At 54.3% G+C, this 70,655-nt stretch overlaps 1 protein-coding gene across 1 annotated transcript; it reads left to right on the plus strand.

The window, feature by feature from the left end:
* Window positions 1-9,065: 9,065 nt before the first annotated feature.
* Window positions 9,066-30,875, plus strand: CPZ (carboxypeptidase Z). The gene is made up of 11 exons (XM_045997949.1): window positions 9,066-9,168; window positions 13,812-13,844; window positions 15,258-15,632; window positions 17,755-17,967; window positions 20,720-20,916; window positions 21,492-21,653; window positions 22,082-22,240; window positions 25,107-25,242; window positions 27,141-27,280; window positions 30,114-30,213; window positions 30,508-30,875. The coding sequence occupies exons 1-11, from the start codon at window positions 9,066-9,068 to the stop codon at window positions 30,873-30,875; spliced, it is 1,986 nt and encodes a 661-aa protein (XP_045853905.1).
* Window positions 30,876-70,655: the final 39,780 nt, after the last annotated feature.

Genomic DNA, 70,655 nt, shown 5'->3' on the forward strand with positions numbered 1-70,655 from the left:
CTTCCCCTTGTTCCGTGACTGCTGGATCACTCCAGTTTGGTGCCAGCGCAGGAGAGGGGGAGGTGCGCTGAAAAAAGGCAACACAACCGGGGAGAAGCAGACAGCTTTTTAGCATCCCAGCTGGGCCAGGAGGCTCTGGATTAGGAGGAGGGGTGACCCTTGTAAGGACTGTCCTGGTCTGGGACAGAAGGGCGTGGAGCTCCCTCCAGCCGCTGCATGTGGTGACTGCAGAGACCTCTGTGACCCCAGGACCCCTCCCATTCCCCCTTAGATTCGCTGCGGGATGGTGCTGGGGGAAGCTTGGCGCCAGGCAGGGGGGGGGGGACGGCGAGCGCGTTCAGCACCCTGGACAGCGCCGCAGGAGGTGACGGGGGCGCTCCGCCCGCCGGCCGGGACCCTCCCAGCTCCGCGGCGCAGCACGCTTAGCTGCGTGCTTGCCACCGCTTTTCGCGCAGCGCTCCGAACCGTGATCGTGGGCTGTGGATCTCCGGGACTCCAAGAGCGCGCCAGTCCGCCGCCCCACTTTCCGCTTCTGCGCCGGGAGCGGAACCATGAGCGCGGGCACCTGCCCCCGCTGTTCCCCGGGAGCCTGGCCAGTCGCTAGCGCCAGGGGCCGGGGAAAGGCGCCACTGACTGTGTCCCTGGGGCTGCTCCTCGGCACTTAGAGAGAGGGCTGCACGTGGGCCCATTTGTCTTGGGCACTTTCCTGGTGAACCTGTCCCTGGGCCACCAGCTGCTGGTGGCGTCTGACAGGCCCTTCATGCTGCTGAGCACTCTGAGCTGGGGGCTGTCTTCCGGGCCCAGCGGAACCAGGCTGTGGGCTTCCTGGACACCTTCCTGGAGTCCAGCTCCGTACCAAGCACAGAGGTGCTGAGTGCAGAACAGTGGCTGGCGGTGACCTAGGTGTGGGGACAGTCATTGGCCTTCCTGTTTGCAGTGCTCTCCTGCTCATGGCTCCTCTACAGGGGAGCCTTCGTGTCCTGCTTGCTTCTCCCACCAGTGGCCTGCCAGCTCCACACTACCGGCTTTGCGCTGCTGCTCCCGGTACTTGGCCTCCCCAGGCTCAGGATGCTGCCGGTGGCACAGGGCCGCTGCTGGCGCCTTGACATCGTCCCCATGCAGGTGCTTGTCCTGCTCCTGCACCTGCATCCCACCCAACCCAGAGGGCTGCACCCGGCTCCTGTGCTCCCCACTGGTGGCCAGCTCCCAGAAGCCTGCAGGCAAGGCACCTGCCCCAGGGCTTCCATCACTGTGTGGCTTCCCCTGCACGCTGCTACCAGGTTTCTACACCTGCTTCTTAGGACTTTCAGTGAGTCCACACGCTGGAAGGACCAGGCGCTTCTTAGTGTCTGTGTTTGTCTGTGGAGTCTGTGTCCACAGTGAGCTTCTGTACCAGCTGTGAGGTCTGAGCTACCGGAGAAACAAGTGTTGTTCCCCTACCATGGGAGGAGTCAGTCACTCCTCTTCTGGGGCAGGTGGGTGTGGATCTGAACACTCCTTCCAGTTTCTGCCCTGTTTACCCACTGCCCTTCCCTGCTGTGGGGTCTAGGTCTTGGGGAGGGTCTGCCGGGTTCTGTCTTCTCACGGCTTGTCATGCATTTGCCCATGGACTCTCCAGCTGGATTTACTGCTAGTGGTTGCCCTGTCTCCCACCTTCCCTCCCCCGACTTGCCCCCTCCCCCAGCTCCCCACCAGTCTACTGCCTTAGGACGCAGGTCCTCTCTCTCTGCGAGGATCCAGCTGTGCTCCTCCCTCTGCAGGACTGACTTAAACCCTCTGTCCCAGGGAGAGAGAGAGCTAGTGGGGAGGGAAGGCAGCAGCTTATGGGGGAGGAGGACATCGTCCCCTCCTTCCAGGTCTCCAGCCCTCCATTATGTCACCTTTACAAACAAAACAGCTCTTTCCATTATCTTTCCTCTCTCTTGTCCCTGGGCTCTCTGGCCTGGATGTCCCCCTGGAAGCTGCCCACACTGGCTCTCGGATCTGTGCTAGCTCTAACTCCCACACTCGGATGCCGTAACTTCTGTTCTCTGTTCCATGTCCCCAGCGCTGCCTCAGTGAGCACAAGCACCCCCGCCCAAGGCTGCCAGGCAGATTGGCTTCTTCAGTGGATCTCTCGTCATCAGCTTTGCCTCATGAGTTGTGACCCAGTGGGTCTGGGCCCTCAGGCTCCTGTCCTGGGAGCTGCTGGGAAGTGGGCTCAACCTCAGGTAGGCAGGCAGGCAGGCCTCTGAGGTCTCCCCCCTGGGTACCTGGAGGGAAGCTGCCCTTCCTCTGCACCTGAGGCAGCCAGGGCCTCAATGAGAAAGCTGCCCCTCTCCGGGAGGCTGAGGCTGGGCCAGGCAAGTGTGGGGTCTCTGAGCTAGGGCCTGACTCTTTCCAGTTGTAGGAAGCTTTTAGAGCCAGTTAGGGGGTCTGAGGTCAACCCAGGCCTCAGACTCAGCGTCCCCTGGGCCTGGATTCTGGGATGCTGGGGGAAGGGCCAGGCCAAGGCCACTCCCATCCATTTCCCTGGAGATCCTGACCTGGAGCTGGTAGGAGACTGGGGGAGACCACATGTAAGGGACCCAGTGTGATGAGGGCAGCAGTGTGATAGGTCTGTGTTCCTGCCTCTGGGGTTCGTGGCACTCTCTTTCCGTGGCCAGGCCCCTGCTGCAGTCAACCTCCCTGGGTGGTCCCCACACCCCATTTTGGGCTGAAGCAGAAAGTGAGAAGTGGCTCCTGGGAGGAGCTAAAGGTCCTCAGTCTCTGGCTCAGGCTGCCCACCCAAGGAGCAGGGGGGCACTGGGCATGGTGCCAGGCTCCTGGGTTTGTTCCAGCAAGCATCCGCTGGCAGCTCTAGGATGCCCTGGGCAGTCGACTTGACTGTTCAGTCTGTCTGCCCCCCCGGGTCATTTGGGTTGTTAGGCATGACTGGGAGGGCACCCAGGCTTCCCACGGGTGGGGGAGGCTTCCAGATTGTCCGTGCCAAGTGAGGCGGGCTCCGTCTTCCTGGTCAAGCCCCCGCTGAGAGCTCCTTGGAATCAGTGCTCAGAGTGTGGAGTCACGTGGCTCCTGGTGCCCCACCCCCACCCATCTGGCCCTGGCACAGCGTGGATCTCTCACAGACCATAGACGTCATCATGCTTCATCCCATGAAGCCTGGCAGTAGTCTCATGTTCTTAAGTTGTCTCATGTGTGCCGTTGTGGACAGAGCCAATCGTGCTGTGCTCCTGGGAGCCGGCAAAGTGATCCGGTACAGTGTCTGTGTGCACACATGCGTATACATGCACGTGCGCGCGCGCGCGCGCGTGTGTGTGTGTGTGTGTGTGTGCACGTGCAGGGGCGGGTGCTGGAGTTTTAAGAGCTCCTTCCCATGACCTGGCTTCAGTGTTTGCTTTGAGATTGTGAATGAGTAACAAGGGAGCCCGGATTTCTCAGCCACTCTATGTCAATGGCTAGCTTTCACTTTTATGTCATATCGCTGTGCGAGGACCCTCGTGTGTATATGGGAGCGTGCATGTGCATGGGCACACACATGTGCAGCAAGAAGAGCTGCAGAGGCAGAGCCTCAGTGCACACACTGGAAGGCCAGTTTCCGCTGTGTGCACTTGGGGGACGTGGGCAGCTCACACCTTCTTGTCTGTGATGCACGTCCCCAAGCCCTTTGTGGGAACCGTGCATAAGATAAGAGAACCTCTTCGGATTGCCAGGAGTGCTCACGAAGGGGTGCCTCTCTTTCACTCACTCACTGTTTGCTGAGCACCTCCTGTGGGCTGGCTTTGGGCCAGGTTCAGTCCCACCTCACTGGGCTCTTTGTTCTGATGGCAGGAGCCGCAGGTCAACAGGGACAGGTGGGTGTCTCCAGGGAGGGAGGGGTAGGGAGGGACTGAGTTTGGGGGAGCAGCACCCTGGGTCCGTGTCCATCTACATCCCCATCCCCATCCCCGACTGCGGACTTCTGGAGGTGAGTATGCTGAACACCTGGGACCTTAATCCACTCCAGCGTTTGACTCAATACAGCCCAAGGGCGATGACCAAGAACCAGAAGAGGAAAGTCCCCAAGTCCCCAGCTCCTTTACCCTCCACACCACCACGGCGGGTCTCAGGGGGACTCTGTGTTATTTCTAACCGGGTTAAATCCACCTTCAAGGTGTCCACGGAAGAATCCAAGAATGGGTCACTGTTCTGAAAACAACTCCCGAGAGAAGATTTCGAAAACAGTTGCAGCAATTATAAAAAGACCAGAACAAAAGCACCGCCTTGCAGGGGGAGAGAGACTCTTTCGGGTGCAACAGCACAGCCCTCGTGTAGGAACGCTCATGGGTTAAATAGCCAGCCTGGCGCGGCGCCCTGAGGCTGTGATTTGGTTCCTGCGTCTGACGTGGCAGGTGCCCGCCAGGTCAAGACTTTCCGCACACTGACCTGGCTGTACTGTCCCCAAGCTCTGCCCCTGACGCCCATCACTGGAGACACGTGCCTAAGGCTCAGAGAGCATGCTCAGAGCCACTTAGCTGGTAACGTCAGGGTTGTCATCTGTACTCTCTGTGGTTCTAGAACCTTCCAAACCTCTAGAGCCCAGGTATGTATGTGGGCGTGGTCACTGCAGCTAAAATATCTGCTCATCTGCTGGACAGGCTAGTAGAGCGCATGCCCTTTGTCACTGTTAGCCCTCCGTGGGGGGTCCTGAGTGAGTACCCGAGCTCCAGCAGGGCCACGGCCAACCCCTGCATGGACCTCCAACTCCGCCAGCGGTTCCCGTGGGTCCTGGCCAGCATCCCATCTGGCTGCTGAGAGTGGGGCTTTCTTCCCACGGCAACCACTCCGCTCCACACCGGGGGGAGCCGAGAGAGGCTGGGGTTTCGCTCAGGCTGGCGGGGGGGGGGATCCCAGTCCTTGTCACTAGATGGGCCCACAGGACAGTGTCCGGGACCTGCGTGTGCATCTGTTACAGTTCATGGCTCAAAACTAGAATGGCGCACAGCGTGCTATAGGTCCTCTGTCGGGGCGTGTTGTATGAGGGGTGAATAGGCACCGTTCCCTCTCCATGGCTGTTTGTTCTCCTCATCAGGTCCTGGCTGTCCCCAGCAGAGCTGAGGCTGGGCTGCAGGATGGGGCCCAGCACATGGTAGGATGGACGCTTGGGAGGCCCCCACCCATGGGTTGCCGCAGAGCCCACAGCACTGCCCCCCCAGCCCAGGTCCTGAGCCCCTTCCTTGCAGACACACACACAGACTCCTTGGGGCCCACCGGGGCAGCAGGGACAGTCTACAGCCTGCTGGACCCAGCTTGGAAAGTTCTTCCCACCCCCCGGACGGGTCCTTTGGCTGCTTTGGGCCGATTCTCCAATGCCTCCCTGCCAGTAGGATACATTTAAGTCCTTAAGAATTATAAAGTGCAATTCAAAGGAAACAAATTATTTTTAGGGATAATAGTAACTAAGTATGTGGTCAAGAAGCAGTTAAAAAAAAAACCCACCCAGGCAGTTCGAGGAAAGCTACGTTCCAGCCTTGGGCTGGCCATTGCAGGTGTGGGGGGCCGGGGGGTGGCTGAGCTTCACTGTCCTGGTTCACAGGAGGCATGTGGGAGTCCCCCGGGCACCCCCAAGTGCTTGCTAAGAAGAAATTCGTCTCTGTTGCCTTGTATGTAACTCAGAGCCAAGCTGTGAACCTGCAGGTTGAACCCTCTCTCCTTCCCGGGAACCTCTCTTGGGGGGAGAAGCACGCCAGCTAGCTGGGCTGGAGCCCACCATCACAGACTTGCCAGGAAGCCCTAAATCCATGTGGAGGACTATATGTACCCTGTCCTCTAGAAAATGCCACGGCTGGGACAAGACAACACTCTTTGAAGGGGATGAAGACTTCTCTCCGGTTCTGCCTTCCCTGAAGCCACCAGGGAATTTTCCAGAGGACCACTCAGGCACAGGTGCCTCCTGGGCAAGGGCAACTAGTTGTGTTCAAGCCGGGCATTCTAGAACATTCTCTCACTCTCCGTGTTATCTTTCACTTTGAGCGTGTGGGTTTTTTTTTTTTTTTTTTTTTTTTTTAGTATTTGAAAGATCCTTTCCATGTGCGCGTAAATGTATTGCAAAATGGTGTCATGTCCCAAGTGCCGTGTGAATCAATAAACATTTTATTCAAAGGTCTCTCGTTTCTCTGCAAAGGGAAAAGTGCTGCCTTTGCAGCAGCCTGAAGCCAGCTGTCAACCTACCAGGAAAGTGGGTCCCTGCTGGGTTTCCGAGAAGAGTGGGGGTTCACTCTCCTACTATGGGGATTCAGTCCCCATATGGGGGTTCAGTCCTCCTACAAACTGCTTTCCCAGGGCACGAGCCAGCGGCTAACAGCACAGCACACGCTCTTCTGTGGGATGGGGGGGGAGGGGTCCCTAGCTCCCATCTGATTCCCAGAGGGCCTGAGACCCCACAGGGCACCCTGTGAGTTGCACCCTGCAGAGTTGCAACTCCAGGTCCCCCTGGGGCTGCGTGATGAGAATGTCTGCCCAGCACCCAGCAGGTTCTGGAGAGCTCTCTGGAGGAGTTAAGTCCCCTAAGTTCAGGAAGATGAGTGCTGTCCCAGAAGAAGCTTGGGGAGGGGTAGGGTCTGGGTGCTGTGCCCATGGGCCTGGACCCTTCGGCTGGGCACCAAAGGAGGGGTGCCAAGGGAATCATCTCCCGGCTGCAGAGGGATTCCCCCCGTCATGAACCCCGATATGGGCAACAGCATCTTCTCCGTGGAGGTCTCCAGGCTCACGGGCTCAGGGTTGAGCCACGTGGGGCTCATGCGGGATGTGACCTATGCAGGATGTCAGAGTCCATGTTCTCTCCATAACACCCCGAGGCTTCTCCCCCAGCGACTTGTGCTGCAAGCTGACCCTGTGCTTTCCGCCACCCGCCCGAGCATCTGAGCTCTTGCAGGCTCAGGCTGTGTCTGCACCTGCTGGTTCTCCTGGGTCCAGCCATGTGCTGCCCCGCCCCTCTTGGCCAACTGTCCCAGGGACAGCGGGGCAGGGCAGGGATTGGGGGTTGGGGAGGACTTGCACAGCCCTTGGCCCTGGGAAAGGGTTAACCTGCCTGGGATTTTTTCTGCCAGACCACTTGGTGGCGGGCATGACCTCATCTTCCTTGGGACAAGAGGACTTGGGTGAGAGACAGTTCCTGCCAACTTAACTGGGGAGGAGAGAGGAAGGTCCCAGAGGGGATTACTGAATTCTACCCACTGGGTCCTTAAAAATAACAATAGCTAACATGACCCTTTCTCTTTCCCAAATCTCAGAAACCACTGGTTTGAAACAGTATCATTATTTTATATACCACTCAGACAGAAAAACAAACCCACATCGAGGGCTGTAATAGGAGATGCCCACACAAATCTGGCCACAAATGGGCTGAAAGCGCAACATCCGTGAGAACCTGACCTGCTCGCGGGAGGGGACAGCAAGGAGACTTACATGCCTCCCACTGGCATGTGGGGAGGAGGGCAAAAACCTCCCTGAGAATGGGCACCCACCAGCTGGCACTCAGGAAGGGTGGAGTCTGAATTCGCCCTCCCAGCTTGGAGCGGAGACCCCAGACGGGAAAGTCAAAGGAATGTGCCTGGGCTGCAGCAAGCCCAGAGACTTCTGGAAGGACCAGTTGCGGTCTGGGTGGACAGAGGGCGGCAAGAGACATCAGATGCCGAAAAGGGCACCTCGAGTCAATAAGTGGGAGTGAGCTGCTCGTTCTTGGGACCACGGATGGATTGAAGCCCTTGTCCAAAGTTTACCCCATAATAGGCAGCGTCAAGTCCCGAACTCCAGGTTAAGGGGCTTGTCCAAAGTCTTGGGGCTGAGTAGTATCTGGCTACAGGATCAGGCCACCCTGCTACCCAGGACAGTTGGTAAAGGAGTCCCATAAATGCACATGGATGCTAACGATTGTCTGGGCCGATGGCCTAGCAGGGGAGGGACAGGCCCAGGGAACCCTGCTGGGATGTGGACCCAGGTGTCTAGTGGGCAGTTTTCCCAGGGCCCAGGGTACGAGCACACCAGAGGCTGGACTGCAGCTGTGCGCTGTGACAAGTGGCTGGCAGGCAGATGTGTGCACATCTGGACGGCAGAGTCAGCACCTGCTGAGTTCCACGGACCGGGTGATTCAAAGGCATTGGCTGAATCCCAAAGCAGTCCTGGTCCCGGGAAGACAGAGAGGCTCTGGGCAGACAGACAGTGAGCTGCGGGCTCTGGGGCCATTCTACTGGGCTTCCCTCCTCCCAGGCCCCTCAATTTCCTGCGAGGATGGCTGTAGACGATGCGGGCATGGGCTGGGGATTGCGGGAAGGAGTCCTCCCATACACCCAGGCTGTGGAGTCACGCAGGCAGGGCTGTCTGCACTGGACCATCTCAGTGCCCACAATTGCCTTTGCCCCTCATCTAGAAGGGAGGGGGGTCACCCCTATGAGACTTTATGCCGCACCTGGGTTGGTCTGTTGCCCCCTCTGATGAGTCAAATGAGGTCGGCCACATTTCATCGAGGACCCTGGGCCAGGCTCCCTGCCCCAGGCTCTGCTGGAGTGACCAGGAAGGGCTTTCTCCCCAGGGCACAGAGACCCCCCTGGGAAAAGAGGAGCTGCCCAAGGACATCCAGAAGCTGCCTGCCCTTCTTGTCCCTAATCATCCCCCACAGGCTCTTCTGGAACCCCCAGGGCCTGGCTCTGTGGGTGGGGGGTCTAGTCATGCCTCCCTCCACTCATGGGACAGAGGAGTGACTTGGCCCGGTGCACAGCCAGCTTCGTCAGCACCGGGCCCCCAGACCCACCCTGTCTGGAAAGAGGGTTTTCTCGGCAGGATCCGCAGGGGTCTTGGAGGTCAGCTGTCCCAGGGCCTCAGGTGGGCCAAGGGAGACCGAGCCCCTCGGGGGCGCCGGCCTTGGGGGCGGGCCCTGGGCCGGAAGCGGGCTGCTCTGCTTGCTCCCTCCCGCCGGCATCCCTAGGCGCAGAGTGTGGGCCGCGCTGTAACCCGACTCCGCTTGCGCTCCTGGGGGGCGGGAGCCCAGCGGCCTTCGCCCCGCGGCCCGAGTGCCACATCACTGCGCTGCTGCACGCCCGCCGCCCACCATGCCGCCCCCGCCGCCGCCGCTGCTACTGCTGCTGCTGCTCCTCGCCGCGCTCGCCGCCGCCGCCACCCGGCCCGGGTGCCCGCTCGTCCGGGGGACCGCCGGTAACTTTCCCACCCTGCGCCAGGAACTTTGTCCTGCGGCCAGCGACCCCTGGCCTGAACACATCCCGCGCACGCCCATGACCTTGGACCTCCTGGTGGGCTGGGAAGGGGCATCAGGCTCTCAGGGTACAGGGAGGCTGGAACCCAGGGCAGAGTGCAGCAGGCAGCTGGGATGGCAGAGAGGCTCAGTGCCCTGTCCTCAGTGCCCGAGGGGAGTCCTCCTCGGGACAGGACACAGCGGGTGGGGTGTCCTGCCGTGGGGTCCGAGGGAGCAGGTGCCAGCACTTTGCAGGGGACAGGCTATCCAAGGTCCCTGTTCCTCCCAGGAATGGGGCAGGCTATGGGCGGCAGCAAACTCTTAACCCCTCCCTGCCACCTTGGGCCAATGATGTGGACAACACTATCTCTGGAAATGGGCTTGGGGGGCCTGGGAAGGGGCTCAGTCCTCTGGGAGGGGGCGTGGTCTTCGGGGAGGGAGTGGGTGTGTCTGGAGGGCTCTGGGAAAGGGCTAGTGGGTGTGCTTGTCTGTGTGATCTCACCTGAGTGTGTGGGGTGGAGGCAGGGGACCTGGAGTCCTGGGCTCTGGCCCCTCCTGGAGTGGACTTCAGTTTTCCCACGTGTTCAGAGTTGTCGGTGCATCTAGTCCCCTGTGCTCAGGGTCCTTATCAGCAGCAGACATCTCTGTCCCCGGAGGTGGGGGTCCCTTTGGGCACAGGGGTCTGGGCATCTCTCAAAGGCCAGGGTTTGGGGATACCAGAGAACATGGTGGCACAGCCAAGTGCATGTGCCAGGAGAAAACGCCCCTCTCAAATGCACTGATGCCAGTCTGCTTTTTCTTCCCTCGCCGTCTGGGTTTTCACCGCCACCCCCTCCAGCCCTTGCCCTCACCCCTTGCCTCCTCCCTATTGCTGCAGAAATGCCCAGGCAGAGTGTGTGCGTGTGCGTGTGTGCGTGTTCATGTGTGCGTGTGCATACGTGTGTGCCCATGTGTGCACGGGTGTACCGGCAGGATGTGGACTGAACTCTCACTGGGTCATGGACGGACCTTCCCCTGCAGGAAATGTGTAGAATCAGGCTTTTCAGGGACCATGGTCCCCTCCTCCAGGAAATCCCTCCAACCTGTCGTTTTCTGAGGGGGAAAGGCAGCCCTCTCCCCTGGAGGCTGCCACAGACCACTCCTTCCTCACCTTGAGGCAAGGGCTGGGGGAGCTCAGGCTGAGGCCCTGAGGTGGCATTGGGGACTGTTTCCAGGAGAAATCCTTGCTCCAGTCCAGTCTTCCCTCCAGACAGAGGACCACGTGCGGTCCACAGAAGCCAAATGGCTTTTCCTGACAGCAGGCTGGTGCGGGCAGGGACTGGCAGTTGGTGTCCAGGCTGCTCTGTCTGAGACCTCTGTCCCTGTCCCTTTTGTACCTGTCCTAGAGCCTCAGGGCAAGCCTGGACCCTCCCCTCCACCCTCATCCCTTGCCTGATTTGAGGCCTCCATCTCGAGCCTATGGGCCAAGGCAAGGTTCATGCTCCAAGGGCCCAGGCGGGTCTGGGTTCAAATCCTGGGATCTCTTCTCTGCTATGTAGCCTTGCACAGATGGGCCGCCCTCTCTGGCCTCATTCAGGTTTCTCATCTGTTAGAAGATATGTTGGTCCCCTTGGCCCCCTTCAGCCCTAATCTGGGCTGAAGAGGGAGGGCTGGAGGGAGACTGCCAGCCCAGGTCAGCTGGGCCCCTCGTTGAAGACATGCTGACACCTTGTGGTCACCTGGTGGAATGGGCATGTACCGGCTATCAAGGAGCCCCAGCCTTTGGATCGGGGCCTCTAAACCCAAGGATGCCAGCCCCGTGGTACTTTTACATTTTCCAGCAGTCACACTGGAAGGGACTCACTGGAGAGGGAATGAAGCACAGGGGAAATTCACCTGAATAACCAGTTTTACATAAGCCGGTCTCTTGTTTCGGTGCCCACTCACCCGGGGGCCATATAAAAACTATGACTGAGGTATTTTACGTTCTTTTTTTAGTACTAAGTCTGATGTTTGGTGAGGACATCATCCATCCAGCAGGTGTCGGCAGGGACTGGCCGCCGGGAGTGCTCATTGGGGCCCGCAGCTCCCTGTGGCCATAGCAGCAATGCCCCCCTCATCCTCACCCCAGCCCTGGGCTCCCCAAAGGCGCAGGCTCTGGTGCTGGTTTCTTGTCAGGGTGGAATTGTGTCCCTCTACCACGAGATGATGGAGTCCCCATACCTGTGGCTGTGACTTTGCTGGGAAGTGGGGCTTTGCAGGTAAAGTAGGAGCACAAGGATGTCAGCACCAGCTCAGAGTGGGCCTTAAATCCCATGACAGCTGTCCTTAGGAGAGGAACAGATTGGGACACAGACCCACCAGGAAGGACACGTGATGATGGGTGTGCAGCCACAAGCCCAGTGTTGTCGGGGTCCCAAAGGCTGGGAGAGGCAGGGAGGACCCTCCTTCAGATCCTCTGGAAGGGCCCAGCCTGCCAGCCCCTGATTTTAGGTTGCTGGCCTCCAGTGGTATGGGACGGTCACTGTCTATCTACCAGCTTGGGGGCTCTGTTACACTCCGGGCACACGGATGCAGGCATGGGCAGAGGAGCTGGAGGTCCCCAGCCCAGCCGTCTGTCTGGGAGGTTTAGGGCTCTAGAGCGGACCCTCTGAGTCACAACATCTTCTCTGGAGTTGAGCAGCCAGCTTCGGACACAGAAACCTATGCACAGGACCCTGCATGGATGTGATGTTTGACCCATTGTCCTGTCATTAACTCAGTGCCTTTAGCTGCAGAGACAAGCATGCTGTTCCAAGCAGGGTCCTGGGTTGATTTCCTGGGATTCCCTCCTTCCCCTCAAGTATTGGTTCAGCCTGACACCCTTCTCATGCTGCAGAGGATGGTGGGCGTGGGTCAGTGAGCACATTAGACCATAGAGACTTCGGAGTGTCGGGTGGCGTGCCCAGAACGCCCTCCCCTGCACGCTTAGGGGAGCAGGTGGCTTTTGCTGCTCCAGGTCCCTTGAGCTCGCCCTCTGCTGCTGGGCTCAGCCCAACGCATGTCACCAGGGGTCCAAGGTGGGCATGGGTGGGCACACAACAGCCCTCTGTTGGCATTAGAGTCTGCAAAACTTAGGAAAATAATTCAGGAAAATTATTTTAGGATAATTACCCTCTTGCCTATTGCTTTTAGCCACATAGGACAGCCTGGAACCCTTGGCTTGTGGTCTCAGGGGTGTTAGAAAACCATTAACAGTAACGGAGCTGTGCTGGGCACTTACCGTGAGTCGTCCAGTAGGACCTTCATGTTATTCCCATGTGCACAGAGTAAACATGCAACGTTGAAACAGAGGCCCTCGCCGTGTTGTTCAGACGGGGAGGCAGAGCGGGTCCCCAGGCAGCAGGCCGGTCCCGCCGAGCCTGGGCACCCAGCCAAGCGATTGCCTAGATCTCTCTCAATTGCCAGTTTGGAGAGTGGAATCCAGGCGGCGAAGGGGTGCCTTGTCCCCATCCCAGGAGGACGCTGGGAGCCGGTCTGCTGCAGGATCAGGGGCTGTGGTTGCCTCATCTGTGGAGGGCACACTGTGTGCAGAGGGTCCTGCAGGGGGGAAGCTACCTGGCCGGGCCCACAGGACCTGAGCCCACCCTCCAGCTGCTTCCACTCTGGGGCTCGCGCTTGTCCTCTCAGGAAAGTTCTCGCAGCATCCAGATTTCATGGCGCGTCACCAGACAGGGCTCCCACCCTTCCCAGGCTCACGGATCAGGGCTGGGTTTTTGTGTGAGGGGACAGGATTAGAACACAGTCTTTTCCCTCTGTTTCAGCCTTCTTCTGGGCTCCCCTCTGCACCCCCTACTCCCTGTTTCCCTTCTCCTTCTGCCATTCAGCCTGCCCTGTCCTCCCCGGACTCCTGCCCGGCCGAGTCCCTCTCATGCTGCTTTCCACCCGTCCTGATCTGCTCCCCACTCTAGGAGCTCCGAGAGCCCTCCAGACATTCTAAGAGGGCACTCGGCAGGTGGCGCTGAGTCAGCCTGGTGTTACTGGCCTTCCCATCGTTCTCACTGTTGGGCCCACCTGCGTGGGCCTCAAGGCTGGCTGTGGGAGCCCATGGTTGTAAGGAGCACTGTCCGTGCTGGTCCTCCTCTCCCCAGTTCAGGAGACCATGGAACACAACTCTTGCAGAGTGTTCTGGAAGGGGGCGGGGAGCTGGTGTCCATCGGCTCTTGGGGGGTTTTGAATAACATGGGGTCAGAGTTACTCGTGGGGGTAGAGCCAGGTGTGGTACAGGCTCCAGGAAAGGCTGTTTAAATATTCGGGAATTTTGCCAGAACTAGTTGTTCAACTGCCAGAAGCTTGGAAGGGCCCCCACGGGGGTGTTTACACCACGGCGATTGACAAACACAGCCGGGGGGAGGTGCCACCCACACCGCACTCTGGGTGTCTTTCCCTAGGCAAGTCACTGCACCTCCCAGGAGCCAGGCTCCCCACCTGCAGAGCAGGGAGCAGGGCTCTATCAAACCCGGAGGGTTGGGGGTACAGCCCTGCGAGGCAGGGCTGGTGGGGGGCCTGCCCAGAGTAGTGTGCATTCTCGGGACGACGGGATGACCGGGGTCCATGCCCCTAACCGCACTGTCCTTTCTCTTCCCAGGTGACTGTCACGGGCCATGGGCTGCAGACAGTGGTACGATGCACGGACTTCTCTCTTGTTTGCTTTGGCAGACCCTCCACGCTGTTGAGCCCTTTAGAGACCCGAACCCCCAGGTCCCAGGGGGCTGATTAGTAACAAGGCCCGGTACTCAAATCCAAACCCCTTCTTAATCAGCTGGGAGGGAGACAAAAGAGGAGGGACCCTCTCTCTCTGCAGCCTGGGCTTCCCACCCTGGCTCTGCCCTCAGCTTCCCAGAAATGCTCCTTCCAAGCTTCCCTGCTCCCCTCACCCAATGGCTGGTTGGGGCAAGATGTGGCCGTAGGTTCATGGCATGTCCGCTCTTTTTCCTGGGAGCTCCCTGGGTCTTGGGTCTGTGCGGGCCCCTGCCAGGCAAGCCCCTTTCCCTCTCTGGCCCCTGGCCCTCTGCTCTGTAACAGGAGGAAGGGAAAGCTGACCTCAGGGGCGTGGGCTTGAAGATCAGGTGGGCTCTGACAGCTCTGATGAGCTCAGAAGCAGATGCATCTCCTCAAGACCCCTCCTGCCAGATTTGGGCATCGGGTGGGTTCTAAGTGGAGGGACCAGACTTCTTTGAAAGGCAGGGAATATTCTCTCAATGCAAAAGTCAACGACACATACAAAATGTCCCGAGCAGAGAAATCACCCCATCCCTTTAAACTTTGAGAAGTGGCAACATCTTGTCATGTGTGCCGTGAGCTGCCACGTGTGGGAGGTGCCCCCGAGGGCACGGGAAGGGGCAGCGCGGGGATGACTGTGCCCTCAGCTCCGTGCTAGGCAGGCCAGTGGGGCCGGCAAGCGCCCTTGGCCACACGGGGTTGGAGAGAGAGGAGTTACAATCACAGCTGAAAATGCCCGGGGACAGTGAAGTCCCCATATGCCAGACACCCACCTGTGAGATGCAGAGCTGGATCAGGCCAGGCTGAGCCATGGGCATCCTGTGAACCAGCCCTGTTCTCAACACCCTGAACCCAGATAACCACTCCGCGATCCGCCACTTTGTGGCTGTCTAAGCAGTCCAAGCCGGCTGCACCTTTGGGGATTGGTTTACCTCAGGACTATAAGTTTAGGAGGGTCTGCACCTGTTTCTGCCCAACCGAGAGTCTGCTGGCTTCTTCCACGTCCCTAATGCGGCGACAGCGAGGCTGGCTTTCTTGTACCCATCTTGCAGCTGTGGCCGCTGAGACCTAGAGCAGCCGGCCCCGGCTTACCCGCCAGGCAGCAGCAGAGCCTGCTTCATCTCGGGAGCCTTGTTGGGTCCCCCCGCGGGCTGTGGCTTCCTCCCCAGGAGCCCTGGGGTGGCCCCATCCCTGTGGGCTCTAGCCCCATGGGACTCTGCTGGGGCAGGGCGGGCCCTCGATGCCCGTGCCTGACGGATGCCCATGTGGGTCCCGGAGGCAGGGAGTGACACGATGACCCCGCTGCCCCCAGCCACGTGCGTGGACATGCCGCTCAGGACCTGCAGCGACGTGGCCTACAACCAGACGGCCTTCCCCACGCTGCTGGAGCACCGGTCCCGGGAGGCGGTGGAGGCCAGCTCCGAGTACATCCTGCTGAGCGTCCTGCACCACCTCCTAGAGGGCCAGTGCAACCCGGACCTGCGGCTGCTGGGCTGTGCCGTGCTGGCCCCCCGCTGCGAGGGTGGCCGGGTGCGCAGGCCCTGCCGGCACGTGTGTGAGGGGTTGCGGGAAGCCTGCCAGCCCGCCTTCGACGCCATCGACATGGCCTGGCCCTACTTCCTGGACTGTGGCCGCTACTTTGCAAGTGTGGAGGAGGGCTGCTATGATCCCCTGGAGAAGCTGCGAGGTACGTGGGCCCCTGAGGTCTGGGGGGAGGGTGCTTCCCCCAGGAGGCCTGCCAGGATTGCCTGCGGCCGGCCAGAGAAGTGGCACAGAAGGTACTGGCAGGGAGCTGGCCTCCCCAGAGTGGGCTCAAGGAAGCTGTGGGAGAGGCCCTGAGAGCCGGGCTTGGGTGTCTCGGGAAGGAGAATGGGCAGCCCTGGGCAGTGGTGAGCCACTCATCTCAGCAGTCATGCAAGGACGTTCTGGGGGGCAGGGCATCCCAGGACAGTTGGGAAGGACAGGTGTCCTGAGCGCCAGCCCTCCGGGGACACAGCACATTCCCGAGCCTGGCTTGGAGAACTTTGCATGGCCATGGAAATACTCTCTCCTGAGCCATCCCAGCCAGCAGCCACCGGTCACTCGTAGCTTCTGGTTGCTTGGCACAGGTCCCGGACTGCCCAGGATCTCACTTTTGGTTTTATTTGACTTGAAAGAATGGAAGCTGGAGTGGAAGGGGTCAGGCGTGGCTGGTGTGGGCTGCCCCGGACAGGGCAGGACTTCATGGTCCCCGGCGTGGCCCGCCCTCACATCACCATGCTCATGGTCGGGGGTGCCACCCCCGAATGTGGGTTCTTACCCCAACTTCACAGAGGACAAAGTGGAGGCCCTGGGAATGCACATGGCAGCAGGGCATCAGCGTCCACCTGGTGGAGTCAGACTGCTCGTAGGTCTGTGCATTCATTGAGTGCCTGCTGTGTGCATAGCTTCATGCTGGGTGCTAGGATGCTGCCGACGATGGCAGGGGAGGACGAGGATGTACCTCTGGGACCCATCCGCGCTGGCCCCCGGTTCACTGGCTGTGTGGTGGGCCCAAGGGTGACCCTGGAGCGGGCTCTGGGCAGAGGAACTCCGCCGCCCACAGGCGTGTGTGCAAGTGCGGGGTGGAGGGCCCATGGGCCGTGCTCTGCTGGTGGCTGATAGGAACTGTGTGCATGCGCAGAGGCTGAGACTTGGCTGTGGTTGCACTGGGAGAGGGCAGGGGTGCAGAGGAAGGGAACCAGACGTCCCCAAGGGGCCGAGCCTGACTGCCCTGGGAAAGCCCATGGAGGTGGCCCGAGAGAGATTATTTTGGGCAATTCTGCCACCAAATTGCTGGTTCTGTCTGCTTTCTTCCTCCCTCGAAACCCTTTTGAGCAGAAAGAAAACCACAGGGCTAGTGAGAGGCTTGGGGAAAAGGATTAACCCTTAACCAGCCTGCAGGAGCCGCATCTTCAGTCCAAAGACTGGGAGAGGGGCGGGTGCTTGGGCCTTAGTCAGAGGGATGGGGCCAGGCTGGGAAGACCAGGGCTCCTCCGAAGGAGACCTTTTAGAGTACAGGGTAAAGCTTCCCTCCCTCCTCTCCCCTCCCCTCCCTTTCCCTCCTCTCCCTTCTTCTTTCCTACCTCCCACTCCCTCCCCTCCCTCCTGCTCCCCCCCCTTCCACTCTCCCTTCCCTCCCTTGCCCTGCCTCTCCCTCCACTCTCCCTGCCTCCCTCCCCTCCCCACCCTGCTCTGCACCGGCACCCTCACTGCTGGGTTAGTAATCAGTGATGAACCTTGCTGTCATCATGGTCATGGTTGGTGGACTCTAGGGAGTCCTTCTGAGCCGAGGGTGCTGGACTGACAAGGCACTGAGGCTGCCTCCACCAGGAAGCAGCGTAGACAGAGCCGACTAGGAACCTCCTCCGGCACCAGGTTTAGAGCTAGGTGTCTGTGGAAAACAAAGCCTCCGGAGTCATGGGGCCGCCCGCCAGACCGTGGTCTCCCGGGGGTCGTGGTTTCTGTGGCTGTGTCTTCGCCTTTTTCGTCTCCTGACTCGTATTTCATATGCTTTCCACAGCCACTGTTTGTACTCCTCACCATGGCAGCTTCAGGTGTCCTTACAGCTGTAGATAGTAGGCAGCATAAAGGGGATTTTAATGGAAGACAGAAACAGGTTGACCCCCAAGCTTCCAAGTGTGGCAGGGGTGGGGATGTGAGGGTGTGGGGGGTGGCCAGGGTCCCAGGGGTTATGGGGGAGCCAGGTGGGGGAGGGACAGCCACACTGGGTGGTGAGGGAAACCAAGGACAGCTGGCGGCTCCCCGCCAACAACCCCATTCTTCTCCAGAAGGCCTGGACGCGGAGGAGGCACTGCCCTCAGGCATCCCACCGACCTTCATCCAATTCACACACCACTCCTACGCACAGATGGTGCGCGTGCTTCGGCGGACGGCGGCCCGCTGCGCCCACATTGCCAAGACCTACAGCATTGGCCGGAGCTTCAACGGCAAGGAGCTGCTGGTCATCGAGTTCTCGGCCCGGCCCGGCCAGCATGAGCTGAGTAAGCCGCTGCCACTGTCGGAGGCCCAGGGGAGATGTCTGCTTGTGGGCCAGCTCCCAAGAAAGGGCTCTGGGGCATGCAAGCCCAGGTCCAGCACATGGCAGGGGTGGGGGACAGGGAGCAGACAGGGTCTGTGCTCTGCTTGCTGCCCTGGGGTGCATGGCCACATCCCACAATGGGGAGATGGGAGCTGGGGGCTCCATCCAGGGGAGCATCACCCCCACAAGTCGGGGGGGAGAGAAGCGAGGGGATTCCTGGTGGCCGTGGGCATATGGACCCTTGTCTGTCTCTGGGGAAATGTAACTGTGCTCTGTGCATTCTGTCCTTTTTGCAACCTCTCCCTGGCACGTTCGGACCCAGGCAAGTATGTGCACGCTTGGTCCGGGCCACTCCACGTTGGCTCCTTGGAGCGGTTTGGTGAACATAATCTCCCAGAATGATCTGAAGGAAGCACGTCATCCTTTTCAAAAACCAAGTCCATTTCAACTCATCAGGCTCAGTGGTCTTGTTTTGAGATGGGGCAGAGCAACGTGGAAAATGCTAGATTTTATCAGCTTGGTGCCAACAAAGCAGGAGGTCAGACCCCACTGCAGCCCCCCGTTCACTGCCCTCCATTGTGGGGGTGCTGAACAGAGCTCACCAGGAAGCTGGATCTCAGAGCACGGGCTGGGGCTCAGGGGGCTGGCTCGAGAATCCAAGTGATTCTAGCAAAGTCTCAGCCCCTGGCTGGGAGGCCTGTGTCCCAGGTAGTGAGCTGAAGACCACTGTGAACCTCTCCATGGCACTGAGGGTCTTGGGGCACAGGGGCCCAGTTCTGGCCTCTGCCAGGAGCCCTTCCTTGGCCCTGTCCTCAGCTGGTCTATCCCCATGACCGCAGGAGGCACAGGGGTCAATCCGGAAGTAGTTCCATTTGGACCGTTGGTTTTTTAATTGGAAAAAATAGGCCATCCGAGGTTAAGTGGCTCTGGCGTCTTTGCTGGGTTCGCTACACTCAGCCTGATTTTCATCCTCGTAGTCTGGGCAGCATGGATGCCATGAGCCCAGAGCTCATGACAGAGGTCACCTGGCCCCACCCCAGCCTCCTTGTCCCACCCTGCCTCCTGCCCCTCCAGCTCGCGGGACGCTTTGGGATGAAGATAGGATTCCTCCCATCTCAGACTGGTGTGCAGCTTTGGACTGTGGTGAGGGATGTCCCCTGTGAGAAGGTCAAAGGAAATGATCATTGTGGGAAGCCTCAGGGTCATTTGTACCCTCAAAGGCAGTAGGGACACGAGTGTTTGCTCCCATGGCTACAGGTCCTTGGGCTGCGCACAGCCAGGGACAGAGATGCCATTTTCCAGATGAGTCTTGTGAGACTCAGAGAAGAGAGTTGACTTGCCTGAGGTCACACAGTAGTAAGGCTGCCAGACCCCTGGTCTACTCTTATTTTCTGTTCACATTCCACTCACCCATCCATCCATTGAGCTATCCTTCCACCTAGATAACCAAACATCCATTTACCTATCCATACATCACACATCCATCTTTCTATCTGTCCTTCCATCCATCCATCCTTCTATCCCTCCATTCGTCCTTCTGACTTTTCACCCATCCATCCTTCTATCCAGATATGCAAACATCTATCCATCCATCCATCCATCCATCCATCCATCCATCCATCCATCTTTCTATTCCTCCATTCATCCTTCTATCCAAATATCTAAATATCGATCCATCCAATCATCCTTCCATCTTTCTGTCCATCCTTCTATCCAAATATCCAAACATCCATCTATGTATCCATCTATCTGTCCTTCTATCCATCCTTCCATCCTTTCATTTTTCTATCCACCTTTTCATTCATCCTTCTATCCTTCCGTCCATCTTTCCATTTTTTCACCCATCCATCCTTCTATCAAAATACCCAAATATCCATCTAGCCATCCATCCATCCTTCCATCTTTCTACCCATCCTGCCACCCATCTTTCTATCCCACTATCCATCCTTCCATCTCTCACCCATCCATCCTTCTGTTCAAATAGCCAAACATCCATCCATCCATCATCCATCCATCCTCCCATTCTGCTATTGAAATATGTAACCACTCATCTACATATCCACCTATCCAACCCTCTATCCATCCTTCCATCCTTTCATTTTTCTATCCATCTTTTCATTCATCCTTCTATCCTTCCATCCATCTTTCCATTTTTTCACCCATCTATCCTTCTATCCGAATACCCAAATATCCATCTATCCTTCCATCTTTCACCCATCCATCCCTCTGTTCAAATATCTAAACATCCATCCATCTATCCATCCTTCCACTCTTCTATTGAAATATGTAACCACTCATCTACCTACCCACCTATCCAACCCTCTATCCATCTTTCCATCCTTTCACCTATTAATCCATCCTTCCATCTATCCTTCCTTCCATTTGAGGCCTGTCTTCCCATCTAAGCACCATTGTACACCTTAATTTACTACACAAATATAGAAAGTGGCCATGAATAAAATTCACACCGAGCAATGATAACCTATATTGTTATTAATACCCTTGATGTGTTTTGCTAATAATTGTGGCTAAACTTAAGGAATGAGCTTAGTAAGTCATGACTTTGATGAGACCTCATGAGTCACCGAAATGCTGGGGTCAAAACAAGAATGACCAGGTCCCAAATCATCCAGCCAGCCTTCCATGTGGGCCCTCAAGTCTCCGGGGACCCTAGGGTTTGAGACGACCGCTCAGGTCCCCGTATCTCCCCCAAGTGGAGCCCGAGGTGAAGCTCATCGGCAACATCCATGGAAATGAGGTGGCGGGGCGGGAGATGCTCATCTACCTGGCCCAGTACCTGTGCACCGAGTACCTGTTGGGCAGTGCCCGCATCCAGCGCCTGCTCAACACCACGCGCATTCACCTGCTGCCCTCCATGAACCCTGATGGGTACGAGGTGGCGGCTGCCGAGGTGAGTGCCCTCTATGCCAGATCCCATGGGCTACTGCCTTAGACACCCTCCCATCTGCTCCTTCACTAGCAGTGATCAGAGGTCTGTGTGCACCCGCTGTTCTGGGCGACAGGCATTCAGCAGGCATCAGCATCAGAATGGTCCTACTCGGGATCGGGGGCAGACACCCATAACTCTGAGGTGTGGGAATGAGAGGATGTGCTCTAGAGAGAGATCTGATGGAAAGATGGGGCAGGGGAGATCTCACAGTAGCTGGAGGCCCGGAAGCTCGCCCATGTGACTTGGAGCAGAGCCCCAGCAGGGGTGGGGAACTAGCAGTGTATGTAACTACTGGGGGGATTCAGGCCTGGAACGGCCAGGGCAAGGCCTTGAGGCTGAAGGCTCAGCCAGGAGGCTGGATTGGAGGAGCCGGATGGATGGCAGAGGAGGTCAAGGACAGCTTGTCTGGACGTGCTCCCAAGATCATGACACAAGGCAGCCCTGGCCTCCGACCCAGCCCGGCCCCGTGGCCTCCCTACAGAAACTGTTGGGGTGGGGTGTGCTGACCCCCAGGTGGGGGTGGCCTGTGCTTCCAGGGAGCTGGCTACAATGGGTGGACAAGCGGGAGGCAGAACGCGCAGAACTTGGATCTGAACCGCAACTTCCCTGACCTGACGTCCGAGTACTACCGCCTGGCCGAGTCCCGCAGCGTGCGTGGTGACCACATCCCCATCCCGCAGCACTACTGGTGGGGTAAGGTAGGAGCCGTCCCCGAGCCCGCCCCCTGCGCACCGTCCTGTGTTCGAGGGGTCTCTGGTTATTCCAGGACTGCAGGCCTGGTCTCCCCAGGTCAGGGGAGTCTGAGCCTGCGAGTCTCTGCTTCCTGCTTGGGACATGGGGGTTTTGGGGTTCAGAGAAGACGTATGGAAAACACCCTGGGCCTGGCGGGTACTCAGAGACAGCTCCCTGGGCCGACTGCCTGGAGGAAGCCCGCGGTGGTGGGGAAGTGAGTCTCAGGCAGGGGTGTGGGCCAGTGGGAGAGGCTGGTGGCATCTGAAGGGATTCTTGAGGGCCGGGTGGGGGCCGAGCCAGGGGCTTGTGGCAGGGAGGGTGGGCCCAGAGATGGCTGGAAGCAACCAGCAGGGGTGTGTCTGGTCCTGACCATGGCCTTACCTGTGCTGGGCAGGTGGCGCCTGAGACCAAGGCAATAATGAAGTGGATGCGGACCACCCCGTTTGTGCTCTCAGCCAGCCTCCACGGGGGCGACCTGGTGGTGTCCTACCCCTTCGACTTCTCCAAGCACCCCCAGGAAGAAAAGATGTTTTCTCCCACGCCTGATGAGAAGGTGAGAGGGGGCGGGCCTGCTGTGTGAGCAGGGGAGGCTACAGGGGGAGTGGCGCCCAGGCAGCCTAGGCACTGGCCTGGCCTTGGCCCTTTTCTGAGCTCAGTGAGACCCACGAAGTGACAGGAGCAGTAGGAGCCTTCAAGTCCCAGCTCTAAAGGTTCTTCCTCCAGGAAGCCTTCCAGGCATCTGGGAGCAGCTTGTCCTTCCTTGGGCCACAGCCAACCTTCCATCTGTGTCCCCAGCTGGGAGCCCCTAGGGTATTAGCCCAGTGCCCTCCCTGCCGGCGCAGGGAGAGGGTGGGGTTCCAGGCGAGGCCGGCAGAGGGCAGTGCTGCAACATGCATGGTACCCACCTGACCTTGGCCGCCTCTGGGCTTCTCCAGGGCCTTGCAGGTTTGCTGAGGGTCCCCAGGGCCAGGCGGGCTCCATGGGAACCCAGCTGCCACAGGATCGGAGAAGAAATTCTGACCCTGGAGTTCCCTTGGGTCTGAAGAGGCCTTTCCCCTGTTCAGGCCTCAGTTTCCCTCACTGGTCAGACCAGCAGGGCAGGGGACGTGATCATGGCCAGATCCTTCTCCACCCCATTTTTCTCTTAGGGACCCACTGCCTGCGGTCCCCCCCACACCCTGCCCTGACTAGGCTCCTCCCCAGGCCTGACCCTGGAGCTCATGCAGGCTGGTCTTCTAGGAGGTAGGAGTTGATCACTTTCCATCTTGGCTTGGAAAGGTAATCGCTCTCTGCTCAGTCACCCAGCAGGCCTCCCTGTGTCCCAGGGCTGATGGAGCCAGGCCTGCCCTCTGCTTCAGGGCAGGGCGGGGAGCGGGGGGCTGTGGGGACAAGTGCCCATTCCCCTCCCTCAGTCACGCAGGTCAGCTCAGCCTCCCCCTGCTCCCCGCATCCCGTGCTGCTGGTCTGCGTCAAGCAGGACCAGCCCTCACACAGAGGGTCCTCGTCCAGGTCGGGAGGCAGAGCGAGAAGCGGGCTGGACCAGGATGGAGGGTTGCCAGCAGGCCAGGGACGGGAGGGGGTGTGTGTCTGTGTGCACACGCAGGTGTGCAGGGTGAAGCCCCAGCCCGGCCCTGGCCTTCAGGAGGGCTGTCCTGGAGGAGAAGGTGATTTCCCACAGGCACCCAGCAGTAACCAGGAGGCGGAACAGGGACAGCAGGCAAGGGCCCTGCCTCTGGGACAGCGGGGAAGGCAACTCCTGGGTCCCCCAGGCTGCTTGCTCCTGTGCCCCTTCCTCTTTGCACTGCTTCATCCCTTCCCTCCCTGCCCACCACACGCCCCTGCAGCTAGCACGGTCCATGCTCAGAGCCCAGCACGTGCCCCAGGCTGGGTGGTGTCCCCTGTGGCCTGCCCCTGACCCTTATGCTGTCAGAGGGCAGGGCCAACAGTGGGACAAGGCCCGTGTCCCCTCAGCAGCAGGAGCCCTCGGTGCCAGGCCCAGTGTCTGAATCCAGAGGCAGATGCGTGAAGATGTCCCGGGGACGGGGGGTGTGTGTGGGAAGTTTGCCTCAACGAGTCCCACCAGAGTCAGAAAATCCAGAGTCCTCCCCACCAGCCATCAATCACGGATCGATCACACTCAGGCTCACAGCCAGCAGTGGTCTCTGTGGAAACCAGGGTCCCAGGAGGGGGCCTGTGGGGCAGGGGCATGGGAGGAGGGGCTGGCCAGGGTGACCCACTTCTCCTCCCCCAAACTCTCGTGGTGCCCTGTGGATGAGAGCCAGCACCTCTTGGAGGTATTCGGGCCATCTGTTCCCCTATACCTGTCCCTTGTGCCCAAATCTTTCTCCCAAGCTCGGTTCAAGCTCTGTCCTCCCCCTTAAACCCTCCCCAGCCCAGCTCACTGCCAGCTAGAGGGAGTGAGAGCGTCTGCTGGGTCCCAGGCAGCAGAGCTGGGCAGACCAGTCCTCCCCGTGGCCTCTGGCCTGAGCTCCTGCAGTGGAAGCCTCCCTACCCCCATGCCCCCTTGCTCATTTACAGCCAGCTGTCCTCCTGGCATCCTTATCCTGCATCTGCCCCCTGGGTCGGGCCTGTTCCCAGTGGGGCCCCTGGGACTCCACCAGAGAGACCTTTGCTCTGGCCTGACCCCACCTGCCCAGGCTTCCCCTTTTTACAGAGGGGTCCCCGACCAGGACAGACTTCTCCCAGGGCCGCGGGGCTCTAGCAGGCATAGTCTGCTAGACCCCGTTATCCAAATGACCCCAGCTTGGGAGCTGCCACCCTGAGCAGACCTCGTGTCCTGCCCTGGGACACAGGCATGGGGGGACCTGTGCCCCTGCCTGGTGTGGGGGCGGCATGGGGGGGAGGGTTGCGCTGGGTGCAGGGGCTGTGGATGCACTCAGATGCATCCCTCCACTCACCACAGTGGACGTTGCACATGTGTGGTAACGGGAGGGGGGCTCCCACAGGCACAGGTTGTGCCCCAGGGAACATGGAGTGATGGTTATCATAGAGGAATCAGTGGTGACATCAGTGAAAATGAGGCCTGCCCCAGTCTCCTGCCTATCCCAAGGCCTGCCCTCTATAGGAAGGACCTGGGAAGTTGCAAAGCTGACCTCGGGGAGCACTGCCTGCATTCCTTCAGTGCACCCCCTTCCTGGGAGAAAGCCTACCCTCCCCAGCCAGGTGGGCAGGGGCTCCACAATGTGCCAGGTTCCCACCACAGGTGCCCTGAGCTCTGGCTCTTGTGCCTCCGGGCCTTTGCACATGCTGTGCCATCTTTGAGGACACTACTCCCCCTTCCTATCTGTGCTGCAGACCCCTCCTCAGCCCATTGGCCCCAGCGCTGAGGGTGTCTTGCAGGGCGCCCCACCTTCTGGCCTTGGCCTCGTGAAAAACCTGTCCCTTGGTCTCCCTTCCAGATGTTCAAGTTGCTGGCCAGGGCCTATGCCGATGTGCACCCCATGATGATGGACAGGTCGGAGAACAGGTGTGGTGGCAACTTCCTGAAGAGGGGCAGCATCATCAATGGGGCGGACTGGTACAGCTTCACTGGAGGTGCGGGCAGAGTGGGGGTTGGGCTGGGATGGGGCTGGGGAGGGACTGGGCAGGATGAGGGAGGAGAGAGTGGAGGGAGGGAGGTGGTGAGGAGGGAGGGGGAGGTTGGGAGAGGCTGAGGTTGGATGGGGTTTGGGTTTGGGAGGTTTGGGAGGGTGGCGGGGAGATAGGGGTTGGGGAGGGGCTCGAAGTGGGGAGGCCTGCATCTCCTCTCCACAGCTCTTTCTGGGAGCTGGATTCTGGGAGTTCTGGAAGGTGGGGGAGGGGCATAGGTGCATCACAGCCCCATGAAGGCGTGGTCTGTCTTCAGTTCTCCTGCTGTCATGAGGGTCTAGGTAACAGGTGTGGCAGAGCTCTATGCCAGCCCCCATGCCCGTTCTGCCAGGGACTTCGTGACCTCTGACCTTGCGTGGCCCCACATGTGACCAGTTTTTCCTGCCCCTTGGTGGTATAGGAGGGGTACCGGAGGGAATTTCAAAAAAATCATGAAGCATTTTTGGTACTGTATAAGTATGTCCCAAATACTGCATGGGATATACTTACACTAAGACTCTATTCACTGTTTTTCTGAAGTTGCACGTTAACCGGGTGTCTGTGGACATCACACAGAGCAAAGCGGAGTACGTGGGACCCTGTGTGCCCTGAGAGCACCTGCTGGGCCAGGCCCACGTGCTCCTGTGCTCTGTCCCCTCCCCCCCATCCTGGCGTGACACTCAGTATTAAGGACATTAGGCAGATGAGGAAACTGGGCTTGGGCAAGACAAGGGCCTGTCGGTGTCCGTGCCACAGGTGGCGGGGCTGTGGGCAGAGAGGACAGCCCCTTCGGCTCCTGCACTGAAGCCAGCTCACACCCCTGCTTGGCCACCTTGCCCCTGCCACCCTGGGATGGCCCGGGGCGTGCCTTTCCCAGGAGCACAGGGCACCTTCTCTCCGTCCTAGAGCCCAGGTGCTTGGGTCCCTGACTCTGAGTCTTGAGCATGACCCCACATTCAGGGTCTGCAAGGGACCCACGGTGTGGGTCTGAGCCTAGGAGAGGCAGCCAGGCTCGTGGACACAGACCCAGGGAAAAAAGGGGGGCCAGCGGCCAAAGACAGGGGGCAGCATGGATTGGAGCCTGGATGAAGGTCAAGTTGGTCGCAGCTGTTGCAGACTTCTGAAGGGCAGGGGCGCCCTCTGCTCCCAACACGGGGCTGCACCCTCCATGCAGGGGGCCTGCCCTGGAGATCGGGTATAGTGTCTACTGGACAAGAAACTCTGAAAGCAGATGGACAGAGGAGGCAGGAGTTGGTGGGTGGTGGAGAGCTTCTCTGTGCCACTGGATTGGCTGGTTGTCCAGCCTTGCGAAGCCTGTGCTCTCCTCAGAAGTGGGGGCTAGGGGACCTTCCTCCCCGGGCTGTTCTTGGGCCCGGCTAGGCACATGGACACTGTCGTCTCGTCACTGGGATCCAGGCCAGGAGCGGGCCAGAGGCTTGGCGTGACGGACACATGTGTCTCTACCGGAAATTGGCTCATTCCTTACCCACCGAGGGGCACACAGGATGGAGCATAAGTCTGAGCACTTGGGTGCCAGACCGCACTTTGGGTTCAAAGTGCAACTCCAACCCTGCCCCCTTCCCCCGTGGGATCTGGGCCAGAGCTGCCAGCACCCTGTGCCTCAGTCTGTTCATCCGTAAAGTGGGGATAAGGGCAGCAGCCTCCCATGCACCCGGCCAGAGGTGGGGAGTGGCGAGCGTGAGCACGTGGATGTCGAAAGCGTGGGCGTGTGGGCGTCGAGAGCGCGGGCGCATGGGTGTCCAGCGCAGGCACGTGGGTGTCGGGGGCGGATGCGTGGGTGTCGAGCGTGGGCGCCAGTGTGTCGAGAGCATGGGCCCACTCTCAGGCTGCCCCCTGTGCTGCAGGCATGTCCGACTTCAACTACCTGCACAGCAACTGCTTCGAGATCACGGTGGAGCTGGGCTGCGCCAAGTTCCCCCCGGAGGAGGCCCTCTACACACTCTGGCAGCACAACAAGGAGCCGCTCCTGAACTTCATGGAGATGGTGAGCCAATTCCCCGCCACCCCCCTCCGGCTTTGCTCCGCCAGCCAGCGCGGCCTGACCTGGGGCGAGACTGTGGGCACAGCTGCCCTTCACTTGTTTATCCGCTAGCCCTCCGGCTGTCTGCTGGCCGCCTCCTGTTGGCCAGCCCTGGGGGTGCTTGGGACCTCCGGGGCCATGCATTGGGGCCCCAGGATAGTGAAGCTTTCACAGACTAAAGGGGTAGCACCAGACTGGGGGGAGGCAGGGACCAAGGTGGCCCAGGGATGGCACCTGACCCGGCTTCGGAGATGATAGGTGCTTCCTGGAGGAGGTAACACCCAGGCTGCATCGTGAAGAAGTAGGGGAACAAGGCAGTGGGAGAGCTCAGACGGGGACAGCATGGGAGGGTCCCCAGGCCACAGCGAGAAGTGTGGACACGGGAGTGGACTGCGCACTGAGTGACGGGGAGGCCTCAGGCGCTGCTCTGGGCGGCAGGGCCTGGAGCATGTCTGCCCCTCGGGCTCAGAGGCACCGGCTGCTGGTGGAGGGGTGGGGCAGGGGGAGGGAGGGCTAACTGCTCTCCTGGGGGGCCACGTTCATCCAGAAGTAGGTGGTGGTGCTGAGCAGAAGCCATGGGGAATGTGTCTAGAACAATCATCAGTGGATCCTGGGGCTGGTCCCCCAGCAGCTGGGCCACCGTGTCCTGTGCTTTCCCAGTCCTGCCTGCTGGCCTGGCTCACAGCTGAGGGACATGGTGGGGGGTCAGAGGGCGGTAACCCCATGGGTCAGGCACAAGGCAGGGTGGGGGGAGGGAGGCAGAACCCACTGTAGTTTCGCAGATGCCTCGGTGACTTTTCTCCTGAGCACTCTCAAGACTCAGGTGACTCACACGTTGGCACCATGTCCCCAGGAGAAGCAGGCCCCGAGGGAGACACAGCGTTGCCGAAGGGGACAGTGAGGGGATGTACATGCATAACACGGGACACTTGGCGCTTGTACCTATGGCATTCAGTCCTGGGTGTTTGAAAGGGCTGCCCCATTTTGTGGGGTGAGGGACAGGTGCCTGGGAAGGATGGCGCTGGCCTGGGGCTCCTCGGTCACGCGTGGACTCCCCAGCCTGACTCTCAGTGGCCACAAGAAAACCAGAGGAGGAGACAGAGGGTCAGACAGTGACAGGGCCTGTCCAGGGTTGCCCAGAAACTGTCCAGAGCTTGTACTCCGATTTGCCTGCCCTGAACCTACCTCAGTCATGTCAACGAATCCGTTCTATAAAGATCAGGAACTTTCCTCTAGGCAAGAACCAAGCAGAGCCTTCCGGATCCGCGGCTGCGACTGTAGAACAGAAAGCAAAGCCCAGATAAGAGCTGGACGTTTTTAGTGTTGTCTGAGCTTCTATTTTATGGCTGAGCCCGAGACCTCTTTTGGCGTGGGGCAGGTCACCCTTCAGTAATGGGTCTGGGCCAGACCCCTCGCTCATTTCATTTTACGGCTGTCTGATGGAAATTAGTTTTAAGGAGCCTTAAATGGGACTGGGATTGCTCTGTGGATATTGTATGTGAGGTCTTAGGGTATGAAGATTTAATAGCGAGCTCAAAAGGGTGGCAGGCCTGTCGTGCAGCTGGGTGTGGCCGGCCCCTGAGGATGACGCCCCAGGAAGGCTGCGCTGGGGCTTCTGATAAGGATCGAGGCTGTCATGGCCCATGGAGGCCTTCCTCACGGTGATGCTGACCAGGCATCGGATGGGTGTCTGCGTCTCCGTGGGGCGGAGGGAGAGGGGAGGGGCATGTGCACCATGTCTCTGTCCCTGCCTGAGAGCTCCTCGTGCCTGGGTTGGCCGGAAGGTGACTCCTCAGCCCGAAGGTGACTCGCTTAGCCTGCTCAAGCTGACATGAACTGACACTCTACTATGTGTCTGGTCTGAGGCCTAGGTTGGGGGAAGGAAAACAGATCATAGCATTATGGTGAGATGAGGGCTGGGAGTGTGGAAGCCCAGTACTGGGGACCCCAGAGGAGGGCCCTGATGTGACCGGTCATCAAGGAGGGCTTCCTGGAGGAAGAGGAACATTGGGGAGGGGAAATGGCTGGTTCCAAACAAAGGAGGAACAGGACGGGAGTGGGGGTCGGAGGCCTGGAGTGGCCCTGCAGGTGCCGGGGGCAGCCTCCTGGGAGAAAAGGGAAGGGTCTCTCTGCCCTCCCACCCAGTCCCCTTGGCCTCATTTGACATGACCTGTGGGCCCCAAGTTGTTTGCAGTCGCATAGAGCAAGAGCGGGTTGGCTTGTTTATTGTCGACATTTTTAGGAGGAGGGTGAACAGGCCCAGGCGGCTCTAAGGGGGACCTGCATGGGGTGCAGCTTCCTCACCAGAAGGTACCTGCTCGAGCATGTGCCGTGAGGACCAGTCCGTACGGATGGTGGGCAGGTCCCGCGTCCCGGCTCTGCCGCGGGCCTTCATGGGTGTTGATGCATGTTCTCCAGCAACACCAGAGGCTCATTTTACAGATGGGGGAGACAGTGCTGAGATGCAGGGTAACTTGTCCAAGACCAAACAGCAGTTGATGCCTCGGCTGGGACCGACAAGAGGGTCCGTGTCCTCGTGGTGCCTGCACTCAGGAAGGAGTGTCCGCACCAACCCGATCTGCATGTGAAAGGGGAGCTGAGATGATCTCCAGGTTTCTCTGCTCAGCAACCCTGGCCCAGGAGAGCTGGTCAGTGGACCCTCGAGCAGAACTGCAGGGTCAGGCGTGAACCCAGAGCGGGGCTCTGAGGACAGATGGACAGGAGCTGGCTAGGCTGGGCCGCCCAGTCCTCTGGAGAGCACACACCATACCCACGCCCTCCCTCTCCTCTTTCTCAGGTGCATCGCGGCATCAAAGGCGTGGTGATGGACAAATTCGGCAAGCCGGTCAAAAACGCCCGGATTGTGGTCAAGGGCATCCGCCATGACATCACTACAGGTGAGCCCCTTTCCTGGGGCCTGAGTTGTGGTGATTGGCTCCCTCCCGCAAGCTGTCCCTCGGCCCGGTGCCCCAAGAGGCCACTCCCCTCTACCTTCATGGGCTTTGAGGGCTGAATAGGAGTTTGGCTGAGGAAGCGGGTGGAAAGGGTGCTCCAGGCCAGGACAGAGGCAGGTGCAAATCTGGGGTCCACTTGCCCTCCAGGGTGATGCCCCTTGGACCGCCACATCTCGGCACCCCAAGCCCAAATAGGAACCTCGGTCTGAGAATTGCTTCTGTTCTGTGTGTTCGCAGCCCCAGATGGTGACTACTGGAGACTGCTGCCTCCGGGGTCCCACATCGTCATAGCTCAGGCGCCGGGCTACTCCAAGGTCATCAAGAAGGTCACCATCCCTGCCCGGATGAAGAGGGCCGGCCGTGTGGACTTCATTCTCCAGCCTCTGGGCACCGGACCCAAGCAGCTCCTCCTCGGGCCACGGAGAAGTGGGTCTGGGCTCCGAGACCCGCCGGGAGGTGCCAGCCGGTATGGGGAGCCCGAGGAGCCTGGCCAGGAGCCCCTCGGGGAGCGGAGGCAGCCCTCTGTGGGCGGGAGCAAGCCGTGGTGGTGGTCTTACTTCACGTCCTTGAGCGAGCACAAGCCTCGCTGGCTTCTCAAGTACTAGATGCCCCCAACCCCAGCCCAGAGGCCCCAGGCTCTTGACTTTGTCTTCTGAAGACACCCTGTAAAGCTGTTTCTGTTTTATTAAAGTCACTTTATTCACTGTCGGCCATGGTGAGAGGCTCGGGCGTGAGGCATGCTGGCCTTGTCCGCCTGGATGGTCCCAGGGGCAGGTGCCCGTGCTGTCCCACAGGCGGTCTGGGGTGGGGTTGGAGCCTGAGGCCTTGAAGCAGGAGGGGTCCTCTGCCTTACTGAGGGGGACACCGAGGCTCCTGGAGAGGTGGCCCATGGGGGGGGTGCAGGGCCAACTAGGAGCAGAGACTTTGTGAGTATGTGGAGGTGGAATGCAAAGGAGGAAGGTCGGGAGAGCCTGGCTGTGAGGAGCGGAGGGCTGGGCAGCAGGTGACCTTAAGGGCACGGGAGCTGGTGAGAGCTCTGGGACCGTAGCATCACCCAAGGGTCACCCTTGGAGGCTCCCAGGCTTTGATGGGGTCCTAACTCCAGCAGGAAGCATCTCCCTTGTCTTCTTTCTCATCCTTACGATGCCACCAACTCAGGTCTCGAGACCCACCGCCAGGCCCCCAGGACTGCTCCTGGTCCATCTCTCTATGGTCAAGCAGGTATGGGGGTTGTACGATCTCAGGGAGGCACACAGGGAGACACACAGCCCTGGAGGCTGCACGCCCAAGGTCAAGGTCTGGATGGGGGTAGTTCTCTCGAGGCTGCGAAGGAAGGATCCTTGGCTCATAGACAGCCCGCTTCTCCCCGCATCCTCGAGCCATCTTCTGTCTATGCCTGTCTGCCTTTCTGTCCCCCTTTCCCGTTCATAAGGGCACCCATCCCATCAGATCCGGGCTACCCTAAAGGCCTCATCTTAGTTTGATCACTTCTAGGAAGACCCCCGTCTCCACATACAGTCAGGGTCACAGATGCTGGAGGTGAATTCAACATATACCCTTTGGGGGAACGCAGTTGAACTCATCCCAGAAGGTTTGTCTGGAATGCGGCAGCTTCCTGGCTGCTCCCAGCTGCTCCCGGCTGTGCCACTAGGCCCCCCATGCAGGGCGGGAGGGACTCCCACGTGAGCTGTGCTGTCTTGACCCTCACTGAACACCACCATGATCCCCACCCCATATCAGCATGGTCTGATGGCTGCCTCCGGCCGGTGTCATCTCAGGAAGCTTCGTGGGCAAGCCGAGAGAAGCAGGGGTGTTCCCAGCCCGAGGGGGGCTCTGTGGAACCCTCTGGTGGGGCTCCACTCTGTGGAGCAGGGGCGCGGGCATCCTCACATCCTCAGTCTGCCCAGGACACAGCAGCTCACAAAGCTGGCACGTGGATATCGGTCCTGATCTGGAGTGTTCGTCAGCCATCTTCCTGGCTCTTGACCCCACCTCCACCCCTGTTCCCTGGTCCTGAAGGTCAGCATGTATTTGGCTCCACTGTGTCCCAGGTCTACGTGGAACGGACTGTTCTTCCTGCCTTACGGTTGTGGGTGCAGCCCAGAGAGTTTGCGTGGCTTGCCCAGCACCTCGGAGTGTGTTGCTGGCTGTTGAGTCCCTCCTGCAGGAGAGCTGTGTGAGGCTCCTGCGGTACACAGCCATCTGGAGAAGACCCTAGAGTGGGCTTGAAGGCCAAGAGCTCACTGGGCCATCCTGTTCATTCTCAGAATGGAGCCCTGGGCCCTGGTGACACGGTGGGGGTGGCCAGGATGAGGAAAGAGGTGACAGGAAAGGCGTGGGGGTGGCTGTGGGCAGTGGGAGGGTCAGGTGGGGACAGGATGGGCTCCCTATTTCCGGCCAGCTGGAGACCCTTTTGGTAGCTCCTATGATCTCTTCTTTGGTTGGAACTTAGGACAGACCCCCACATGGAGGAGATGAAAAGCAGGAGGCCACCTGCTGTGCTCGCCAGGAGACTGAAGTGGATGTCAGAACAGTGGGGGCTTGGGATTCAGTGAGAAGCGGGGACCCCCCAGGACCTGCCACGCAGCTCTCCTCCAGGGGGCCGGCTCTCCGCACAGTGGCGGGATGGGGTTCCAAAGGGAGCGCACAGGCACGGGGATCATTAGGTAATAGCTGGCAGTTGAATGGGGAGGTAGGGAAAGGGAAGGTAGCCCAGCACTGCTCTCAGATACCCCCGCGGAGAACAGGAGGACGAACAGCATCACAAGTCACAGCAGAAGTCAGGAAAAGGCAAAAAAAAAAAAAAAAAAAAAAGAAAAAGAAAAAAATCTCACAGCGAGGAAAACAGAATGAAAGCACGAGAACATGGAAGGAATAAAATGCAGACCGCCAGTAACACGTGTGAGCTAAACCCTCTGCTAAGAATGCAGAGACCACCGCATCACACACACACACACACACACACACACACACACAAGGCAGTGTGTACTTCAGGAAAGCATGCTTGAAAGCAAGTGACACAGGACATGAGGTGAAGCCAAGAAATGCAGGCACCGGGGTGACGAGGGCTTCACCTGTAGCAGAGGACATGGGCCTGAGGCTCAAATACAGGAAATGGGAGAGAAAGACGGAGGAGCAAACGATTTACGACTAAGATAAAATAATAAGTCTGTGCTATGCACTAATCAGCTTAGCAACTAACGATGTAAAGCCACGTCATTTAAAAATACAAGCAGAATTCCGATAGGAGATGTGATGTGTCGTTTTCGGAATCAGACCGGTCCCGTGGCTCAGCCAGCTGGCCGGGTTTTAGAGAAACGGAGTCCCTGAACCAGCAAACTCAGTTTAATGGATGTGTGCGAGGCGTTGCTTACTTCAGGTGGAGAGTCCCGTCCTTCTCAAGACCTGCTGAGCATTTATAAAAATTGATGATGTGCTTCATCTCAAAGAACACCCTAAGCAGAGTTCAAAAGGTGGAGATTCTCTCTGGCCGTGGCCTAGACAAACTAGAAGTAATTAAGGAAAATTTGACAGCTCCCCCCACCCCCCCTTAAAAGCCTCCTGGACCATTTGGATTTAGCTATATGGCAGAACCAACATGGGATGGATTAACACGGTGGAAGTGAGTTTCCTGGACAGAAGGCTGGGCTAGGCGTGGCCAGACAGCAGAATGTTTTAGGAGACCCCAAGCTCCACCCACTTGCTGATCCACCATTCAGGGGTGAGCCCTCCCTTCAATGCCCCCCACACAACCCGTCACTTCTGCTCACATCTCATTGGCCAGAGCTCAGTCACATGGACAGGTGTGCCTTAAAGAATGCTGGGAGTTGTAGTTTTTGTCTTGGGTGGGAGGGTACTCCCTGAAAATGGGGGGGGGGGCCTCCCTAGGTTACCATCGCAAAAGGGGAGGATGGATTTTGGAAGACAAAGAGATTCTGCTGACATTGCTGGAGTGGAAAAGAAAGGGGACTGCGGGAGAAGCTAACCAGGGAGAGGAGATGAGGATAGGACTTCATAGTGGCTGGTAAGTACCCAGAAGCTGGTGAGGCAGGTACACAGCCACTGATGGGGGTAGACAGAAAAGCAAGGAACTGACCCATTACCTTTTATAAAATCCACAAGTTAAGAAGAGAAGACCGTTAGAGACAAAAATGAAAGTCAATAAATAGCAAATGGACCAAAACAAAGTATTATTAAGCCCCAAAGGGGTTCTTTATTTTGTTAACAGATTTTATTTATTTATTTGAGCGAGAGGGAGACAGAGAGAGCGAGAGAGACTGAGCATGACTAGGGGCAGCAGCAGGCTCCTTCTTGAGCAGGGAGCCTGATGTGGGACATGATCTCAGGACCCTGAGATCATGAGCTGAGCTGAAGGCTGCTGCCTAACAGACTGAGCCACCCAAGGACCCCGAGCTGGTTCTTTAAAATGACCAAAGGAAGAGACAAATCTCTCATAAACCCAATTCGTAAACAAAGAAAGCACACAAAATAAATATGAGACAAGAGACTCAACTAAAAACTGGAGGAGATTTAAAAATATCTTTAAAAGAATTTTATTATTTTTTAAAGATTTTATTTATTTATTAATTTGACAAAGAGAGAGACAGAGAGACAGAGAGAGACATTGAGAGAAGGAGCACAAGCAGGGGGAGTGAGAGAGGGAGAAGCAGGCTGCCTGAGGAGCAGGAAACCCGATGTGGGGCTCGATCCCAGGGTCCCGGGATCATGACCTGAGCCAAAGGCAGATGCTCAACGAGTAAGCCACCCAGGTGCCCCTTTAAAAGAATTTTAAATGAATTCTATGGCCATAAAATTGAAGGCCTAAAGGAAAAGAGGTAGTTCCCCAGAAAAACTAAATTTGATATATAAGACAGAGAAATGCAAATGTGTATGATGAAAATTAAACGTGAAGGAAACTGCTTACTTGGAGAGACCTCGGGTGACCCAGAAAGGATGTGCCGCTGTTGCCAAGCAGAGGGAGGGCAGTGGGTGCCTGCTGACGGGAGGGAAGGGGTCCTTCCGGGTGATGGGAATATTCTGAAATCAGACAGTGGTGATGGCCATGTGGCTCTGTGAGTCTGCTGGAACCCAGTGAATTGTGTACTTTAAGATGCTTAAAATGGTGAATTTGATGTTATGTGAATTTTACCTCAATTAAAAAACAACAACAGGGGCGCCTGGGTGGCTCAGTGGGTTAAGCCGCTGCCTTCGGCTCAGGTCATGATCTCAGGGTCCTGGGATCGAGTCCCGCATCGGGCTCCCTGCTCAGCAGCGAGCCTACTTCCCTCTCTCTCTCTCTGCCTCTCTGTCTACTTGTGATCTCTCTGTCAAATATTAAACAACAACAACAACAACAGATCAGGAAGAAGCCTCGGTAGAAGGAGCGCCCACGGCTGAGTTGAGGGACCCTAGGTGTGGGTCTGCGGGGACCTCAGGGCTCAGAGGATTTCCAGGCTACGGGCGTGGGGTTATGAGCGCCTGGAGCCCCTCATCTGTCCTCAGTGGCGGGATGCTGTCACACTTCCCTGGGCTCAGCCTCCCTTCATCTGTGGTCCCTGTGGACACACACGTGAGCCGCACGGGGGCTGCCGTCCACCCAGCTCGCCCCAACGCAGCACGCAGGTCATTGTGAAGTCCTTGGTGCTCCGTGGACGAGTGAGGAAGAGTGAATGGTGAGGAGGGGGATGAGTGAAGTGGGCTTCTGATCTGGGTGGTATGCAAGTGGCAGGCTTGTCAAGGACGGGAGTGTGGAGTAGCCAGTTGGCTGGAGATGAGGGTGTCCCCGGCTGCCCCCCAAGAAGCCACAACCATCTTAATACTTCCTTTCATGATAAAGCACTTCCTTCAATGGGACCACCTCCCTTCTTTCAACTGTCCGTTGGCTGTGGCCCTCTGAGGCCACCTTGCCAGGTGGCTCCCTTCCCCACGACAGCTCCTGTGGGCTCACGACTGTCCTCTCTGCTAAGCATGTGTGACCTTTCCTCCTGCGCAGTTCGGCCACACACGGGCAGATGAGAGAAGCCATTTGGGCCCGGCCTCCATGTCCCATCACACATTAAACCATAAACCACTTTCAAATGATTTTATGAGAGTCGTGTTTTTCCTTCCATTTTCGTATCCAAATCTAATCTTTTGAGAACCTAGTCCCTTCTAACTCACATCATATGGGCTTTCATCAATAATAATATACGATCAATTACTCAAATGTAATTGATTAGCCAAGAGGACCGTATTTTCTCCTGGTTATTTTGCGTCTGATTGGACATAAAGCACAGCAGTTCCTGTGTGATGGGGCCTTGCCCTTTGGCTGTGGACTATCTTTACCTTTTAGCTGAGATTAAATTTATACACCATTTTCTAATGTCGGCTTAAGAAAAATCCAAAAGGGCACTTTGTATGCCAACCCTAGAAGATGACAGCATCCCAGGGCGCGATAAGCTGCCCGGGAGGTGGATTAGTGGCCGAAATTGCCTTCTTAGTTGGCTCTGAGCCTCGTTCGTCTTTATTTGGCCACACAGATCATTTTTGTCATCAGAAAGTTGAGTCCCATAAATCCAATATCGCCTGCCCAATTCAATAAAGAGACCTGGGGCCTGTTGCTGCCGGTCTGCGTCTCTCTCCGCCGAGACCCAACTGCGCCATTTGACCAAGAATGGCAGGACGTCGATGCTTTCCCACAGGGCAGGGGCACTGCCAGCCTCACTGTGCACTGGCCATCCGGGCCTTGGGTGCCCCCTGGGCTGTGCCTCTCTCCACGACAGGCAGAGCGGGTCCCTGAGAGCCCGATCGCGCTGGGCCGGTGCGGGGATCTGGGGGGCGGTCTGCAGGCAGGCCACGTGCGCCCCCAGGGTGGGACTCCTGGAGAATATTTGGTAGAGAGAGGAGGCCTTTGGAACTTCCGCCTGTCCTTCAGGACCCCACACACCTTCTGTGCTGTCCCATAGCTTCACCGGCATCCAGTCAGAACCAGCCTCTCTTCCCCTGGGACCTCTGTTCTGCTCCTATCTCAGAGGAGAGCCGGGAAGCACAGTGCCCATGCAGGCGGCATCCTCAGGCATGGCCCCGCCTTCTTACCGCCTAGGGGGCAGGGTCTGGGAGTTTGCCTTATTACAAAGTAACACCTTAGCTTACTACTGTTTCGTGGGTGCTGGCACCAGACATGAGACTCCTGGGTCAGAGACAAGAAGTCCCCAACTCCGGGCCCAGCAAGCACTAATGATGATGCTGGTGGTGGTCCTTTTGTCCTTGCATCCTTGGGGTGACTGGGAGGGGGACACCACACCTACAGTGGGTTGGTTTCGCTGACCAGGTATGCCAGGCTGGGAGCCTAGGGCTCGAGGGCCCCGGGGGGACAATGTCAACACATCCCCCAAGGCTGCTGGTTGCAAACACACGCTGAGACTTGGCCTGGGTACAGAGGCCAGTGGGTTGCAGTCCTCATGGATCAGGAGGGAGGGCAGGGCTGCTCCGGGCCTGCCCATCCCCCACCCCTGTCACCTGGCATCCCCACCTGGGCTTTCCTGCTCGTTGAGTCACAGAGCCCCTCATTGCCAGCCAGGTGGAAATGGGCCAGTCTGGTCCCTCCTGGTCTTGCATAACGGGACCTGCTTGGGTCGGCCTCCCCAGGGGCCTCTGGGCACGATCTTCCCAATGATCTCTCTGTTGCTTCTCTGTCTCCCTTATGACTTTTCTTCTTGTCATCCACTCTTCTGTGCTGGAACCCAGCACACTTCCCACCTCTCTCCCTAGAAGGAGGGTCACCCGCAGGGCTATAAGTGTCACTTGGAGGAGCCTTGCCAGCCATGAAGGCTCCTTCACCCTCCCTCCTGGACTGTGGGTGTTAGGCGCCCGAGTGGGCTGACCTTGCCCTGATGCAGGCTTTTGTTTTCTGCACCGGTGGCCCCTGTGGGGAGCACGGTCTTGAATCCTTTTATCAATAACAAGGGAAACACAGCACACCGGCATGTGCCACACTCGGAGCTCTGCCTTGGCGGCACCCCTGCAGCCTCAATGCTCCTCTGCCTGGGGGCACTTAGTAGGTCTAGCAGTTAGCCAAAGGTTGAATTACTGAGTCAACTCTCAGGTTCTTACCCAACTAGTTGTCATGAGAAGCTGCTACAAGAGCCTATGAGAAGGTCTGAGGGGGCATCTGATTCTCAACAGAGATTATTCAAGAAACAGAAGATGCTATGTTTAGGCCTTGTTCTGGGTCCAGAGGCTCAGGCTGTCCCTCTCCATCAGGACTCTGGGAGACTCACCTCTAGGAAGCCAATTTCGCAGCTCCCTCTGGAGAGGACTCATTTCCTTAAAAGACATTCCTAAACACTTACCTCCCCACCCCCTCCCCAGGCCTATAAAGAGAAAGGAGGGATGGCGAACACCTGTCCAAAGATGAGAAAATGAGGGATCCCACTGGGTCACTGACCCCAAAATGGGCAGTGCCTAGGGGCATCTTGGGGACAGAGGAGGTCCTGCCCTGGGGGATCCTTGGTGGTGGACAGCAGCAGACCCTATACCACACCTCTGCCTTTGCCTTTCCAGGGATCCTGTGGTGACAAGGGGAGGTGAAGCCGAGGGGGTCTGTTGCCACCAGCCACAGCTCGTAGTTTCCAGGTGCAGCCGTTTTCTGCATTCAAATTACCCCATAAGCAACAGGCAGGCTTGTGGGCATTTGCTGTGGGCTTGCAGGTGTCCACGCTCAGATTGTCGCTGTCTTCCAGAGGACCTGGAGAGACCACTGTGGGAAATCCCAGCCTGACCCAGTACCTGCTGCCCCTGGGTCTTGGCCCCTCACCATGCCATGCGGCCTGTGACCAGCTTGTGAAAGGGAACACCAACACCACCCCCCACTCCATTCATTAGAGCTTCCTTTAGTCCAGCCTGCTTGGCCCCCTTCCTCAGGCTAGGGGATTTCTATGGCTCCTGGTAGGGGTGGGAATAGGGTGTTAGCAGAGTTGGGGGTGGGGGAGTAGGTGCAGGAGGGAATAGGGGAAGGGAGGAGTAGGTGAGGCTTCAACCCATTCTCAACACTGGCAATCTCAGAGTCAGGAAATACGGGTTGCTGAAAAACAAAAAGTTAGGTATCACACAATGCCAAAGAGACCTGCCGGGTTGTGGGGTCTGTATTAGTTTCTCATGGCTGTCTCAACAAAACCAACGGGGGGCTTAATGACACAGATGTCTTCTCTCGCTGTCTGGAGGTTAGAAGGCTGAGAACAAGGGCGGGCAGGGCTGCATTTCCCAAGAAGGCTCTAGGGGAGGATCCTCCCCACCTTTCCAGCTCCTGGTGGCCCCTGTGGTCTTCCCTCTCTGTCTCTTCTTAGAAAGGCACCAGTCCGGGATGCCTGGGTGGCTCAGTGGGTTAAGCCACTGCCTTTGGCTCAGGTCATGATCCTGGGGTCCTGGGATCGAGTCCTCCATCGGGCTCCTTGTGCAGCAGGGAGCCTGCTTCCTCCTCCTGCCTGCCTCTCTGCCTGCTTGTGTGTACTCTCTCTCTCTCTGACAAATAAAATCTTAAAAAAAAAAAAAAGAAAGAAAGAAAGAAAGAAAGAAAGAAAGAAAGGCGCCAGTCCTATTGGACTCAGGACACACCCTGCTCCAGTGTGACCTCATTTTAACCACATCTGCAGCAACCCTACGCCCCCTACTCTGTCTGGGACTTCTGCACCTTGTCTGTCTGCTGTCACCCCGAGACAGAGGCTTCCCCAGGCGTTCCCAAGGATGCCGGCACACTGCAGGGAGAGAAACACCCAATGAAGCAGCCGTGCTGGGTCAGGGTGGAGGGGCTGGCAGGGCTCCCGGGGTCCTGTTGAATGAGAAGCCCTGTGATGGACAGAGGACATGTCTCCATCTGACTCAGACGCCTGAGTGGGAATCCAGCTTCCTTGCCTCTGACTCAAGCAGTTGGGGCAAGTTACTTAAACTCTCTCCAGCCTCCAGTTACTCATTTGGAAAATGGGACAATGAGAAAATGCTCCTTCACTGGGTTAAATACAGGAAAGTGTGGACAGCCCCTGCTGTCTTCAACAGTGAGCTGGGGCACTGGGGCCTGGCTGCCTTCTGTGAGTGCGGGCATATGGAGCATATCCTTTTCCCCAGGACCTGGGGCCCGAGTGGCACCGTGCAGCCTGAGATCTCAACCTATCATGTTAGTAGACATCTGATCCTGGACGGAGGCAGGGTCCAGCTCACTCTTGGGATGTTCCCCTCATTTGTGTATGCCAGCCCCAGATCTTTGGGGACCTAGATGGGACAGTGCCTGGGAGCCTGGGCAGGTGCCCATGCCCACTGAGGCCCCACAAAGGTGACTGCGGTTGGACCCTATCGTGGGCTGAATTGTGCCTTCCCCCAAAGCCCCCAGGATCTGTGAATGTGGTCTTATTTGGAATAGAGTCTTTGTAGATGTGGTCAAGCTTGGATGAGGTGCCACTGGAGGAGGGTTGGCCCCAATCCAATGACTAGTGTCCTTCGAGGAAGAAGACAAGACATACATACGTGGTTGGGATGAAGGCCACGGCATGCTGGAGGCAAGGACTCGGTGATGTGGCCATCAGGAAGAAGAGGACTACCAGCCCGGCCAGAAGCTGCAGGACAAGTGGAAGGTTTCTCCCTAGAGCCATCAGAGGGAGCGAGGAGACCCTGTCCGTGCCTTGATTTTGGATTCCTGGCTTCCAGGACCAGGAATAAGAGACCGTTCAGTCGACGGTGGTAAATTGCAGCCATCACAGGACATGAGCCCAGACCTTGACCGAGGGCCAGCCAGGCTTCCATCCCACTTCTGCGGCTGCAGGTGATTTAAGGGGAAAAGAATTGGGGAGTTATCCCTCAGGAGCTGAACATCGCTTCTCGCCGTGGGGGTGGGGTGTGCTTTGTGAGGGAAGTGAAGGAACATCCCTCCAACAGCAGCCCCCACCCCGCGTGCCCGGAACGCGGTGGGCGTGCATAATTTGTTTGCTTTGCAATTCTCTCCCCTCAGTGGAGACAAATTGGTTTGTACATGGAAATGGGCTGTCACTGGGGGACGGCTGTCTCGTTAGAGGACGGGATTTGCCAGGCGTGGGCAGGGCTGCTGGGGCACAGTCAGCGGTGGGGCAGGGGGACATGCCCTGGTAGGCCCTTTGGGGGAGACAACATGGCTCCCGGACCTTGCTCGTCCAGCATCTGGTTAGACTCTCAGGGACCAGTTGTGCACCAGTTTGCTGGGCATCTCTGAGCGAGGGCCCCGGGGAGCCACAGGAAGCAGAGCAGACTCCAAGGTGGTGTCCAAAAGGTAGCATGAGGACCACTCCATAGCTGTGGAATGGGCAAGGCATTGTTTAGCGAATAACGGAAAACAGCCTAAAAACCCCCAAACTTAACATCCAGCAAAGGAGGACAATGGCAACAGTGAGCAGCGGCCACGCGGGGCTGTGTGGAGACACCTGCCCTCAGGGCAGCCCAGACTTGGGGCCACCTCCCCTCTGCACCAGTGGGTCTGTCCCTGCAGTCAGGTGCAGCGGGATGCCCTTTCATTGGGCCTGTCTGAGGGTGACACCGCAGGAACGTGTCACGTAAAAAGTCCAACGGAGACTTAGAAGATCACGCCACGTGGGATTGGCACCGGGCTCTGGACCCTCATGCCCGGCATTGTCAGAGACTGTGGCACAGGAGCAAGGGATCAGGGCTGGGCGAGTTCCCGAGTCACATACCGATCCTTCCACCCCTGGTATTTGGGTGGGGGTGGTCACCTGGAGAAGCTTGAATTCTCTGAATCTCTCACTGGGGCCAGAGAAATGGGTGAAACAGAAAGCGGGTGATTAACAACTGCATTCAGCAAGTATTTAATGAGGACCTATTATGTGCCCAGTGTTGGGGATAAGGTGCTAAGCATGATCTACAGCAGGGGAGGGACCTGTGGTCCCGGCGTGGCTCATGTCACAGGCTGCTCCCCTCCAACAATAGTCCTACCCCTAAAGACCCCCCTGCTTACAGGCGACATGGGACCAACTCTCCTGGCTCGTCTCCGCCTCAGCCCCCATGACTCAGCGGAGAGGCTCCCGGTGCAGTTTGTCCAGTCTCTCTCGGCCCCGTGAGATCCGACCGCATCCACCCATGCTCAGAGTTTGGAAGAGGCATTCGGGATGGAGGGCACTCTGATTTGCCCCAGAATCAGACATCGCCCTGGTCTGGCCCAATTCAAGCATAAAACATTGCAGGAGGAGCAGAGAGGCTTCAGAGCCTTTTGTCCACCAGCCCGTATGTGCCGGGATCCTGGCCCACGGCCCTGCTCCAAGCAGGCACCCCGGGACAGAAGGAAGGCAGGAAGCTCCCACTACCGGTTATGACCCGTCTGGCTTGGCAGAGAAGCGGTCCCGAGTGAGTGATGGCAGAGAAGTCTGAACAGAGAGTGCAGCGGCCGCCGTCGCCCCAGAATCAGGGGTCAGGCGGTCTCCAGGCCAAGTCCACGTTGCCAGAATTAATATGTAAGATAAACAGCCCGTGGAGGCACTGATCAAATTCTCCAGGCCCGGGTCAGAGGTCCGCTTTGGAGGTGTGAGAAAAGGTTTAGGGAGGACTGAGGTCAAATATGTGCAGCCAGACAGGCTGACCACGGGCTGGCCACTGCCCCCACTCCTGGCGGGCGGCTTGGGGGGCCACACTCAGGGGAGGTGGCGTGGTCAGAGCGGACTCATTACTTGGAAAGACCGAGAAAGTTGTCTGCAGCTGCTCTCGGCTGCCCGAGCACATCAGCGTCAGCCTGTGCCTGGGCCCCCAGGGCCCTGGGGCCCCGCTGCTTCCCGACCCACTGGCTCCAGCGCCTCTGCAATTCTGGGGGAGAAGGAGGCCCAATCACTGGTGGGTGGAGGGGCAGGGTGGGGCCATATCCTTGACAGGTGGCCCCCAGCCTGTGACGGGGAGCTCACTACCTCACAGGGCATTTTAGAGAACACCAGTCCTCCATGGCACCCTGGGTTTTCATGATTTTCCCCTTTGAGAAAGACTTTTTCCCACATGTGGCCAGAGCCCCAGGCCTCTGCTATAACCAGACAGGGCCGGGCTGGGGGTGTCTATCCCCAGTTTACAGTGGAAGGCCTTGGTCCTTTCACCTGCGTTGGGCTTCCACCCCCTGGTCCACAATGAGGAGCGTGTGGCCCAGCTTCCCCCCAGGGGGGCAGGAAGGGACCCCGTGGGACCTCTCCTCTTCACTCTCAGTGTGTCCAGAAATGTAAATTACTCCGACTCCTCGTCTTCGCCTCAGCCCTGGTAACCGCTGTTTACCATCCTCATGGCTGGCATGGTTGCTTTTGCTCACGGGGCCCTTGAAACACTGGGGAGACGGGAGTCAGCAGCAGACCTGTGTGCTCTGTGTGAGCTGTGGATTCATTTCACCTAGAAATGGACAAGACAAAAGAAATATATTAAGTGAAGAATTCATCTCAGTATTTTCACCAAGGAATGTACCCCCAGGGGCGGTGACGGAGAAAAACCCCTCAGCAGGAGAATGTCCACCCGGGCTCCCTCCCGGACACCTGCCCATAGGTCCCCCTCTGTGTGACTTCAGTTAGCCTTTGAGCATCCATCTGGCAGTCCTCTCCTGGCTCATTTGCAAATCTGTGGCTCCCAGTGTCATGCTGGATGCTGAGGAAAAGGTGACCATTCAGATGCGGGGACAGGGTGGTCGTCAGGAAGGACAGGAGGAAGGTGCTATGACAGATGTCAGTATGAGATGCAGGTACTTGAAGAAAGAGGAAGTGAGCCCCTAGGCCTGGACTGGAGTGGGGGACTCAAGGAGGGCTTCCCAGGAGGAGGCACAGCGTGGTTATTGAAGGCACCACAGAGCTCCTCAGGAACGAGTGGGGAAGGGCACTGGGGAGAAGTTGCTGAGGTGTGAAATGCAGTCCCTGGGGGTCCCAGCCGAGAAGAAATGGCACTGCCTGGCTCAGCCTGCACGGCCAGGCTTTCTCCTTCGTTACCAAAGCATGTGCCTTGTACCATGGAGAAGTGAGCCCCTGAGGTGTCCCATGGAACAAAGGGACCCTTAGTCGAGGAAGTTTGGGAGATGATCTCAGAGATACCCGGTGCTCTTTATCCTGTTAAAGGCTCTGAGAAGTCCTGCAGTAAGGACACTAGCTCCCTCTCACCCAGTGATCTCTGCCCAATGACCATGGAGCCCCTTCTTGCCCACTGCAGAGGGAACCCTGGGAGATGGGCCTTTGGCAGATCACTGTCCCCAGCAGTGGGGGCAGCAACACACGGGACTTGTGGAGGGCTCACACACCAGCTTGGACGCTCCCCAACTGTGCCAACCCGACTGAGCTCCTCTGAGTCTCCGGGGCCGGGGGAGAGGAATGGGGGCCCTGAGCTGGCACTTGGACATCCTGAGACCTGAGTGTGTCCCCGGCCCGTGTCCTGCAGGCTGTGACAGGCCTAGGGTCCTGCCCAGGGAGAGAGATGGTCGGAGTCACACACGGTGCTGACCCTCAGCAGTGCCTAGGGCCCGATGCCCTGCCTCCCAGCCCTCCCCGCACACTTCAAAGCCAGCTGCCTACTGGCCACAAGCAGCTGGGCAGGAATGCCTCCTGACCACTGACCAGAACACTCCCCAGCCTCCAGCGTGCACCGCAGCTGCCCAAATAGGAAGCAGACTTCCTCCGCACGCACATTTCTACCGGATTAAAACCCGAAAGGGCAGCTCTCAGGGAACAAAGGCTTAAATAAGACCCAGCCTCCCCGAGAACATGGAGGCAGGAAGGGGTGCCTAATTCTTTCCAGGGCACCTCCAGGCTGCATGTGGGTCTGGATGGAGGCCTGTGGGAGGGGGTGCTGCTAAAGCAGGGGATGGGCCCCGAGGCCTCCCCAGAGCTGGGCACTGGGGGTCTGGGCCCTGCAGACCAGCACAGCCTTTCCTGGGAGGCTGGCACTCATTAGCCTGCGGTGGGCAATATTGCTCCCACCTTACAGATGGGGAAATCGAGGTCAGGGAGGCCAGCGGTCTTTCTGCAGGCCACATTTTGGGGAAAGAGACTAGATCTGGGCATTGGACCTCAAAGTACTCTCTAGCTCGGTAGTCTTGGAGTCAAGGAAGCAGGCCTGACTCAGAGCTGGGGAGCTTCTGGAATCCTCAGGCCAGGCCTTCTGGAATCATCACTTGAGTCTGTCTTTGCTGAGAGCATCTGGATCAGGCCAGCCCACCCTCTCTCTTGCTCCTATAATTTCTGAGGCTCTGTGTCCTCTTTCTAAAGGGGACTCGGAGCTGGCTTTCGGGCTATGGGGGAGCAGGAGACCTCTGCAGAACGAGACCCCTTCTACAGGACAAACCCCCTCTGTGGGATGAGCCCTTTGAGAACAGGAGGAGGGAAGCCAGTGTGTCAGGAAGGAACTATGGTGAAGGCTCTCAGCTTCGTGCTTGCCCGTGGCCAATCTATAAGGTCAAGCACAAGTCCCTGACCCTGACCAGCCTCTGAGTGGGGATGGCCCTGAGGATTCGGGGGGATGCTCCAATCAGCTCGGGGGGGGGCGTGGCAGGTTGGGGTTCCCCACGCACAGAGAAGGAGGGTGCTGTGGTTCCACAGTGTGAGTGCGCCAGGCCTCCAGCAGCCCGGCCATCCCTCGCCACACTCTAGGCTCCTCACACCTCACGCGCCCATCCCTCACCTCCCTCTTGGGCAGCAGGAACCATCCTGATGCCCCAGGAGAGCAGATCCCCATGTGGGGCACTCCACCCGGCAGACAGTGGTCAGCATGGGAACATCCTGGCAGACATTCATGCAGGGCCTGTCCAGGCAGTGTTCACCAGAGGGCAGAGCCGCCACCCATGGACTTTGGGGTGCCAGGGCCTTGGGGTGCCCCAAACCGCTGCTCCCTCTGGGGTGAGGGTCACAAAGGTCCCCAGGGTGGGCCTCCCTCACCTCCAAACTCCCGGACAGAGTGCTATATGGGGGGCTTGGTCCCAGCTGAGAGGACTAGGACAGCATGGTCCCTCTTCTCTTCCTCCCTCTCCTCCCACAGGAGTCTGCTGAGCACCTCCTGAGTGCCAGCACCCATGTGTGCAAGTTAAGATAAGGCCATCAGGAAGCCCAGGTCCGGGGAGGGACAAGCCGCACATATGAGCTCGTGCCTGGCCCTGCTAGGTGTCCCGGGTAAGACCGAGCACGGGTCTGACTGGACAGCAGGGCTTGGCGGGAGAAGGAGTCTGAGGCCTGGGGGTGGAGAAGCCCCAGAGAAGCCGGGGAGAGGCAGGTAAGGGCTGGGCCTAATCTGGCAGCTGTCTGCCTCCCTGCTGCTTCCCTTCACCTTGGGGTGAAGAGGCTGAGCCTGGGGGTCAGTGGAGGGAAAAAGGAAACATGGCCACCAGGCAGGGGTGGGCTGAGCCAGCGGTCGGGTGAGCATTTGCAGGTGGCTGGAGCGTCTAGGAGAGGGAGAACGACCTGGGATGGGGGGGTCCCCATTGCTGGCCAGCTGACACAGGAACTCCGACTCCCCTCATGTCACAGAGCACGATGACGATGGGAAGATGAAGAGACAGGAGCGATTTCTCCCCAGGAGCCTGTAGAAGGAACCAGCCCTGGCGACATTTTGACTGTAGCCCCTTGAGACCCATTTCTGGCTTCTAACCTTTGGAGCTTCGAGATGATAAATCCGTGTTGTTTGAAGACTCGAGGCTTGCTGGCATTTATTTCAGCGGATGCAGGGAGCTCATACGGGCTATGGGGCACTTTCCTGCCATTCCTCAAGTGGTTTCTTACCTTTCAGGTGCTTTGCTTGTAATGAACTCCTACACATCTGTCAAGGTCCCACCTAAACATTAGCACCTCTGGTCAGGCTCTCTGTGTGGAATTGCTGGTCATCTCCTCATCACAGGTGGCTCGTGTACAATACGTTTCGTGGCACCGTGGTGGGAAGCACCCTCTGTACATGCACTCACGCACAGCGGCTGGAGTAGGGAGTGTTGAGTTCTCTGTGTTCTTACTTCCTGGGGCAGGCCCACGGCTTAGTCAGTACTGAGTGAACCCACTGAAATGAGTGGCCAGAAGAACGCATCTTTCTGGCCGGACTCCCGAGTAGGCCTGCTCTTGGTAAGGAGTGTTTACGAGGGAGGGATCTATGGGGGTCAGAGAAAGATCGGTGATCCCAGGATTGGCTCAGACTCGAGTCCACCATGGAGATGCGGCACTGGGAGACACAGTGGGGGCAAAGGCTGTTGCGTGGGGAAGTGGGAGGGGGGAGCCTGGGAGAGCAGGTGCAGACCCCAGGGCCCAGGTGTGGAGCAGAAGCAGAGCAGCTTCCTCTCTCTACACAAGAACATTGATAAGGAGGGTCCCAGAGTTCCCAGGATGTTGTGATTCTAATGTGACAGTTCCCTTCCAAAAGTGGACACCTGTCCTAGCAGTGGCCCATCCACCAGGGAGCATCCGTGCGGGTGTAGGGGAGAGGGTGGTGCTGTGCATGCTGCCATTGACGTTAATTCCACCTCTCTCCAGCTTCCGAGTGGAGAGGTTCCAGGGTCAAACCCAACTACAGTGCCCCCCCTCACTCCCCACAGTGGGATCTCAGTAAGGGGGCTGCCAGGTGAAAATCCACTGGAAAAATCCCACTGGGGACCCATTCACACCCCACAGGTGGCCTCACCAGCTGGAGGGAGACCTGGGCAGGTGTTGGGGCAGCATGAGCCCCGAATAGGGAAACTGAGGCATGGGTGTCAAGAGATCCAGGCAAGGTCTCTGAAGGGTGACAGGTAGTGCCTGGGTCCATCTGCCTCGGAGAGATCTCACAGCCAGCGGTACTGCAGGGCCTCCCCTGTGCTTTTCCTGGCACCTGCCAAAAATAACCCGTGTTCAGGCCGTGTAGGGAGGGATCTCAGTGCATCAGAAGGATAAATGCTCCACCTCCTAAGTCATGCGACCAAGTCCCCGGGCCTTCCTGAGCACTTCTCCCTCCCACTGCTGTGAGGAAGCCAGATACCACCACGGATCTTTACCTTGTGGTTTGCTAAAGAAGGAGACCTGGTGCAGAGTGTCCCCAGCGGGGAGGGGTGAGGGAAGAACAGCTTCATAATAGGTTTACAATAAAAAAGGCCTTAAGGCTCTCATCTTACTGCATATCAGGTAAGAATTACTTCTCCCCAAGGCCCCCTGAGCTCTGACGTCATCTGTTCTGGGGGCTCTTTGTCTGGGGGACACCTTGTGTGGGGAGTGGGAGGGAGTTTCAGTAAATCCCAGAAGCCCCAGCCTCAACTGTCACTGCACAGACAGGAGGCAGTCTCACTGTGCCCATCATGTCCCAGATGCTTCCCAAGGGTGACTTGCACAGCTGCTGGTATTGGCTCCAACCTTCCCACTCTGTGTCCCCTCACCATCCAGTCTCGAGTCCAGTGCCTCTGACATCATCATGAATGAGCTTTTGCCATCACCGTCTTCCCAGACTTTCCTCCTTCACCTTCTCCCCCACCTCCTCCAGCTCTTATGCTCTCCTCCCTCCTCAGCGGGTCTGAAGGGAGTGGGCTTGAGATGCCAGAGTGACCAAAAGTCAAACTCCAGCTTTTCTACTTACCTACCACCTGGATGCCCAAGGGCAGACACTGAACAACTCTGGCCTTTCTCCTTCATTCATTTACACAGGCATACACACATGCATTCATTCAACAAACATCTGTTGCCTGTCTGCCTGTGCCAGAGAGTGTGCTCACACCTGGGCTGGTGAGTGAGTCCTCCAAGGTCCATTTGCCTAATTCTGTACCAATAGGCCATTTTCCAAATAAGGCAGACATAACTCACATACCATAAGATCCGCCCATTTAAGATGTGCAATTCAACAGCTTTTAGTATACACACAGAGTAAGCTGGTCATCACCATGATCAATTTTAGAATATTTTCAACATCCCTAAAAGAAACCTCAAACCCATTAGCACTCAGTCCCCATTCCCGCCCCACCCCCAACCCTTGGCAGCCCAAACTTACTTTCTGTCTCCATGCATTGGCCTGTTGTGGACATTTCCCATCAATGCAGCTGTGCAGCATGTGGTCTCTGTGAATAGCTTCCCTCCCTCACCATCCCATTTGCAGGGTTGGTCCAAATGGCAGCAGGTGTCAGAGCTCACTCCTTTCTATGGCCAAGTAAGATTCTGTCCATTGTGCATATGGACACATTTTTTTTCACCCAACCCTGTTGAGGCACGTTTGGCCAACATGAAGAATGTTGCAAAGACCATTTACATGCAACTTTCTGCACACAATGTTTCTTTTCAGTTCTCTGGGGTACTTTACTCAGAGGGTTTGAATTACTATAACTTTGTAACACTTTCTGATGTCTGGCAGGGCAAGTCTCTCCGTGATGTTCTTTAGGAGAGCACCTTGGCTATTCTTGGATGGATGCTGCTTTTCCATAAACACTTTAGAATCAGTTTATTAAATCACAGAGACACAAAGAAATGTGGTTAGAATCACAATCTGTCCATCAGTTTAGGGAGAACTGACATCTTGAGGTTCACAAGTCTTTGTCTCCATGAATATGGTACACCTCCCCATTTACTTAGGTCTTCCCAATAATGACTTTGTCTTCAGAGATCTTTCCTTGGATTGATTGCTAGGTGTTCTGTATTTGCTGTTCTACTGTAAAAATTAGACTTTTCGTTCAGTCCTGCCTTAAAGTAATGCATTTAAAAATAGATTAATCTCGTATTCAGAAACCTTGCTAATCTCTTGTTCATTCTAATAATGTATCAATAGTTTATTTGGGGCTTTCTGTAGAGAAGAGTCGTGTCAGATGACCATGGTGACAACTTGGATTTCTACCCCCCTCACCACTTGTTGTATCATCTATATTTTGTCTTGCCTTCCTGAGCTACTAGGACCTCCTCATTGGCTGACTTGAACCTTGCCTTGCTCCTGATGTAGAACATTTATAACAGCTCACCCCCAGGTGTGCTGTTTGTGTGCATTCGGTAGATAATCAGTGTTGGTTAAGTAAACCCTCTAGTCTTAACTTACAGAGGTTTTTAAATGTTGAAAGATTATTTCCAGCTCTTTACATATATGCTTCATTTATTTTTTCATAACAACCTGTGAAGTGGGCACTGTTTTCCTCACTCTACAGATGAAGCACAGAGAGGGTTCAGAAGTAGCGGAGCCACCTTCAGTCCTGAACCCAGGTCCCTGACCATGACACTGCTCTCCTAACAGCAAGAATAAAACAATTAAAAATCAAGGGTTGTGTAAATAGCATCAAAATCTAAAATATGATTCTTTGAAATATTAAACCAATCTTAACCAAGCTTGCTTACAAGAAAAAGGAGAGAGGGCCAAGTAAACATTGCAGAAAGGAGAAGACATAACCATGAGTACAAGGACTACTGAGAAATCCTAAGAAAATGTTAGTAACAACTTTATACAAATATATTTGAAAAATCTGTAGGAACAGCTTTTTCCAGAACATGCTGCCAACTTTCATTGGGGAAAACCTTCATTGGGGAAAGTTTGAATTACTATACCTATATTTAAAGGGCTGGTAGCCCCCTTCAAGGAGCAGAAAGTCCCTGTCTCAGGCAGCCTTGTTTGCCGGCTAATACCCCCTGACCCCCAAACTGCCCACAGTTTGTAAAAAACAGATAATGATGGGCCAAATTTATATATCCATGCACAAAATCTCACACAGAGAATTAGCAAAGTAAATCCAGCAAGATTTGTCCTTAGAAATGTAAAATGGTTTCAGCAAAAATTAGAGCCATGCCTGGCACAAAACTTCTTGCTGGATCAAAAGTCTTCGTGTGGGAAATGCAGGTACTCAAGGAAGGCAGATGAGGCTCAGGACCCCAGGGCAGGAAAATCCTGAGTCAGAGATGAGAAGAATCACTGGTAAAGGCAACAGTGGTAGGTTGGCTTACATCAAGATTTAAATTAACTGTCGGCCAAAGACACAGAAACAAAGATAAAAATCAGTCAGCAGACAGAAGAAGACATCTGTAGCGTATCCATCAGATGGAAGACGAATATCCTAGACATATAAATTACTGCCTAACTCAGAGAGGAGAAAGGCAAATGGCCAGAAAAAAATAGGCAAAAGATATACAGCAAAGAGGAAATTTGTGTTTTCAGTGACAGACAGATGGACAGGCCTCTGTTGAATCTGCTCTCCTGGGGACTTGAGGAAGAGTCACACAGTGGCAGAAGTAGCAGAGCCATCTTCAGGAGCCTCCCTTTTAGGGGCTCGCCCCGAGAGGCTGAGACCCACACACCAGGGGTGCTCGGACCCACACACTTTGAAGTGGCCTCACTCGGAACAGCCTATATGGCCATACTATGGAAAGGACAAATAAAACAGAGACACATTCATATGATGAAATGCTACAGAATGGTAAAAACGCGTTCAACATTTTACATGCATTTTTTTTAAAGATTTTATTTATTTTATTTGACAGAGAGAGATCACAGGTAGGCAGAGAGGCAGGCAGAGAGAGTGAGAGGGAAGCAGGCTCCCCTCAGAGCAGAGAGCCGGACATGGGATTCGATCCCAGGACCCTGAGATCATGACCTGAGCTGAAGGCAGTGGCTTAAACCACTGAGCCACCCAGGCGCCCCTTACATGCATTTTTAAACACACAAAGCAACATGATAAACTACTTACAAATGCCTGTAACATAGAAGATGAAGGTGAACTTGGGGGACAGAGGCCATGGAGAACAGAAGTGCCCCTTTGGGAGCAGGATGCACAATGGGCAGGAGAGAGGCAAGTGTTGTCTATGGCTCTTATCCCCTTGATTTCAATAAATCTAAATCAAAATGATAAAATGGGAACATTTGTGGATTCTGGGAGTTAGGGACATGGCTGGAATTTTTTTCTCTGCGCCTTTTGGGTTTTAAGAGTTGCTCTTTTCTAAAGAGTTACAACAGGAATGAGGACATCAGGGATGTGGGCAGAGGTGGGGAAGAGGGGAAGGAGCAAGGGGCAGCCTGCTGAGGCACTGGGGCTTCCCTCACCCTCCTGGAGCCATGACTCACCCAGGCCGCCTGGCTGGTGGCTCCGTGCGGTTCCTGGGTATTGATTGGAGACTCACTCTCTGGCCACAAGCTCCCTGGGTGGTGTCTGCTGCAGGAGCTTTGGATCTTGAGGATTTCCACACCTGGTGTAAGCCGGCAGGGTGTACAGAGAACACATTAGAGGAGGGGTTGGGCCAGGAAGGAGCTGGAGACCCTCCTCTCAGGTCCAACTGTACCCCAGAATTCCTGAGTGGCTTTTCTCACCCACATGTTGGCCAGCAGGGTCTGGCTGACCCCTAAGGACACTTCCGAGGCCCCTGGTTGTCTCTACCAGGGCATCACCACATGCATCATTGGGAAGCCCAGCCAAGAAGGGAGCATCTTCTCGGGGTCTTGAGGGATGAGTAGGAGTTCACAAGATAGAAGAAAGAAAGGCACTCTAGTCCGAGGATACAGCACAGACAAAGGTGTCGGGGCATGAAAGGGGCCTGGCAAGCTCAGGAGGTTGCAGACAAACTAAGCCGGTTTCATCCCCTTTTGAGGTCCCTGCCACCGTCCTACCTGTGATTCTGGTACCTGCAGCCTCCAGAGAGAACAGCTTGGCAGCTGCCAGGAAGCACCCCCAAGAGCTGCCCCTTCAGGTCTGGTGCTCAGCCAGCTCCCCCGTCCTGAAGATGTGGGGAGCCCTTTGGGAGCTGGCGCCCCTTCTGTACCCTACAGGGGCCTCACCTCGGGGTCCAGCACGGGGAAAATAAAGAAGCAATCTGCCTCACGGAGATATACGGCTGCTGCCAAAGACGGCCTTTCTCCTCCATTATCGTTCTGGACCAAATCAATATCCAAACAACCAAAGTCTAGACGCATAAATGTCAAACTATTTAACAAGAAGCAGTTAGTGCAGAAAAAACACTTAAATGGCAATTGAAGGCCTGATGAGCCTTAAAGTCGCTTACGAGGATTTATGGGAGATAAAAACAGGTTAACTAAGCCTGGAGCCGGCCCCGGCGGCCCAGCACGAGGCCATCGGGGCTTTATCTTCCCGACAGACTGTTGAGCGGGGCTGTCGAGGCCGAGGGGAGGCAGCAGCCCTTCTTCCTCCGGCTCGTTTCTGCCTCATCTGGGCTGCAGCTCAGATAGGGTGGGATGTGCGGGGTACAATGTTGTCCGTGGGGCTGGAACCGCGGCTGTGCTTTGCAGACACCCCAAGCCCCCATCTATTATCTGTGTCACTGTAACCCGAGATATAGCCTGTTGAGTGCCCAGCACCTTCAAGGCGCATGCGTCTCTCCCAGGGTCTTCCTGGCCACCCTGGAGGAGATGGAGGCTCTGGGCCTGGTCCAGGGCTGCTGGGTGGTGTACACCCAAATCCCATACCCAGGAGCCTGGGGCCACCCGCCCACCCTGCTGCCATGCCTGCTCTTGCCCAGTGCTGCCGGCCTGCCAGTGGCGGGCTCAGGGTCCACAGAGACAGAGGGCAATGGCCCCCCACAACACATCTTATGTGCCCTGTAAGGGCCCACTTGCTGTTTCGTAGGATCAGTGGTGGCCTCTTGAAGTATTGGCCATGACTTAGGCCCTTCTGGTTACTGCTGCACTCAACGAGGGTCTGTAAATCACCTGCAGTTCTCAGAGGGTAATTTGAAGAAGATTGGAATTTGAAAACTGCTCAAGTTTGCATGGATCGCACCACTACCCCTCCTTCTGTCCACTTCTATGGCAGAGCAGGGCTCTCCTGCAGGGAGGTCTCCCCGTGAGTAATGACTGTAACTTCCAGGATGCACCAGCGAATGCTGTGAGCGTGTCCCGGCACAGGCCAGCACCCAGCTTAGCTTCGGGCCTCCTTCTGCAACCAGCTGACTTGACCGCGAAAGGGGCTTGACTACAACCCACCTGTACCTGCTGTCACAGCTCTGGATGGAAAAGAAAGTTGTGGCCCAAGGACTCATGGCTACCTGTGAGAGCTTGTCCTGGTTCTGCCTGTCCTTTCACTGTACCAGGCACAGCACCTGTCCCAGTGCCCAGTATACAGGATGTGCTCAATGAATGCTTTCTGTTCAATGCATCAGTGAATGTTCCTTTGTTTGAAATCGAAGGACCTAACAATCTAGATATCTGGAGAAAGCATCCCAGTGCAAAACAATCAGGAGGCTGGATGAAAGAAATACATGTCATAGACACTTTTAAGGTGTTTCATCTTTTATGATGGTTCACTGAGCTGGTAAGAAAAAGAGTGAAAAGCTGCATGGCCAGAAATGGTGAGATATGGTGAGTCCGGGACAGTGAGCAGCATGGAAGGTGGGCTTCACCCAGAAGACCTCTGCCCATCTCGGGCATCCAGGGATTAATTTAGAGGAGCCCCATGTAACTGGCAGACAAGAAGCAAAGTCAGGGCCCATGCAGGGTCACGGATTGGGACAGACACCTCTATGTGAGCTACCACTTGTGAAATGGGACAAGGGGACAGAAGCCACCTGGCAGAGGGGATAGCAAGTCTGCACACCCAGGCCTCAGAAATGCTCTGTCTAGTAAGTTACAATTAATATAAAATTACAGTGGAAACACAACATCCAAGGGGAAGCTGCTACATTTAAAATCTGCAGAACCTGATCCCCAAAGACTGCAAGAGTTAAGGCATCAGGCCAAGAACAAATTAGTTTTATACAAAGAACTAAAAGATGGTGTGGGAAGTGTGACCAGGGAGAAGAAGGGATCCATGCCAACGAATCTGATTGGCAAAGACCAAAACGAAATTCTGAGAATGGGAGACGTGAGACCTGGCATTGGAAAAACAGGGCAGTCCATATCAACAGAGCTCAGGAGAGAATTGGTGAAAGGCAAAAGGGACACAGACACATTGCCCAGAGTGCAGCGTACGAAGACGGTGACAGAGGAAACAGGAGGAAGAAGTCAGGAACCAGGCGAAGAAAAGGTGAGAGGCTCCAATGGGCACTGGAGCTCCAGGTGAGAGGAGAGGGACTGGGAGGGCAGACACTGGCACATGGAGGCCAGGTACAGACATGGATACATGGTGATCACGAGGTAGGGCAAGAGTGCTCTGTGTTGTCTGCGACAGGCATGCCACAGAATGACAGAGACAAGCCAAGGGAAATATTGGGAGATGTCCTGGAAACTCTTCTTCATCACAAAAGCTGGTCTTGCTATCATAATATCAGCCAAATAAAATGGATAAATAAATAAATAAACAGGGACTGTGCTACCTGCAAAAAATAAAAAAAAAAAATATCAGCCAAATGGATTCACAACAAAAACATTGTCAGAAGTACAGAGACACCTCAGGGACACCTGAGACACGCCTTGTAGTAACTGATAAAGGATGTCACATGGGATGCTTTTAACGCCACGGCTAATAAGCTGAATCTAATAAACATGTACAGAAAACTGCACCCACCACTGGAGGATTCACGCTCGTTTTAAATGCCCGTGGATCATCTATTAAAAACTAAACCATAAACAAAGCAAGCCTCAACACATTTCAGACAAGGTACCAAAGAGACCACATTCTCTGACCACAGTGCAATTAAGTTAATATCGATATCAAGCACGTGCCGACTTTAAAATGCACCCACAACTAGCTCTGGAGTCAAACAAGATATGATCGTGAAGATGAGAGAATGCCAGAAAAGTGTAATAACAGATACTACATGTCCAAACTCATGGGGAACCACTGAAGCAATAGTTATAAAAGGATTTGTAGGCTTAGGTTCTTGTATCAGAAAAGAATGAAACGTAAAATTAAATATCTAAACATGAGTGGTAGGATAAGGAATACCCAGTAAGCTCACTGGAAATAAATCATGAACAGAATATAAGTAAATAGAGGCTATCATGAGCAACTCTATAGCACTAAATAAGAAAATGTAGGTGAACTGGCCAGATTTCCAAAAAGATACAAAATGCCAAACCTGACTTGGGAAGAAATAGAAAACCCAAGTGGTCTTATAGGCATTAAAGAAATGGAATCAAGAATTTAAAAATCTTTCCAGAAAACAAGCAGAACAGAACACAAGTCCCAGGTAAGTACAGGTAAGTACAACTAAACATTCAAGGAACAAATAATTCCAGTCTCTCACAAATCCTTTGAGAGTACAGAAAACTAGAGAAGATATTCCAGCTCATTTCAAAAAGAAATAGGCTTTAGTTTTTAGGGCGGTTTTAGAGGCACAGCAAATTGAGAGGAAAGTATAAAGATTTCCCAGGTACTCCCTGGCCCAACACCTGCAGAGCCTCCCCCATTAGCAGTATCTCCGAGCAGTGGGATATTTGTTACCAAGCACAATGAACGTCCACTGACACGTTGTCACCACCTAGAGTCCATGGTTTCCATTAGTCTCACTCTTGGTGTTGTGAATCCTGTGGGTTCTGACAAATGTCTAATGACAAGTATCTACCATACAGTGTAGTTTCTTCTGTGATCCACCTGTTCAGCACCCTTCCTTCATCCCACACGCCCCACCTCCAAGCCCTGGAAACAACTGATCTCCTTTCTGTGTCCATATTGCCTTTTCCAGAATGTCATATAGCTGAAATAAAACAATGTGTAACTTTTCATGTGTGCTACTTTCACTTACTAATATGAATTTGAGGTTCCTCCCTATCTTTTCATGCTTTTATAGTTTGTTTCTTTTTAGTGCTAAACAAAAATTCATTGTCTGGATGGACCACAGCTTATTTATCCTTCCACCCACTGTAGGACATCTTAGTTGTTTCCAGGTTTTGGTGATTATGAATAAACATTTAGGAACAGGTTTTGGGGTGGACATAAGTTTTTCCACTCATTTGGGTAAATACCATGGAGTACAGTTGCTAGATCATATGGTAAGAGTATGTTTAGCTTTGGAGTATCCCATCAAACTGCGATTGCACCATCTTGCATTCCTACCAGCAGTGAGCAAGTGTTCTGGCTGCCCCATATCCTCACCAGCATTTGGTGTTGCCAGCATTTTGGATTTTGGCCATTCTAATAGGTTTGTAGGGTTATCTAATTGCTGTTTTAATTTGCAATTTCCTAATGACATGTGATGTTGAGCATTTTTTCCAGCTTATTTTGACATAAAAAATAGAGCAATTGAGGAAACCTTACTCATAAACATAGGTGTAAAAACCCAACAAAAAAAAATACTAGCAAGCCAAATTCTGCACTACAGAAAGGGTAATAAGTCATGATTAATTGAAGTTCATTATAAGAAGACAATATTGTTACATGAGTAACATTAGTAATTCATTACATTAATAGATAAAAGAAAAAATATATGATCATCTTAAAAGATATTGAAAATATCGTACAAAATTGATGATTAAAATCCATTTGTGTTCTTTAAAAACTTTCAGTATTAGGTTTGGCATGAAACTTTTGTTGCCTCATAAAGAGGAACTATAAAGCAAAACAAAACTAAACAAAGAAATCTTACCCAAAATAACTAACAACAACAAACAAAAAATTACCAATTCCTTTAAAATGTGATTTAAATCTGATAAAATAGATTTCTCTCACTCTTATTCAGCTTTTCTTGGCAACACCAGCCAATGCAGTAAGACAAGAAAAAGAAACAAATAATATAAAAATTGCAAAGGAAGACACAAAATACCTATGGTATTTTCTATATAGAAAATAAAAAATAATCTGCACAGAATCTATTAGAATTAATAAAAGATTTAGCAAAGTTTCTAGATAGGACCACAATAAATTAAAGTCAATTGCATTTATATGACACCATTTAGAAAATATAGATTTAGAAAATACAGATATCATCTGTAATAGTGACACCAAGAGAGGCATTAAGAGATGCATATGAGGAAAGGTGTACGAGATGAGTAAGTAATAAGTTATAAAACACTTAGTGGAAGACAGTAGGTAAACCCTAGTGAAGAACTGTATTATGTTATGGATACGAAAGCTTAAAATCATAAAGACATCAATTATTCCCTGGTTAATTTATAGACGCAAGACAATTCTAATAAAATACCCAACAGATTTCTTTTTAATAAACTTGGCAAGCCAATTCTAAAATTTAAATGGAATAGCAAAAAGCCATGATTAGCCAGAGACTAAGGAAGAAGAAGGTGAATGTGGGAGGGGTTCACCACACTGGATATTGAGGACTTTTGAAAAGCTCTCATAGCAATAGTAATGTGGTATTGGTGCATGGACAAAAGATGGGCAATTGAAGGGAACATTTAGGCACATATCTCTGCACACATGGAAACTTATAATGACGGTATATGATGATTGGTAGGATGTAAATAGAACTACTTTGAAAAGCTATTTCTGGTACAGTTGAAGATACATAGGCCATGTGGCCTAGAAATTCTACTGATCATATATATATATATATATATATATATATATATATATATATTTCTACTGAATATATAAAATCTTATCAGATTCAACCAGAAGGATTTAGAAATGCAAATTCTCAGTCCTACCCCAGCCCTACTGAATCAGAAACTGGAGGTGTGGCTCAGCAGCCTGTGTTCTCACAAGACCAAGGTCAGCCTCTGTTCCATCAAGGTCATTCTGAGGCATATTCAAGTTTAGCACAACTTTAGAGAAACCTGTACCCCATTCATCAGAGGTAGCGTGAGTCATGAGAAGCCATGGAAGACAGAGCTGCTGAGTGCGGACGTGCGCTTGGTATAGGGTGGGAGGAACACCCTCCCCCCGCTTCAACCCACCTCCCTATGCTTCCTCTCAGACACCTTTGCCAACTGCTCCTCCTCTTTGCAATGTCCAGATGTCTCTTCAGGGTGCTGGGGATGTATCCATGAGAAGCAACATAGACAAAAATCCCTGTCCTCAGTGGAGCTTACAGTTCAAGGGGGAGAGCCACTTAAAATGCATACCAGAAGGTTTTAACTGTTATGGGAGGAAGGTTACAGCAGAGAAAGGAAGCCTGGGGGAGTGGAGGTGGGGTCTGTGATTTTAAACATGACAGCCAGGCAGGCCTCACTGAGAAGGGTCATTTGAGCACAAACTTGAGGGAATGAGCTAGGCAGGTACTTTGAGAAGGGTGTTCTGAGTCGAGAGGATAGATAGCAAAAAGTTCCTGGACGTGGGATGGGAAGATGCTGCAAACATTAAGGAAGATACTGGGCTCCATGTCCCTCTAACTGTGAGGCTGCAGGTGCAGTAGAACTGGAGAAGCAGGAGCTCAGGTCTAGACCCAGAGGTTGACCATGTATACTGGCACTTAGGTTGGCAGTCTAAGGAGGCAACTGGCCTGCTGTGTCTAGAGTTCAGGGTGAGGTTGGAGAAGTGGCCTTGGGGGTCTTTGACTGAGATGGACGACACGACCTGGGATGCTCATGGCCAGAGAATAGATGGATGGAGCATGAATGGAGCTCTAGGACCCTCCAGGGCTTGGAGGGTGTGGAGAAGAGCCAGCAAGGGAAGAGAGGCATGAGGGAGACTAGAGCCCTGGGCAGGAGGGATCTCCTGACTGTCAGTGCCATGGAGGCCGTATCATGTGAACACAGAGCAGCCCCTGGGCCGTAACACCAAAGATGGCAGGGACCTACCTTGTCCAGGGTGGTGTTGGGGAGTGGCCGGCCAGTGGAGCTTCCTGGGAAGGGTCCAGAGGGTCAGGAGGAGACATGTGAGAGGCGTGCCTCTCCTCCCACAGCTGCTGAGGAGGAGCAGGGAAACAAGGCGGGGGGGGGGGGGCTCAGCGACACACAATGGGAGAGCCCCACAGACAACTGGGACAACCTGGGGAGGACGAGGCACCACCCCGGGGCAGGGAGGGGCAGTCTGTTTGACGAGCTCTCTGGGTGGCTCTGAAATTCCCCAAGTCTGAGCACTCAGTCCCACCTGCAGGACAGTGTGGGACTCCTGTTACCCCTCTGCCTCTGTCACTTCATAGATGAGGGACAGAGGCCCCAGGGCTCCTCCTTGCAGGACCATGGTGAGCTGTTCATCCTCCAGGACCTGCTGGCTCCGTGTACTCCTGTCTCAGCAGATGAGGACCCCAGGGCAGCTGTAACCAATGACCACAAACTGGGGGCTGCCTCTTTCAGCTCAGAGGGGCTCCAGCTGCTCCTGGGCTTGTGGTCACATCATTCCAACCTCTGCCTTCATGTGACCTCTCCCCTCTGAGTCTATGTGTCCTCTCTTCTTCCTGTAAGGACACTTGTCCTTGGATTTAAGGCCTACCCTAACCCAGGATGATCTCATGTCACAATCCTTACCCTAATTAAATCTGCGAAGAAATTTCCAAAGAAATTCCAAAGAAAGCCACATTTTGAAGATCCGGGGTGGGGGGCCTGGCTTTGGAAGTCATTACCCCAACTCTCTCCTTTCTGAGATATTGATCTTGTTAATGGAGTCCGTCTATCCCTCTGTTCCATAAACCCCTGGAGACAGGGCCATTTCTGATTCTTCGCTGTGTACCTGGTCCTATAGTGGGGATTATTGCCTGGTAGGGACTTACAAAGAGGGCAGGGGAGGGGTCAGGGAAAAAACAGACTTTTGGTGTCAAACAGGCTTGGGTTAGACCCCAGCTCTAGCCTGTCCCCTGTGACCCAGACACACAGGTTGACCCCCAAGCCTCATCTGTGCAATGGCAGGGACAACATCTACTCTCAGGATTTGTCATAAATCACCAGGCACAGGCCTCCTACACTGAATGACAGCTGTTCTTGAAATCACACATGTTTCTCGATTGACACCCCCTACACACACACCACCACCAGAGAGGAGGAGAATCCTAGGATTCAGGAGACAAGAACAATAAGGGACACCAGACACAGTCCAGGCCACATCCCAAGGGACAGGTGGGCCACCAGGGGTCCCCTGAATACCAGGCCCAAGGCCCTCCCACCAAACTCCCAGGTGGAAGGGGCCAGCTGTCCCTCCTGTGGATGACACTCTCAGAAGAGAGAGACAGTGACCTTGCTTAAAACAACCCGTTCCAGGAACAGCCTATCAGCAATTGATCATGGGGGTGACGAGGAGGAATTAGCTGCTCCCTGTTCTGCTCACTCCCACCTGGGCTGCTCCTGTCCTGCTCTGAAATGTTCTGATTACTGGCATTGCCTTTCTCATCAGAAACAGAAGATACTCGCCTAAATTTAGAAGGTTTTCTGGGAAGAGAAGGCATTGTGACAGTCAGGGGACGATGAAGGGAACACACCCCAGAGCCACCTTCTGGTCTTCCGGCACCAGCACTCAGACACTGACCATGGCCAGCCCAAGGGTGGTTGGCGGGGGGGTGCTAGTCTCTGTGCCAGGCCCTCCCCGTGAGGGGGCAGGTAGGTGTTGTTATGCCCTTTCTGTGACTGAATCAGAATTGGGGCTGGGCCTGAAGTCCCCAAGCTGGTAAGGGGCAGAGCCCAGATCCCAGCCCCCTCCTTGCTCTGGCCTGTCTGCAGCGCCTCCTCACTCCCCAAGACAGAAACCTTATTTCCCCTGGCGACCTTCTCCTTCAAGGCTCAAGGTCCACTGATCCACACCTGGCTTCAAGCCTCAGCCCACCTGCAGATGGTTGATCAGAGGGAAAGAAAGGGTAAGCCCACCATGCCACAGCTTGGGAGGGCACAGGAGGCCCACCTCCCAGGTTCCCTGATGGCAGGTTGACTCCACAGACCTGATGCGGCCTTCATAACATTGGTCTGAGATCAAGTCTCCTGCCTCCAGACCAGTCATGCTGGCAGAGCCCCTGTCAGGGGCAGAGTCTGGTGCTTAGCTACCACTGGAGTAAAATGCCCTCACTGTCCTCTCTCTGTTCTCCCTATTGCAGAGTATTAACCATCCCCCATTCTGTGTGCCCACCCCATTAACCTGAGGTGTCAGAATTTGCCAGCTGAATTCACACCCTTTCAGGAAAAAGCGTGCACCGTCGTACACATCCTGGGGCCCCAGCAAAAGGAGAACCGGAAGGGTCCCCATCTGAGCTGGAGGGGCATATTGTGTTAGGAAGCCTGGGACAGGCATTGATGAACAAAGCCAAGTGCTGGGAGCTGTCCCTGGTGCTGACTCCTCACGGGCCGCTCCTCAGTCAGCAACTCCTCTCCAAGGACCCACCTGTTTCTGTCCTAACCTGCCCTTAGGGCCTTCCCAGACCTCCTGCCCCATTCATCTCCTACTCTAACTGCTCCCTTCACTCGCCCCATACTCCTTCATCAACACACAGTTTCCAGGCACCACGCTACGTGGTGTGGGCAATGAAGGAATAGATGAGCCTTGTCCCTGCCTTCAGGAGCTGGCAATGTGTGTGGTGTAGGGGAGACCAGCGGGTATAGAAGGCAGAAGGCTCAGTGCTCCAAGCAGCTATGGGGAAGTGACGTGGCCAATATCCTGGGCCTGGTCAGGTTTCCAATGATGAATATTGCCAAGCACCTACTGCATGCCAGGCTGTTTCCCCTCACAGAAGCCACTGAATTGTAGGTTGGTTGTACTCATTTCAGTGTACACTCCCAGGCCCAAGGCCCATTTCCACCACAGGGGACCTGGAGTGAGGTTTTAAAGAGAAAGGGCCTCTTGAGCCTCAGTTTCCTTGTGTGTATAGCAGTGATAAATAGAACTGGCCTTGGTTGCTTTGGGGGATTGTAGGAAGATCAAATAAGATCGTGCTTTGGAAGCATTTGGGAAACTAAAATGTCCCATTGTGGATTAAAACTCATTTTGAGTTAGAACTAAAATCCTTTTTTTTTTCTAATTTATTTTTTATTTTTTTATTAAGATAGAATGTATAACTTGTTTCAGGGGTACAAGTCTGTGATTCACCAGTTTTACACAATTCACAACTAAAATCCTAAGCAACCAATAATTTCAACAAAATACATTGAGTATGTTCCATAGCATAAGGGTTCTTCCACGTCCTTGTTCAGGCCCTCGGATCTGGTGCCTCTTGTCCAGTCGTGTCCTTCATAAACTTTAGGCCCCCATCTGTGAACCCTCACAGAGGCACTGTAGGGTCCTATGGGGGAAAGAATTGCATCTTTCTGAGAACACCTGCTCTCACCCACCCTGCTAGGGATCCCCCCTTGACCACTGCTGGAGCCTCCTAGCTCACCTGCTGGCTTCTGTCCTTGCTCCCCTAGAATACTTTTTTCACAGAGCTGCCAAGGAAACCTCCTGCAACACAAGCCAGACCATATCTCTGGTGTTAAACAATCAATGGCTCCCATCCTCCTAGAGCAAGATGCAAAGTCCTTGCCTGGCTCACCCTCAAGCCCCTGGTGCTCTGGCAGCCCCTTCCCTCTGAAGGCACTTCCCGTCATTCTCCTCCTTGCCCTCGATACTATACCCACCATTCATTTGCCCTTACGTCTGGGAGCTGGCACCTCCTGTAACCTTGGTCTGGAAATTTCTTTTCCAGGCCATTAGCTATTTCTCAGCCTAAATGCCCTGTTCTTGTTGAGACCTTCCCTAGCTTCCTACCTTCCCACCAGAGTGCCTTTATTTCATTGCTAACAGCTACTCTACTTGAAACTCCCAGTTAGCTGTAGCCTGTCTTCCCTTCTGGAGGCAAGTCTGTCTGAAAGCAGCCTGGCATGGTACTCAACCAGTATTTATGGGATGGCTTGATTGTTGGAAAATATTTTCCTTGATATAATAAATATCACTACAGGGGCACCTGTGTGGCTCAGTTGGCTAAGCGTCCACTCATGGTTTGGCTCAGGTCATGATCTCAGGGTTGTGAGATCAAGCCCCATGTTGGGCTCTGTGCTCAGTGGGGAGTCTGTTTAAAGATCTCTCTCCCTTGAAAGGAGAATCCTCCCACACTGTTGGTGGGAATGCAAGCTGGTGTGGCCACTCTGGAGAACAGTATAGAGGTTTCTCAGAAAGTTGAAAATAGAGCTACCCTAGGACCCAGCAATTACACTACTAGGTAAACACCCCAAGAATACAGCTGTAGTGATCTGAAGGGGCATGTGCACCCCAAAGTTTATAGCAACAATGTCCACAATACCCCAACTATGAAAAGAGCCTAGATGTCCATCAACAGATGAATGGATAAAAAGGATATGGAATAGATATGTATCACATATATATGGTATATATATGGTGTTATATATACACACACAGAGTGGAATATGACTCAGCCATCAGAAAGAATGAAATCTTGCCATTTGCAATGATGAGGATGGAACTAGAGGGTATTATGTTAAATGAAATACACCAGTCAGAGAAAGACAATGACCATATGATCTCACTTATATGTGGAATATGAGAAACAAAACAGAGGATCATAGGAGAAGGGAGAGATAAATAGAGCAAGACAAAATCAGAGATGGAGACAAACCATGAGAGACTCTGAACTCTAGGAAACAAACTGAGAGTTGCTGGAGGGGAGGGGCGTGGGAGATGGGCAGTAGGGAGGATGTGATGTAATGAGCACTGGATGCTATATGTAACTAACCAATGAATCAATCACTGACCTCTACCTCTGAAAGTAATAATACACCTATGTTAAATAAATTGAATTTAAATTTAAAAAATTTAAAAGACCCTCCTCCCTCTGCACCTCCTCTCTAGGCTCCTGCTCTATCTAAAATAAATAAATCTTTTTTAGAAATAAAATAAATATCACTATAGTAAAAATTTCTCTTCTTTTTAAGCTCAAAGAAAGTTTTTCTCTAGATACCTGACAGTACAGGAAGATATAGGTAAAAAATATAATTGTAGGCGTGCCTGGCTGGCTCAGTCAGTGGGGCGTGTGACTCTTGATCTTGAGGTTGTGAATTTGAGTCCCACTTTGGGTGTAGAAATTGTATAAAAATAAAATATTTTCAAAATTAATTAATTTAAAAATTGTGGTATCGAAAAGCCCCAGAGCACCCAACCCATGGATTTCTTGGGCTCAGGAAAGCAGGGCTCAGGGGGCAGTGAGCCCCTCTGGGATGCCATGCACACTGGACATAAAATGCTTCAGAGTATGTGGTGAGATCTTTCTGAGTGCTGAGACTGCTGCAAGAAACATTCTCCTGCTTTGCTTCATTCTCATAAAATCCTACAGAGAAACTGAGAGCCACTTTTCTAAGGTACACCTATCATGCACCAAGTGCTTTCACTGGCAGGTAAATGCTTACTTACTTAGCCATACAGAATTGTGTCAAAGTCTTGGCTCTGCCCTTACTTGCTGTGTGACCTTGGGCAAGCCACTGAACCTCTCTGAGCCTCAACTCCTTCAAAACATTGAAGTAATAATAATAATAGCAGATGTGAAAGGTGATTCTGAAGATTGAACATAATCTCATAGTAATCTTTGCAAGCTATCTTGGACCTAATAGGGGCTCAACAAATGGTAGTCTGTTTGTTTATTTATTTATTTATTTTAGTTCTAGCAACATTTCTTTTTTTTAATTTAATTTATTTTTTTCAGTGTTCCAAGATTGGTTGTTTATGCACCACACCCAGTGCTCCATGCAATACGTGTCCTCCTTAATACCCACCACCAGGCTCACCCAACCTCCCATCCCCCTCCCCTCCGAAACCCTCAGTTTGTTTCTCAGAGTCCACAGTCTCTCATGGTTTGTCACCCCCTCTGAATTCCCCAATTCACTTTTCCTTTCCTTCTCCTAATGTCCTCCATGTTATTCCTTATGCTCCACAAGTAAGTGAAACCATATGATAATTGACTCTCTCTGCTTGACTTATTTCACTCAGCATAATCTCCTTCAGTCCCATCCATGTTGATACAGAAGTTGGGTATTCATCCTTTCTGATGGCTGAGTAATATTCAATTGTATATATGGACCACATCTTCTTTATTCATTCATCTGTTGAAAGGCATCTTGGCTCTTTCCACAGTTTGGTGAGTGTGGCCATTGCTGCTATGAACATTGGGGTACAGATGGCCCTTCTCTTCACTGCATCTGTATCTTTGGGGTAAATACCCAGTAGTGCAATTGCAGTGTAGCTCTATTTATAATTCTTAAGAAATTTCCACACTGTTTTCCAAAGTGGGTTCACCAACTTGCATTCCCATCAACAGTGTAAGAAGGTTCCCCCTTCTCTACATCCTCTCGAAAACTTGTCGTTTCTTGTCTTGTTAATTTTGTCATTCTAACTGGTGTAAGGTGGTATCTCAATGTGATTTTTTTTTTATTTGACAGAGAAAGATCACAAGCAGGCAGAGAGGCAGGCAGAGAGAGAGGAGGAAGCAGGCTCCCCGCTGAGCAGAGAGCCCGATGTGGGGCTCAATCCCAGGACCCTGAGATCATGACCTGAGCCGAAGGCAGCGGCTTAACCCACTGAGCCACCCAGGCGCCCTCAATGTGGTTTTGATTTGAATTTCCCTGATGGCTAATGGTGATGAAGTTTACTTTTTAATTAAAAGGCACATTGAGAGAAAGACTCTGAAACTATGAAAGTGGCAGTCTAGTTTTCAAATCTCCTGAAACTCTCCCTAAACCATGATGGCAACACCAAAACCCATGGACAGCATCTACAACAAATTGGGACACAGGATTCCACTCCCAGGAGCTCCAGCATGGGAGTGGGTGGGGATGAACCATAAGACCCTCGTCATGCCAGTATCCATACCAGAGGCAGCAGAGGGGACAGGGTAAGCCATCAACAGGTGCTCACCAAGAGTGGTGGAAACTTTTGAGAGTAGCCGCTTAAACTGGGTGGGGTTTGTTCACTCCATGCACACTGGGATGCACCACCCTCAGGAAGGTCTGAGGGGCTGGGGAAGCAAGACCTTCAACATCCAATGCAATGGACAATCCTCCCAGGACAGAGATCCCCGCTTGGGGAGACACTGCAGAAAAGGAGCTCCCTCATCAGGGCAGGGACAAGAACAGGAAATGAAAACCAAGCCAGGACACCTCAAAACATGCCAGGCACCTGTGCGATCAACTCATGAAAACTGCAAACAAGAGTGCGTTACAGTGCAATTAAAAAACCTATGTTGACCAGCCTGACTCTGATTCAGATATACTAATTCCATGTAAAAATGAGCATAGAAAGGATCGTAATAAAACCCTACACAAAGTTATTATAAAAGGAAAGGTAGACACTGGAATAATGTGGAATACAATGAAAACAAAAATCCAGCAAGAACATGAAGACCTGATTCTTCCTAACCACTGAAAGGAACTAAGATGATGGTGGAAGACGTGAGACATAATATAAACCAAAATTAGAAATACTCAGGGGGCTGGAACCCAGAAATAATTAGGAATAAATCAAACTACAACAGAAGACAGATGAAAACCACAGACACTGTCTTTAAAAAATAGAAGAGAAAATTTTTAGAAATCAGTTATATAGAAAGGGAAAGAGAAGATTTTAGAGAAAGTACTAGTTACAGAGTATGTGCAAATGATACCCGACATACATTAATGGGCATCCCTGAAGAACAAAACCATCTCGAAGGAATAGAACAAATACAAAAACGGTTAGTCAAGAGAGGTTCTCATGAAATTAATTTCAATTAATTAAATTAATTTCAATTATTTCCATTCAATTATTTCCATTAATTTCAAGAAATTTTTAAGAATGACTTGAAACTCTGTCAAGAGATATGCCTCACGGGAAAAGGGGGTGGGACTATGGACATCGGGGAGGGTATGTGCTATGGTGAATGCTGTGAAGTGTGTAAACCTGGCGATTTACAGACCTGTACCCCTGGGGATAAAAATACATTATATGTATATAAAAATTTAAAAAAATAAATTAAAAAAAGAGAGAGATGCCTCATTCCTGGGAAACTTTAAGCAGAATAACCAACACTGGGATGTCTTTCTAGAGACACTTGAGACAAGAGGTCTTTAGGTCACCCAGGTAAAAATAGCAAGGTGCTTGTAAGAAGAAAAATATCATATTGTCATTTGGGCTTTGTGACAACAACATTGTTGCAAGAAGACAATAAATTACATGCTTAAGATTTTCAGGGTGAGAGTATGTGACCCAAGGATTTTGTTTACTGTGGGCTGCCTTCAGGTACACGGGCAGCAGGCACACTATTACAAATCTGCAGGAACTCAGAGAATATTGCTCCCATGACAATATTTCTGAGGAAAAGTGGAGCATTTCAGACCATCAAAGTCACTGGAGAGCTATCAGTGTACGGGTGGCGATGAGCATTCAGTGTCTGTTCAGCACTCAGATGGAGCGATGATTATAAACCAGAGGGTAGAGCACATGGCGGCTGTGTGGCCTGGACGCGTAGTGGGGCAATGGAAGGCAGATGAGTCTGACTGCTTTTGAGGCTATTAGGAATAAAAAGATGTCATTTCAAATCAGACTCTGGGGAAGATTACCTCCCCCTTCCCAGAGCGAGAAGGAGAGGTGCAGGGAGACTCAATGTGGGTCTTTGTAGAGAGCCAACAATTAGAAAGCCAAAACCAAGGGGACTAGATGAATTATATCATAACATCAGTGATGGAAGCCACTGGACCACAGCTCAACAGCTCCAAAAATCTCAGAAACATAGATAAATGCAGGGAAGAAGACAGAGTCAGTACTACAGACAATACAGTGAGTGACTACCGACAGAGAACTTGTAGTTACACGGGTATAGTGTTTCAAATGGAATAGAAATGAGGACCCGGATGGGGTGATCTTGGGCATATGTTGGTAAGAGGAAAAACAAGGTGAGATGGTTTGCCACCATTTACCTAAAAACACACAGACACTCACCGACACGTGCTTGGTGTAACCCCATTCAGATACGCCTCTCTGCCTGTGGTCACATAACACCGTGCCGGTCAAACAAGATGCTCACCGATGGGGCCTGGGGGTTTGTGGGGTTAGGGGCAAGGATTGGAAGTATCTACTAGACATTAGTTAGTTTTACATAGTCACCACAAAGACATTTCAAAGGCAATTCCCCCAATCAAAAATAAAATGAAACAAATGGACCTAAACATGTATCTAGTTGGCAGCAGAACCACTGGACAGAAACTGTCCCAGGTGACTTTAAAATACAATAATTAACCGTACACACCTAGTGGGACATACCTGATCCCAGTCCCTCTGGGCTGCTGAGACACAGTGTCACAGATAGGGGGCAGGGGGAAAGGCTCAGGAACTATAGACTTTTATTTCTCATAGTTCAAGAGCCTGGATATCTGGGATCAAGTCTCTGGCAGATTCGGTGTCTGGTGAGGACTTGCTTTCTGGTTCAGAACGAACAAGTGGCACTTTCCCACTGTGTGCTCATGTGAAGGAAGGGTTGAGGGGCTCTCTGGGGCCTCTGGCATAAAGGCACTAATCCCATTCACAGGATGGGCGGAGACACCCTCCAGACCTAAGCACCTCCCAGAGACCCCATTTCCAAATGCTGTTACAGTGAGGATGAGGATTTCAACATGTGAGTTTGGTGGGGGCAAGGGGGGGCCACAAACATTCCATCTGTGGCATATCTTGAGCCCAAAAATATTGCAAAACAGTTTCAAGCTATTTTTAGTAATCCTGTTGTTGATAGGGTCAATTAGAGTTGAAACTATTGTGTCATTTTCTACATCAAATTTGTTCCTTGTGTTGGCAAGAGTCAGAATTCCTAGCATGGGGAGAAGGAGACAAAGAGGCAAGACAGGAAGGATTAGGTAAAAGCCTTCCAGCTGTGGTTTTAAAGTCAAATTGTCAGAATAACCCGATGAGCTACTTTATTGCAAAGGGAAAAATTCCTAACCTCTGTCCACTGAAAAGGCATAGAAGCAACAGCTACACAGGTAGCAGTGAGTCCCTCTTTGCCCTAGTGCCCTGAACAAGGACTTGACGTATTGTTTCCCATTGAAAGAAACTGAGGCTCCTCAAGAAAGTGGTTGATTCCAGGACTGGTGCAGGAAAAGTCCAGCCTGGATGGTCTTACCAAACATGCTGGCTAGGAAGGTGTCAAGATGGTGAAGGTCACATCAGAAAGACTCAGGAGCCCTTTCACCACCACCCCCCCACCCCGCACTGAGATGGCTGTCGTAAAAACCCAGAAAAAAACAAGCATTGGCAGGGACTCAGGGTATGGGAGCCCTGTGCACTTCTGGGGACATGAGCTGGTACAGCCATCATGGAAATAATTAAATGCAGAATTACCACATGGTCCAGCAATTCCATTCCTTTTCTTTTTATTTGCAGAAGATTTATTTTCTTTTTATTGTGGCAAAATACACATAACATGAAGTTTACTGTCTTCACCATTTTTCTGTGCACAGCTCACTGGTATTCAGCACATTCATGATATCGTGTAGCTGCCACCCACCCCAGAACTCCTCATCTTGTAAAACTGAAACTCTGACCCCATGAGACTCCCACACCTCTATGGTGCCCCAAGCCTCGGTCAGTCTCTGGCAGCCTCCATTCAGCTTCTTCTTTCTCTGGGATTTTGACTCTTCTAAGTACCTCATGTAAGTGCAATCGTGAGTCAGAATTCCACTTCTGGGTATAACAGAAAAGAATTGAAAGCAGGGTCTCAAATAGATGTTTGCACCCCCATATTCATGGCAGTGTTATTTCCTGTTACCAA

The sequence above is a fragment of the Meles meles genome, chromosome 2, assembly GCF_922984935.1.
Source record: "Meles meles chromosome 2, mMelMel3.1 paternal haplotype, whole genome shotgun sequence".
NCBI lineage: Eukaryota > Metazoa > Chordata > Mammalia > Carnivora > Mustelidae > Meles > Meles meles.

Coding starts and splice junctions, on each gene's coding strand:
- CPZ (XM_045997949.1), top strand. CDS start 9,066: ATGCCGCCCCCGCCGCCGCCGCTGCTACTGCTGCTGCTGCTCCTCGCC. Junction 15,633..17,754: donor TCCCCTGGAGAAGCTGCGAG/GTACGTGGGCCC, acceptor ATTCTTCTCCAG/AAGGCCTGGACGCGGAGGAG. Junction 17,968..20,719: donor GCCCGGCCAGCATGAGCTGA/GTAAGCCGCTGC, acceptor ATCTCCCCCAAG/TGGAGCCCGAGGTGAAGCTC.